The 72,089-nt window shown below is 34.9% G+C and overlaps 3 protein-coding genes across 3 annotated transcripts; 2 read left to right on the plus strand and 1 right to left on the minus strand.

Annotated features, from left to right (window-relative positions):
• Positions 1-4,592: 4,592 nt before the first annotated feature.
• Positions 4,593-22,919, plus strand: LOC149795487 (C-type mannose receptor 2-like). The gene is made up of 10 exons (XM_089963811.1): positions 4,593-4,729; positions 6,063-6,151; positions 6,677-6,767; positions 7,330-7,557; positions 8,085-8,123; positions 11,341-11,397; positions 13,453-13,541; positions 14,773-14,863; positions 16,917-17,148; positions 22,551-22,919. Exons 1-10 carry the CDS (start codon positions 4,678-4,680, stop codon positions 22,570-22,572), a joined length of 990 nt encoding a protein of 329 aa, XP_089819937.1. The 5' UTR covers positions 4,593-4,677; the 3' UTR covers positions 22,573-22,919.
• An 8,032-nt stretch (positions 22,920-30,951) lies between these two features.
• LOC149795488 (asialoglycoprotein receptor 2-like) lies at positions 30,952-41,893 on the plus strand. The gene is made up of 5 exons (XM_089964100.1): positions 30,952-31,086; positions 33,421-33,509; positions 34,453-34,543; positions 40,004-40,238; positions 41,778-41,893. Exons 1-5 carry the CDS (start codon positions 31,023-31,025, stop codon positions 41,797-41,799), a joined length of 501 nt encoding a protein of 166 aa, XP_089820226.1. The 5' UTR covers positions 30,952-31,022; the 3' UTR covers positions 41,800-41,893.
• An 8,135-nt stretch (positions 41,894-50,028) lies between these two features.
• LOC149795489 (uncharacterized) lies at positions 50,029-53,341 on the minus strand. Its single transcript, XM_089963812.1, has 4 exons — positions 53,036-53,341; positions 52,523-52,753; positions 51,440-51,670; positions 50,029-50,202 (listed from the first exon to the last, which is right to left on the minus strand). Exons 1-4 carry the CDS (start codon positions 53,186-53,188, stop codon positions 50,029-50,031), a joined length of 789 nt encoding a protein of 262 aa, XP_089819938.1. The 5' UTR covers positions 53,189-53,341.
• Positions 53,342-72,089: the final 18,748 nt, after the last annotated feature.

The raw sequence follows: 72,089 nt of genomic DNA on the forward strand, positions 1-72,089 counted from the left end.
AGTTTCTGTTTTTATTCACATTGATTAAATCAATAAAAGACACACTTATGCTTTATACATGAAGATAGTTTTAATGAAGAAAGTAGAGCACTACAAACACATCGTTAGATTCTTGAACACTGAATGCTCAGTCATTCACGTACAGGCGCATGGAATTTAGTGTGGAATAGAAACAAAGCGAAATGACTAACCAATAAGAAGTAATTAAAATATTTTAATATATTTACAGTTGTCCTAAGTCATTATTCTGCTCTAATTAACATTACTACCGACCATAACTCTCTCTCTCTCTCTCTCTCTCTCTCTCTGGTCGGTTTTACTTAACATACACGAGCGAAAATCATCAATGCTCGTCTTTTCACGGATTTTCGCGCGTGTCTTGCTAAGATGGTCAACAGAGAGCGCTACGATGGTCAAGATGGGGGGGGGGATGAGGGGGCTTTTGGACACTTTCATATTTAATTCATAATAATAAATTTTTTTGACTATGTAATAGGTTTAAGAAACAATAAGAAATCATTAAATACTTTACGTGTGTCCTGTAATCTCGATATGATTTTGCAACTTTGTATCATTGATTATGTGAACACTGTAGATTCCAAGGGAATGGTACACATACTGTCAGGACAAACCGCATTTCTTGTAGGTTACTTTGTACAAGTTCAGTTTCGAGGTTTTCATCCAGCCCAAATTCTTTATCTCTCACTCCATATTTCTGCCTATTCTGTCCTTTATGCATGAGAGGGGAGAGAGAGAAACGGCAAAAAGAAAGGACTGTGATGAAAGTATGTACCATGTTAAATTAGTTTAGAAAACGGGGATTATTTTTACTTTTTACCGTTATTTTTGTACGTCACTAATGATTAATAAGTGGAAATTCATCACTGATATATAGGAAGAGAACCGACAGCACACAGGTCCAAGAACATATATTCTTATTATTGCGCCATGGGCGGATTACAATTTGACATACCAATAGTATTGGTATATCAAATTATTTAAAAGCCATGCTATTTTAATATATATGGAATATATATATATATATATATATATATATATATATATATATATATATATATATATATATATATATATATCTGTTTGTTAGTCACACTGACATTTCTCTTCTTGTCTGCCTTGTGTGTGTAGCTCTCTACTAAATTCAGAAGCGCTACAGAAAAGATTTTTAAAAACTCTTTTCCTAATAACCCTGTGTAGTATTAAATGTATCACTGTTCTCTGTCTGCAAATGTGTGTTTGAACACAAGAGAAGATTTTATTCTGGAGCTTTCAACGTCTTTTCTAAGTTCTAGGACATCTTACGTCAAAATTAGGCACGATTCGTGTACAAAATTGTTTTTACTTGATGAAGTGACGTTATCTTAAAAGCAATATATATATATATATATATATATATATATATATATATATATATATATATATATATATCTGTGTGTGTGTGTATGTGCGTGTGCGTACTTTTCATGTGATATATGTATGGGGTGCCAAGGAATGGTAGTACCTTTGACAGGGTAACATATCGTGTTTCCGGGAGTAGTTCGCCTGCTTTGGTACCCACCTGACATCAGTCTCTCACATGTGGCTCGTAGCAACTGTATGTAATTGATAGCGACCATTGACCGGCATATCGCTTCGACAGGCGATGAGAATAGCCGATGGATCTCAAACCGTCAGCGAGTTAGGGACTTGCCAACCCTAGCACGCTAAGGCAGTCAGCGAGTTAGGGACTTGCCAACCCTAGCACGCTAAGGCAGTCAGCGAGTTAGGGACTTGCCAACCCTAGCACGCTAAGGCAGACTCGTAGGATAAGATCAGTAGGAAGATCCAAGAGCCCGGAAGGCGGCTCTGCAACGCGTTGTGGAGAATGCTGGGCATGATGATGTACAGTAGACGTCATGGCCATCAGCTAGACCCAGGTTTCTGAAACTGAGAAATGGGACTGCTCCCGTGCAACGACTTTTCCACTTAAAATCTTTGTTAGGAATAATCAGTAGCGATTTCAGATGCAGGTCTATATTGCATGCAGCTGAATCGTTGCAGATGGTAAGCATAATCCATCCTCTATTAATCCATGACATTAAATCGTTGAGAACACTTGCTGTTATCAGTATTAATCCTGTACGAGCAAAACACCAGTCAATTCAGCAGATATTTATTTTGGGTTTGAATTGCTGATGCATGCACAGAAAGCAATGCGCAATACATGTATAGCAAAGCTGATATCAACAGAAAGCTGACAAATGCATGGGATGGTGCCAGTCATAGCTCTTGCCATAAGTTGATGCGTAAAATATCTGAAAAGCATTCAGGCATGCATCAACAATAATCTGCCTAAAATAACAACACATAAAGTCTTCATACAGTTGTTCTCCACCACCAGTTATGTCAGAAAGAAAAATGAAAACGCCGAGAACAACTTTGTTGGCCTGGCATATCAAGGACATCTTGTACTGCACGACTCAGATATTATATCATGTTGGACAGTCTGTTTATATGAGGTAGTCATGTGGATTTTCCAATAACTTAACATAGCTTTAAGCTATTCAAATGAAATTTGCATCAGTGGCGTATAATATTTCACATCCTTTATTGTTAATATTTTAAAAATGGTTTATCAATGCAAAGATTTGTATACTGTTGTCTATTTCGAACGACACATAAATCCTCTGTGTACGTTATACTGGAGAACGTAATACGACAGAATTTTCCTTCAAATGAAAGTTTACCCATGCTTCCGGGACGCAATGGAGGGTTCTGTTGTATTTTCGGGACATCCGGTACGGGTATCACGATACCAATTGTTTTTCCATATACCTTAATGCTAATGTTTGGGAAAATAAATATATTTTCTATCCTACTTTAGCGTGCATGTCACACACTTTTCTAGAGAGCAGTGTTAGATTGTCAATTTGACAAGGACAAAACCAGGTACTCCATTGCATTTAAGAAAGATAGCTCTGTTGTAACTGGACAGGGGTAAGAGTTATCTAGTCACAACAGGCACAGTTTCGGACATGTGTACCACATTTTTTAAAAAAAAATCATAAAAAAATACAAAATATGATTCAGATAGGAATTAACGTAATCTCATATGCTGCCAAGAGGCACAACTATTTTTAAAAATCCTAACAGAAAGTACAACTCTTACATAATGCACCAATCACAGCTAGTTTTGTTTTTTATAGCTCCGCCCACCTGGACTTGCGCAGTTTGTACCGTTATACCTACGAGATCAGGATGAGTTTTGTCTGCTTCGACTTCTTCTTACGGTTCATCCATTTTGGCTTTTGCTATGAATCAGAAGTTAGATGTCAAACCATTATCAATGCATGGTACTATTCAGTGTTCCGGATAGAAGTGTTCTGTACAACATACACGGAACAACAGATGGTGATTCAGCTTCTCACGTTTGAATACATGGCTTTGTTTTGCTTTTCTTTTTCAAAATATAATGTATAAATGATAGCTGTATTGGTCATGTGCAGATAAAGAAATTAATAAAGTATATTATTCGTCCATTAGTTATGTCACAATATAAGAAACAAACATAAATATAATTCTACCCACCTGAAATTATAGAAAAATCCCTGTAGCCATGCTTTTCTAATATAATTAAGTTCACTAATGAAATAAAGACAAAATAAATAAATACACAAATAAATACAAATGAATAGTTACATGGATAGGTGCTCAATGTTTTTTCCTGACACAACTTCAGCACAAACGTCTTCAGTGAACAATGGATACAAACATATTACATATCCTCATCCAATAAAATGCCAATAAAATGCTGTAAAAGAAGACAAGACTTAGCTGCACATCATGATCGTTAAAGGAAGAAGTTGTTCCACCCTATATCTCAAACACTGCGATAAAAAATGTTTTCTACTGGCACCTGCTGTATTATATAAATATTATTATTTAACGGTGTATACAATTTGCTGATTAACAGACTCACAACGAGGTTAGTTGAAAATCTCATGCAAGGAAAATACTATGTACATGCAGATACAATAGTATATCCAGTTATACACTATAGTTAAAGATTCCAGCCTCACACTCAAGCTTCAGCCTTGATGACTTCAAAGAAAAAGAGTTTGACCGTATATACTCGCGTAAAAGCCTTGTTCAGCTGCATGCAACACAGACGTTAATCTGAACTCGCGACTGACTAGTCCTAACAAACTGCATTTGTAACTGGATCCGAGTAAATTCGGTATATGGAACTTACTCAATGTTTCTTTGAGTTGGTCCTTCCAGTAAAATCAATATTCGGACGCACATTTGCACTTTATATTTATTTTTCATCACATTCGGATGCACATTTGCACTTTATATTTATTTTTCATCACATTGGGACGCACATTTGCACTTTATATTTATTTTTCATCACATTCGGACTTTTGATTATCATCAAAGTCTTTACTGCAATCAAGCAAGGAAGCAACAAAACCGTTAATGGTGTTGAGCAGTGTGCGAAGACTATTTTTTAGTTACCTACATCCTGAATAACGTACTGAGCGACGGTTCTGTTCCTGTCTTTGACTTGACATGTATACGCTGGCATAATTTTATCTATTTGTCTATACAGGAGTGATCTGCGTTATCAAGTTTCACACGAACACATAACAGTTCTCAAGGTACTGGCCACAAAAGATGTTGCACGTATTGTCTACCAGTATTCTTCTTGCTTACAATTTCGTATCAGGTTGGTTTCTTCTTCTTGTTCTTGTTCTTCTTCTTTTTCTTCTTCTTCTTCTTCTTCTTCTTCTTCTTCTTCTTTAAACTAACAGTACATTGCGCAACTTTTCGTGCAAAGGAAACGGTAATCATCGTCATCATTAGTACCATCTTCTTTGTAGTCGTCGTCAATGAAACAGTTGCTGTCGTGCAAGAAGTAGTGGTAGCGCAAATGAAATACAAACACATGTGTGTGTGTGTGTGTGTGTGTGTGTGTGTGTGTGTGTGTGTCCGTGATTAGGATTTTTAACGTAGCTTTAACAATTTTGCAGTCATATCGTTACGATGTCTGCAGTGTGGCAGTTTATAATGCCCCACCCAGTATGTATGTATGTATGTATTTACAAAACTATTCAAAGATGTCTAGCATTGGGGCTTCATGCCGCAGACACGTATCATAATGTCCCACCCAGTCACATTATTCTAACACCAGGCCGACCAGTCATAACACTAACCTGAGCGCGAAGCGAGGCATCTGTTAGTACCATTTTTTTTATAAGTCTTTGGTATGACTCGGCCGGGGATCGATCATACGACCTCCCGCATCCGAGGAGGACGCTCTAACCACTAGGCCACCGGAGCGGTCATGTGTGCACAGAAAGCGTGCATTAAAAAATGTAAATTATAGAAAGCATTACATTTAAGCTGCATTCAGTTGCAAACAAACATTTGTATAAGTCTTTGGTATGACTCGGCCGGGGTTCGAATCTGCAACCTCCCGCATCCAAGGTGGACACTCTAACCACTAGGCCATCGGAGAGGTCATGTGTGCACAGAAAGTGTGCATTAAAAAATGTAAATTATAGAATGCATAACACTTAAGCTGCATTCATGTAAACAAAATCCTAAATTGGGATAAAGGCAGGACAAGCTCTATGTCTGTCCTTCAATGTGTTAATGCCAATTATTTTGAAAACTATGTATACCAGAGCCAAGATCAAATATGAAGAGGTGGATCCCGTCGGGAAGACGAGACACCATTCAAATAAAAAGATGATTTTTTCAATATCATGCTTGTGACGCACGTTTATCCGAATATACAACGTGAAATTTTGGTACGCCCTATTGTTGAAAATGGATGAACTGGAGACGATCGTAAAGTAAGCTGGAAAAAGGTGAGGCGAAGAGAGTGTATTTGGAATGTGAACAACTCGTGTAGGTGTACGATTATTAGTTCACGCATATTATTGGAATGAGTATGTATGTATGTATGTATGTATGTATGTATGTATGTATCTATGTATGTATGGACAAAACTATTCAGTTATGTTACTAATGCTATCGAAGTCATTTGCTTTCAGTTGCTGGTCAGTGTGGACAAGGTTGGTTACATCATGATGCCTCCTGCTACTTCTTCAGTCGTGACACACTAACATGGGTGGAGGCGATGGTCTGTATGTCTCTATGTCTCTCTCCTTGAACATACTAGTGCACCCCCATACTCCCTCAGCACTGCTTCTAATCGATGCACACACACACACACACACATATATATATATATATATATATATATATATATATATATATATATATATGCGTGATATTGATGATTTTGAAATAATACTTCTATTAGATCCACAATCATGTCAAGCGTTGTAAAATGTTGTTGTTTATCTGTACCTACTTTTGGCTTCTGACAATCACTCAAAAGTAACTGAAAACGTTTAGGCTAGTAGAAAACCCCACACTAAAACAACTAGTTTTGGATGTGTGTGTGTGTGTGTTTCTTTCATTATGATCAAATATATGGTTTCTTTAGACGAGATACTGAAATTATGTATTTTGTAAAGTTTTCATAAGTGTACCTTTATAATTGTGCTTATGTCGTTACTTTGTTTTCCTTAGCAGTCAGTACAACACTGTCGTTCTTAGAAACATGACATGCGCTTACCATATTCTTTTTGATTTTTCAAAGACTATGTGCAGACTCCATGGTGGATATCTCGCGGAAGCAACAAGCGACAGAGAAGGGCATTTCCTTGAAAACCAAGCAAAGGTTTTCGCTCGTAAGCCGCTTTTCGTTATAGTTTTATATCGACTTACGAGAAGTTCACACGTGCAGTATTTTACCATATTTCAGTGTATGACATATAATGATATCACCGTTTAATAGGGCTTTACAATGGCTTATTTTTAAGACAAAATATTTAAATAAGTCTTTGCAAGAACAACACCTATCAGTATCCATATTATGCATCAATTTACTGTTGCATGATGGGATTGTCAGCTATATTTTTTCCATATTATACATCAATTCACTGTTGCATGATGGGATTGTCAGCTCTACTCTTTCCATATTATACATCAATTCACTGTTGTATGATGGGATTGTCAGAACGACATTTTCTATAATATGCATCAATCACTGTTGCATGATGGGATTCTCAGAGCTACATTTTACATACTATGAATCATTTCACTATTGGCCAGCAATTAAGTCTTCGGGAGTCAAATGCAAACCGATTTTATGACAGACTAAAAATGGAGGAACAACCATCATATATCTGAAGATAGTCTTGCATCCAGTAAGAGAAAGTATTATAACTTGTTTTAAATTTCATGTTGCAGGAGAATTTTGGATTGGCGGATCAGATACCATAGTAGAAGGAGAGTGGGTATGGCAAAATTCAAAGACGGAGCTCAGGCCACCATCCTATTCAAATTGGTATCCCGGAAATCCGAACGGAGGGGCACCTGAAAATTGTATGGCGATTGCCGGAGATGGAACTTGGCGCGACGAATCATGCCATGGGGTATCACTCTATTACATTTGCGAGATGAACCCCAGCAAGAAGTGAAATTTCTGCAATCCCATTCATGCACAATTTGAACCATTCGTCTATACTTTGTAATTATTATGTGAGAGAATAAAGAGCATGGAAATAGGTTTTGTGGTCTGCGGGAAAATGACTTTTCGCTCTATAACGCAAGGCTGAGTCAAATAACTATTATATGTATGAAGGGAAGAGAAGAACTGTAATTTATTTCTTGTTTTGTTTGTATTTATTGATCATGGTAAGAAGTATACTGTCATTTAGAACAATGAAAATAAGAAGTATATGAAACAAAAATTGCAGAATTTTGAAAGTTTAACCGCCATGTTGCAAAAAATGTTTGAAACAAATACAATTGTTGCAAAGAGTCTCATCAAAAGCCACTATGTAGCCTAGATGTAAAGAGATCGAAGCTATCGATGTGTCTGAAACCCAAAATATGCAGTTACTGGCACAAGGATAGATCTAAATTTGCTAGTACAATGAGTTTTCCTGTCCTTATGTTATGAGATATATAGTAAATTGACGCCAAAATTCCTTTTCTGTTAGCAAAACATGACGACATTCCTAACCCCGCCATATGCAGGGGTTAATGTCATCCATAATTGGTCGATATTTTTCGTTCAATATTCAAGTTTCCCTCTCATCAAGTAAAGACACAAAAAGTAAATGAGTTTCTACAATTTTTTGCGCAACGGACGAAATGTAAGTATTATTATAAATAAAAATAGTATTCCGTGATTCACCTTCATATCATCATCATCATCATCATCATCACTATCATCATCATCGTCGTCGTCGTCGTCGTCATCGTTCCACCTCGTTCCCTTGGAACATAGGGCCTACACGGCAGCTTTCTATTTATCAAGGTAGTGGACCATCTGTTCAAGTATTTAATTACCTCAAAAGTCCCTTCTCTCAAGCAAAGTTAACGAATAAGGATAAAACCATCCGATTTGGGCAAATAAAGTAATATAAACCAATAATGTCAACAATACATATCATTTTCAGTTAATACTCTCTCTCTCTCTCTCTCTCTCTCTCTCTCTCACACCTTTAATTTTAATCGCCATTTACAATCTATCTAAATCTGATATTTGTAACAAATGTAACATGGGCTATCTGATATTTGTAACAAATGTAACAAGGGCTATCTGATATTTGTAACAAATGGAACATGGGCTACGATTGCCAAGCCGATTTAAACCCGACGATCTAATTATACCTGTTCCTGAACAAATACTGATCCTGTTTTATTAATCACATTGAATGGCAAGACGTTTCAGTTTAGGAATGGATATTCTTTGAAAGTTAGAACCGAAACCTTTATGATACCAGTTTAAAGCCTGAATAGTCCGAGTTTCCTCTGACCTTTGCCATCCCATTTTTGATATTTGGAAATTCGTGATGAGGTACACCCACCCCAACATAAACGTCCAAATATAAAAAATGGGATGGCAAGGGTCAGAGGAAACTCGAACTATAGCCTGGGAAATATTAAGATAACATTTAGTCCAAAATACAATGGCACTTTACTGTAGAAAATTTGAATTAGGTTTAATGCAATGGCATTTTAAGGTAGAAAATGGGAATAACGTTTGAGTTAGTTATACAGTTAAGTGTCAAAAGATCCATTTCATAAAAATACCTAATAATAACGAATATTGCATTGCTGAAGGCAAACTTTATTTATCTGATAAAATATTGCCGTCTTTGTATAGGATGCAAATAACTGGAAGGGAAGTTATTGTATGAATGAGTCTGAAGAACACATTGGAAAAAACGTTTAATACCGGCTCACGTAGTGTTAGGTTTAATCGTGAAGAGAGGCACTGGGTCTAAAAATCAATAATTCCAATTTACTTTCCAATGGCAAAATAATTGACCCGAGACCAATGCATAGTCTGATGATTCGGAATGGACGCATAACACCCAGCTCATAAAATTTCCCTGTAATGGTCATAAAACTTGCAATTTGATCAAACATCAGTTTAAGATATTGCTCGGCAAAGGTAACGATACGTTAAAAGAGTCTTCAACAATTATATTGTCCTTTCGGAAATTTACTGCTTTATGTCAGGCAATGACGTATCAAAAACTCCTTTTGAATTTCTTGCTTCTGATCAAGCATTCTATCTTTTTCACACACTCAAGATAGCGAAATATCTATTCACCTGCAGAAAGTACTCATATATATATATATATATATATATATATATATATATATATATATATATATATAGAGAGAGAGAGAGAGAGAGAGAGAGAGAGAGAGAGAGAGAGAGAGATTATCGTCTTGTTTGCAGTATGACATTCTACACACACACACACACACACACACACACAGACAGACAGACATATATATATATATATATATATATATATATATATATATATATATATATATATACCACACACGTTAAAAGAATGGCATTTAAAGTGTTGATATAAAGCAAATTGATATACCAATACCATTGGTATATCAAATTGTGATCCGCCCATGGCGCAATAATACGAATATACAAACATTCTTTCAACTGCAGGCCTACATACATATTGCGCTGGATGAAAACATTATAACTGAACTTGTACCAGATAATCTACAGTAATCTAGTTCGTCGTAACGGTATGTTTACACTTTCCTTTGGATATATCAACAGTGTTCATAATATCTATGATACATAGTTGCAATAGCCAGTCGACACTAGGCCTATATGTTAAATTTGTCTGTTACGAGGCACACATACTGTAGCGTATTTAATGCTTTGTTGTTGCTGTTTCTTAAACCTATTATAATGTTCTAAAAATCGATTATTAATTATTTAATATAAAAATGTCGAAATGGTCGCCCCCCCCCCCGGATTATCGTAGCTAGATACGGGCGAAAATTCATGAAAAATACGAGCGTTGGGGATTTTAGGTCGTGTCATACGACGATGTCTCTGGACCTATGAATGTTGTTCCTCAGAGTGGATCACTGTTCACTGTTTGCAAACGTTTGTTTTAACACAAGGGAAGAGTTCAGTCCCGAACGTTCAACGGCTTTCTTAAGTTTGAGTATATCTTTCGAGAACATTAGGCACGATTCATGAAAAAGAATGTTTTTACTTGATGAAGTGAAGTCATGTGAAAAGCAAATAGATACAAAACTGTAGTTGTGCAGCTATCAACAAAATGTGATTGCACACTTAATAAGACACTTAATTTATTAACCAATGTTATGTCAAAGGTGTGGAGGATTCGATCCCAGTGTGTTTATTTAATTATTAACACTCGTTGGCGAGTAGGAAAAATATACATTGTGTATACAATCGCTGGTTACAATACGGTCCCGGTACTTTAAGTTTTTCCCACCTAGGTCATCACGTGATCAATTATAACTTTAATGTGGCACTAGAATTCGAGCAGAGATTGATAAAGTGACACACCTCCACATGCGGCCTGATACCCCAGTGCTAGACATGACTATGTACTGCCACAATGCAGACGTTTTAGCGATATGACAAAAAATATTAAAGAGCGTTAAACATCTCTCTCTCTCTCTCTCTCTCTCTCTCTCTCTCTCACACACACACACACACACGCACACACATCAGGTTTACTGATTAATAAACATTATATTGACCTCAACAAAGATCTAGGATTGTGTTCGGACGAACCATATCTCGTGTGTTCGTGTCATGCCATTTTGGTTCTTATCTAATTATGGCATTATAAGTTATAGGATAGTTGGTTCTTATCTCTTTTCAGTTACTATCAAGTAAAACTTCCACATTTACAATTGTCAGTCACCTATAAACCTAAGAAATTACAATGAGTTTATGCACTTTCCTTTTTGGTTTTTTGTCTACTTATGTTTTAGGTAAGTAATCACAATTTTATTTAAGGTTATTTAGAGAATACTATAATGTCGTAGTGATATAAGTGTCTGTATAATGTATTATTACTAGTACTACTGAAATCGTTGAAAATCCAGTTGTAATATTTTACTTCACTGTTTTTAAAATCATTTATATCCTTTTCAAAGAAATTATATTTTGTAGAAATTCATAAAAGATGAGATGTGACAATTTCCCAAGAATGGGATAATTAATGAATAACACTGAAACTTTTCTGTCCTTCCGTGAGTTCTGTTCCTCTCGTCATCCTCCAGTTTACTTCCTCTCCCCATCCTCCGTCTTCGACACACGTACAGCACTCCCTCGTTATTACACTGTTATGGAGTAGTCTGTGATAACAGCCTGTAATGAGACCATGTTAGAATGAAGTGCAATTAAATTTTCAACAAGATAATAAATGACCATAGGGGACGTCCATTAATTATGTCAACAATTTTTAGGCAATTTTTTACCTCCTCCCCCCCTTGTCAGCAACTGTCAAACTTTCAGTGACCCCCCTAATAAAATTATGTCAAACTTTTTTACCCCCCCCCACAAACTAACAATATTTTATACGGCTGGCTTTTATGCTAAAAATAGAATTATGGAAATTAAAAGGTCTACAAATAAATTTTAATACATTTTTTTTTACTTGTTTAACAGATTTCAAACTGACTATAACACTTTGAATTCATGAAAAAATCGAGACTTTATATTCTAGCTTCTATCATCTTCCCATGGGGAAGCCAAATGTTCCTCAATTGTTATAATGGGCATAGTGGCTGATTCATTAATTTCTTCAGATTAATACCATATGTGGTTAATCTGTATACAGTCTACAATCTACATTGAATAAAAACAAAATATGATGATGCAAGACTATGACTTCCTTGGCAAGAGCTCAACCGGTTTAGGATTAAACTGGTGGGCTGTTCACGGGCGAGCGAGTGTGTGCCATATCAACGCACCGACTAATTTCCTATTTTTTGATTTATTAAATTTATTGTAACAAAATAACATTGTTGACGTCAATTTATCTTGAACTCCCCCCTCCCCCATGTCAACAATTGTCAAACTTCTTCAAACCACCTCCCCCCCATTTTGTTGACATAATTAATGGTCGACCCCACACCCATCTTACAACATATTGCATGGTATTATATATGTACGTAAAGTGTGGAAGTGCGTTTAACTTTTTGCAAGGTATAATGTAAGCTCATATGATGAGGAAGTGCGATATAACAAAGTGCATGGTATAATGTAAGTCCATATACTGTGGAAGTGAGAAGTAATATTTTGCATGGTATCATGTAAGCCCCTATGATGAGGAAGTGCGATATATCACATTGCATGGTATAATGTAAGTCCATATTGTGTGGAAGTGCGATATAACATATTGCATGGTATAATTAAGTCCATATATTGTGGAAGTGCGAAGTAACATATTGCATAGTATAATGTAAGTCCATATACTGTGGAAGTGCGAAGTAACATTTTGCATGGTATCATGTATGCCCCTATTGTGTGGAAGTGCGAAGTAACATTTTGCATGGCGTAATGTTAGCCCCTATATTGTGGAAATGTGAAGTAACATTTTTCATGGTATAATGTAAGCCACTATACTGTGGAAGTGCGAGATAACATATTGCATGGTATAATGTAAGTCCCTATACTGTGTGGTTTAATGTAAGTATTCATACTGTGAAAGTGCCATATAACATATTGCATGGTATAATGTAAGTCCCTATACTGTGGAAATGTGATATAACATGTTGCATGGTATAATGTAAGTGCCTATACTGCGGAAATGTGATATAACATATTGCATGGTATAATGTAAGTCCCTATACTGTGGAAATGTGATATAACATATTGCGCAGCATATAATTTGTATCTAGAGTAGAAATCAGCTTTGTTTCCTACACTCGTTTTAAAACTATGAATATCCCAAGCAAATTAAAAACACCATTAAGAAATACAAAATTAGACCAAATAAAAAAATATGTTCATTTTTTGCCAATGTTTTTTGTCCACTTTAGTCAGTGGTCAGTGTCAGCAGGGATGGTTAAACCATGATGAAAACTGCTATTTCTTCAGCAGAGACACCCTCTCGTGGCCAGAAGCAATGGTAATATGACGATAGACTTCCTAACACATGATGGTAGAATTACTGAAATAGAGTGTTCCTACTTGCATTTCATATAGATACTATGAGATGGTTTACGTATATTTATTTACAAATACCCCCAGAAATGAATTTTATTTCAACTTTCTAAGAACTGTAACTGTTTGTCCTTTTTAAAAATAATTTGTTAATAACGAGGACATTAGATTTAAACCCATTGGTAATATGCGAAGACAACTGTTTTTATATCAAGAGAGGAATATTTAGGAAACTTAATTTCATAAAATCCAATTGATAGAAAAGATGTAAATAAAACTTTGTATCATACGAATTATCTTTCTTTCATTATACCTCGGTTCAAATCATCGAATGATATCTTAGTGGCTTATATTACTAGTATAGACATATTTGTTAATACGAATATAGACATATTGGTTTCAACTTCTATGAGATTCGACCAAGAAGGCGTGACCTCAGAATGCCAACTAGGTTGCCATTTTACCATCAGTAAGGCGCGACATCAAAAGAGTATAGGCAACACTTCCATGAGACATACAATCATGTAAAGTTGAACAAATTCAGCGCTTTCTTTTGTGTTTAATGCTGTACATAATTCTCTCTGTTTTGCGATTTTGTAATTGCTTTCGACAAGGACTCAGTGTAAGTAGAAAATACTCAGAAAATTAAAAACTATTTTTATAATGTTCTATTTTCACAGTTATCATTATCTTTCCTTAACTATACGATACATTTCTGGATGCAGCGTGCTTGAAAAGATTGCTATTTGCCATATGATTTGTGTGTGTGCGTGTGTATACATGCATGTATGTATGTGTGCCCGCAGCATAGGTCAAGGGTTGTCACGTGACTCCACTGGAACTCATACTGCAAATACATACATAAATTCCGACAAGTTTAATCATGCAAATAAAGCTGAAAATATGACACAAGGTTCTGTTCAATACGCTTAGTAAATATTAGCTTTAGTCTCAGACTGCTTAGTATACTAGGCCGTCACTGACTGACCCCCCCCCCGCAAAAATCCTGCGGGCGCCCATGTATGTATGTATGTATGTATGTTCTCAGTACTCAGTGCTCAGTGTACATGTTAAATTTGTTTCAGCATATCAGAGAGCAATGCGACATTTCTCCTTTTTTAGGTTTTCACTTACAATTTAATTTTTGTTTGCTTACCTACATATATCGTTTACTTCTGTCTTGTAACTTGGATCAGGAAATGTGCATCGTTCAAGGAGGCTACCTGGCAGAAATCGAGAGTGAAAGGGAAGGACATTTTATAGAAACCGAAATAAAGCTTCACGGACGTATGTAACATACAGACAGACACACAGACAGGCACACACACACACTATGCTTTTGTTTCCATCCACCTGTCTGTAACTCTGTCTCTTCCAGAATAGCATGTAAAACCTTTGTACTAGGTACTTTAGTTTTAAAGACGGGTATCATTATGTTCGGAAGGAGTCAAAGTCCACTATTAAAATTTCATAAATACTAACAGTTTCCAATAACTTTTATAAAACGTTATAAGTGCAGTTACAACATAAAGATACGATGTAACTGAATATGGATTAGGAGGCCCAGTCTGGACGACGGGCGGGGTGCGTGTAAAGGAAGTTAATCAATATGTCCATAATCGGGGGAGTAACGTTGCTACATTTTCCAAGTGGAACATGAGATAATTGATCATAACTGTGAGGATTCGGCTTCTGAATAGTGATTACATTTAATTAAAAATAAACAAATCTGTATACTATTTTCTGCTGCTAGTGACAAGGCAGAATGTTTTGTGCATGCATTCTTTGCTTAATTTATTAGTCCATCAGTAAAGTGATGAGCGTTCATACTATGAAACTAGACTGCCATAATATATATATGCATTTTGCTGAGAGAGAAAACATACGTTAGTAGTAAATGATTGGATCTGGGGTCATGCGGGAATTTACATTACGCGATAGGTTAACATGATTGTGACAGTTGGGTCGTATGGGAAATCTTATGTTAAAATGTTATATATATATATATATATATATATATATATATATATATATATATATATATATATATATATATATATATATATTTTTTATCTCCAATCTAACACAAACATATATTATCCAACACGCCGTGTGTAGTGGCCAATACTCATAATCAACTTTGTAACACTCAAAACTGTATCATCAACTCATCGTTTGTAGTGACCAATAACACGTATTATATTATCCAACACATCACATATACTCTCCAACAGGCAGAATGTAGTGCCAAGTAACCCGTCATCTATTATCCAACACCCGACACTTTACCATCAGAATGAAGTGTGTAGTGACCTGCTACCTAGGGGTTATATATCCGAGATTTAAATACAAAGCATTACTTATACCATATATCATACCGGAGGAGACAGTAAATTTGTATATATTGTTGTACCAGTGTACAATAATCTAGGCTACCAACTCATAATGACACTAAAATGGGCTGACTAAATAAAGGCAGTACTAAATTTCGAAAACTGTAAATTGTTGGCCAAGACTAAAGGTTGAATGTTGAATAGTATGTGACAGGGTATTGGTCACTATACACGGCGTTTTGGATGGTAGATGACCAGGTATTGGTCACTATACACGGTGTGATGCATATTATATGTGGTGTCTTGGATTGTGGATAAAAATATTAACATTACTATTCCCGTTGAACCCCTTAAACTCATTTAACTCTTTAATATCATCCCCATGTTAAACCTATGGACCATTTTAACACAGGATTTCCCATACAAACCCGTACTGTCTCCCGCATGTTACCCTACGGCGTAGTATTCATTTGCGTGTGACCCCCACCCCCCAATCCACTCATGTAACTACGGACGTTTCGTTATCACCTGTGGCGCTGGCAAGTAAAAGCAATTCTGAAAAAAGGCACGCTCCTTAGGAAGCAGTGGGGCTTTGTCAGAAGTGTGGGGCTGCAATCAAAATGTCCTTTATTCATAATTTGCACCCCATCTGTGCAATATGAACAGGAAATTGGCAGCTATGGCTTACTGGTTGCCCATTTCTACGCCTGTGTGGAATACTTAGATGTGACGTTATGGGAGACAAAACAATTTTAAAATAAATATCCAGAGCTGTTCGCCTTTTGTCCTTTGGTCTTTATATTCGAAATAGATGTATTTCTCTTCTGCATAAACTCCTTGTGATGCAATTGTCAACGCGTACACTTGAGAACATGTTTGACCCCAGAATTATGCTTATGTGGTTTTGCATGTTGCATGAGTTTTTTTAAGATGATGATGACGGTAATAATAATAATAATAATAATACACTAAATTGTAACACCTATTTTGATATCATTTCGATGCAGACAACTTCTGGCTGGGGGCATCTGACACCATTGTGGAGGGGGAATGGGTCTGGGAGACCAGCAAAATAGAGGTGTCGCTTACTCCTTACACTAAATGGGGGACTCGTCAGCCGGACAACTACGGTTCTGCAAACTGTTTAGCCATCCACGTGGTAGATAATTGGGTAGATGAGCAGTGCAATCTACCGAAAAACTTCGTCTGCAAGTTAGGTTATAACCACACTGCAATCGGGTAAGAATTTTGATAGTGATAGTAGAGTAAATGAAAAACAAAATCTGTCATTGTTCATTTCTCTGTACTAAAGTTATAAAGGTAATGCATGAACGTTTTACAGGAATACTAGAAAATGCACACTGACTCATGTTTGCTAACAGTTAATGTTCAGGTTGAATGGTTCATTCTGTTTTTCTGAAGCTTGTGCCAATGGTAAGTATAATTTTAAACAACTCAAATATATTTGACAAATTATTCAATTAACGCTTTTGTGGAGGCGTAAACAATGGTATGCAGATCAACTTACTCGTATACTTTATGTGGTATCAACATCACGGGTCCTACTCTAGACCGTCTATCAGACGTCACAGGTCCTGCTCTAGACCGTCTATCAGACGTCACGGGTCCTACTCTAGACCGTCTATCAGACGTCACGGGTCCTACTCTACACCGTCTATCAGACGTCACGGGTCCTACTCTACACCGTCTATCAGACGTCAGCGGAAAGTACAGTGGCCCAAACTAAAGGAGATACTGGACGAAAAGCTAAGATCGAAGTCCGGGAATAAAGCAGTACGCAATCTATACCCCCTCACCCCATCCACCCACCCACCCCCGAATTTCGGAACTCGTGTAGAAAGATAATTATTCTATAAGATTATTCACACTGTATGTGTAATGGTTATGTGAGTAGAAGGAAGGAGTAAAAGTTCTGTGTATGCACATTATCCTTGCACCGGCTGACAAGTTCCAACTTTGTATTTGTCCAAGTACAAATGTATCAAACTCTTATCGGGGTACTAAAATTCATTCCCATTAAGATGACCACAACTAAATGACAAGCTTACTGAAACTTGAAAAATTGAATTCTCCACTCTATCATTTAATACAAGCAAACAACGAGAAGAAAGAAACTATAATGATCCTACCAAAAACTAAATCTAAAGGAAACAAAACTCTGTCATCTAAAGTTCTTGTAAAACATTCAGACAAAGCATTTATTGTCTCGTTCAGCAAAACATAGGGAGTGATATTTCTATGCATGGGCAATTATCCCATATACAATAAAGCGTAGTTGTAATGCGCCCAGTTTTATCAGTAAACAACATTGATTGCTATAATAATCACTTTACAGGTTACGTATTCCATGTCAATGATTACTGAGATCAGTGGAAGTTTAACTGTAAACAACGTTCTCTTGGTGAACAACCTCTTATTGTTCATTCTTTCACATAAAAAAATCTTGAAAATATTAGTTTTATTGTCGAAACTCGATGGTTTTAAACTAAGTAACAGAAGGAATAAAAACCATCAGGTTTTGTAACATTCATCTAAGAAATTATTTCTCTCGCATATAAGTAAAAATTCAAAAGACACAAACGATTGCACAGACTGATGTTAAGATAGAAATGAATAATTGCTTACCTAGTACTTTATCCAAAGATTTTCATCGGACTTATGACACAACAAAATGCCACGAATGAGGATGATTTCTAACTAAAAATTCAATCAAATTAGTAAACAAGATCAGGTTTTGATCTTAAATTCAACTAATCATCATTAAAAAAATGACACGAGAATAGTCAGATAGGCCAAAACTCGAACCTCATTCTCGGACAATGATCAAGCACACAATATAAAATGAAGTATACGTACTTTCATTTATGTTGTTATTTATTTTCTAGAAGTAACAGTTGTAGTAGGTGTATACGTGCTAACATTATAATCATCATTATTGCCAATTGCGAGTTTCAAACTAAAAATATAAGATAGTATATGCAAGAATGAGATTATGAGCGTGATTGTTACAAATCAGACTATGTGATAATCATCATCATCATCATCATCATCATCATTGGCGACTCGGTCTCGAAAGACCATGCGAATAGCGCCCTTGGGGTGTTGTCTGTCTCCGTTGGCATCGTCTGCTGTGGCTGTGCAGGCCTATACGTGAGTGACAGTCCCTACTGCAGTTGGTGCAGACATACTGGGAAGTCTGCGTTACTGTGGTTGCTGTTGCGTTCTTCTTTCTCTTACGTTTCTCTGCCGCCAACTGGCCTCTCCTCACATCAGCGACTGATATGCCATTGTTTACCATCAGTCTCCAGGTGCCTCGGTTCTCAGCCAGCTCTTCCCAGCCATCGGGTGAAATGTTGCATGCCTTCATGTCCCTCTTGCACACATCTTTGAAACGGAGTGAGGGGCGTCCGACTCTTCTCATGCCAGTGGCCAGTTGTCCATATAAGATGTCCTTTGGCAGCCTTCCATCCTCCATGCGTCGGACGTGACCCAGCCATTGAAGGCGGCGTTTAATTAGCAGGGAGTACATGCTGGGGGTACTTGCACGCTGCAGGATCTCACTGTGTGGAACACGGTCTTGCCAGCTGATTTTTAGGATGCGTTTTAGGCACCGTATATGGAAGGAGTTGAGCCTGCGTTCTTGCCTCATGTAGGTACTCCACGTCTCACTTCCATATAGAAGGGTGCTGAGAACGCAGGCCTGGTAGACTCGGACCTTGGTGTGCTCTGTCAGCGCGTTGTTTTCCCAAACCTTCTTTGTTAACCGAGCCTACCATGTGATAATAGACAGATAATTCATGAAAGCATTTATTTTTAAATTTAAAAAATCTGATATTATGGATTATTTGGCTAAGTTAATATCTACACTTTATTGCACATAGAAAATATCCGATATTTTTCCACTTTACAATGAATGATATATTTTGACGATACAGATGAATTAATTAATATAAAATAATTTAATTTAAATCTAGCCTCCATGCCACAGGTCCGCCCAAAACACAACAACTCTAAATTTAACTAAAAACACTTTACCAAAAGTGAACCAGACCCAGAGATGTTACGTACGACACCACGAGAATGTGAAAACCAAATCAACATTTTGTTCCTCTTCACAGAATCATTACTTCTATTCCAATGTAGTCCTTTAAACAGAAAGGTCAAATATAGTTCGAAAAGTATCACGTAATAACAATTTCAAATAACTGCATCTATACATTTCGTGTTACTTATTGAAAGAGGTGAAATAGGTTTGTCTACGATTGCATTATAGGAAATGAGACACAACGTTGATAAATAACTGTCAAAAAACACGAGTGCCATAAAATTTAAAATGAAATCATCGTCTTGAAAGGCAGATTGTTCTTTACTGATGCTTGATAACTGTCTTGAGATTGTACCTTTCGTTTGGAACACGCAGGCACTTACTTATACTTTTGATCTTCTCAACAGTTGTTTCTAAATCTATTGGTCTTGTAAGCATATCCGATTGATTATCTTAATTGATGCATGAGATCTAACGAGCGTATAGGGATTGTTGAGGAAACTGAAGATCTCAGAAAATGAAAGCCTAATTACATGATTTTTACCTACATGAATAATAGTATATCTGGAGCTGATACAGACCTGTTTCGTTGGAATCGTATTCTGTTCTTTTGATGAGGTGAATCCTGGAAACGCTAGAACCCTAGTGTACCAAATTCCTGTCACATAGTTGGCGATGGAATCGCTCAAAATATTACGTAAATGTCGTTAGTTTTGGAAGGAAAAGAAAAGTTTAATTAAAGATAAAGGAACTCAGTTTTTGAGAAACGAATAATTTCTCTTCAAAGTCAAAAAAAGATATTCCTTATTATCGTCACGTATCCGATCTCCGTGTAGATGAATCATTTCTGAAGGGACACGAGTCTTAAAAGCCCAGGTAGCGCTACCTCTTCTACACTAGTGACAAGAATATAGAGCCCGTTTTTCGAATATGGTAGCGTAAACATCCTCGTCATTTTAGTTAAGTAACCAGATAAAAATGGAAGGGGGATTGATTCTTATGATTTCTTTTTTTTTGTTTTTTACACGCCAAAAGGACAAATAGGAAAAATAGAGACTTATCATGATCGGTATCCATAAAATACTCCTTCTGAGTTGTTTTCGGCCATTTCATTTGAACAGCCAGTGCAAAGGACATCCTGCATGGAGAGTTGTTTGTTTGCATCAAGATCCCTAACTCAGTTAGGCACAATATAAGATTTTCTAGCCATTAAGAAACCTAAAATCAAAACTCCAGAAGACAAAGTCTTTGTCCTCGTCCAATTTCATTGCTTTGAACATCGCCAATAATATCTCCGGTATAATGAGCAGGGCTTTCTTTGGCAATGAAGGCTTGATCTAGCAATGTCTTTCAGAAAAACAAAATTAATTTAAAAGCTTCTGCAATTCGGTTTATAAAATACGTATCAAGCAAAAAATTAGTCAGTCTCGTGTATTTTTTAGTAGGTTAAAAACCCTTCCAGTATAATCAGTTAACATAGTCATATATAGCAGCCACTCAGATTGCGATACGGAGATGATTTCTCGACGACAGACGAATTCAGACTAAAGGAAAGGTGCAGTGACTGTCTTAGCTTGCATTAGTGTAGTTTTTAACCTTTTGGCTATGTGCGACAAGTTAAATTTGTGTACACGCGCACTATTGAATTCATTGTGAGGGTTACTCAATGTCCGGTTTAGGCTAAGTTTGAGTTAGGCCCGTCTAGTGACAGAAAATGGCAGTGTTGTATTTTATATCAAATTATAGCCAGTTGTTTAAGTCGCACTGTCCTTATCATTTAGACAGTCAGACAACTTTGACAGCAATCTCTGCATAGTAGTCTCTGGGGATTGTCTCTCTTGGTCGGTGGTTGCAAGTAGTTTCACCTACATCCTCCAGGTTTCATCTCCTGGTTGACCTATACACCTTTCATCCGCTGCGTGCGGCTATGCTGTGTTGGTTCCTGATGGCTATCATCGCTGAAGTCCACTGATCATTTCTATCCCGGGCCTTTCTTTTTCGTAGTTTGACCATTTTCTGCCCTGTATTGACCGGTATATTGTCCTGTGACTGCTTTAGTCATAGCAGAGTGATCTGATGCTGCACGATCCAGCAGGTGGCAATGCGTAGGTGGCCTGCAATAGCTAACGTAAACGGATGGGCAGCTGTACAAAATCCTTAAGCTATTGTGCTATTAATACGAGAGACAAATAACGCAAAATCGTAGACAGATTATTCTTCCCACTTCTGTAATTTCAGAGTTCAGTCTGATACACTTGTTGTTATTTAGTGATAATACATGGACCAAAATGGTTAAAAATAGCATGTCTATACTGAAATGGTTTTTAAATTTCAGTGTCTCCTAATTATCATACTTCTCGATCTAGGATCAGTGTGGAAATTTCTTCAGGGAGGATACAATTTTCAATAAGAGTCCTTTTTATTACATGACCAAAATATTTAATTATCATGGCATAAGTCTGCACATCGGTTATGCCTTTCAACAAAACTATTATCTAATGGGCCATGCTATCATAACTTAACTTCACCATTCTTAAAGGGTACATTTACATACAATAAATCTTTTTCTTTACAGTGGAGAGGTGGTTGTCGGATAGATGATTTCTGAAGACAAGTTAGATAAAAACCATCTGTGAGGACAGTGCATACTGTTTATTACTTTACATTATTCAATATAATAAACCAATACAGACAGAACTTTAGGTTTATATTTTGTTATAGGTAAATTGATTGACAAATAATTTATTAAAGCAGAAGCCTCCAGTGTAATAAGAAAACAATTAAGCGAGATTTTTGTTGCGTTGTCGAATGGATTTATCTAATATATTTTGTGACTTTTAACTGATAAGAATTGTTACTGTATCCAATGTAACGGTCTGTATGTATGTTTGTGCATTTGTATGTCTTTAATGTGTTAAATTCAATAAATAATCAGTCATCTTAAGTGGAGTCTGCTTCTACCTTGTTTTGATGAGATTCAATATTTTGAAATCAGTTTAACATATAACTGCTGAAGAAATAGGCTTAAGGGTAAAATTTAACCGAATAAAACATTTCATTGTCAACTAGAGATGCCGAATATGTAAATAATTTATATGAGGTGTGCTTTGTGAAATTTTGGAATAAAGGGGAGGTAAGCACCACTTAGACACTAGTTCGTTATGAGAGAGAGAGAGAGAGAGAGAGAGAGAGAGAGATAATTTTTCATTTACATTTTTCCTTGTAAATGAGTGGGAAAATCATAGGACATGCTATTGCTATATTAGAGCCCCTGCTTTTTGGACCCCTTCTTCAATGGAGTAGTTGGGTGTGTTTCACGCCCCACATTTTGTAAGCATATTGTCAGAAAGTTTGAAGACATTACATATCCTTAAACAAAACCTTTATAAAATTCAACAATAAACTTTTCCTTTGAATACGAAGTGAAAAATGTAAAGACAGCTAAAGGTATTGCGAATTAAATCCCAAATAATTATATTGTTACTAACACAAGTCTTAAAGATTAAAATTCTGAAAAAAACTTTGATTTTGATCAAGGTCAAGAAGAAAAAAAAACAATTATCCGTAGCATTTAATGAAATGAAAAAACCAAACTAACGAAGAACGCAAATCAAATATACCTAACAAACCAATAACTACTTCCATTTTCATCTTTGTTCTGGGATGTGCAATATGAGGACTTTGGAAACTTAAACAGATGGTAGTAAATATGGTACAATGGAATAACGTATCATAGAATATCCAAATACGGTACAACAATCCTTACCTGGAAACCGTTTTACTTCGAGAATCTCGTAATATATGTCATGGTGGTCAAAGTACGGTTAGCTTTAACATACCTACCTTATATAGGCTTAATAATTTTATCATAGGCTAAACTTCCTAAAAAGCGTAACTCTACTTAGTTGGTGGATTTTTTTATTCACTTAATATATTTTTTTTTCGACAATAGTTTTATTTGCTCCATTGAAAGGTATGGCATCACCTTTATCCTCGACCGTGTCGAGACTACGACAATATAGCTAAGGATATGTGTGCAAAATGTGACACATTTGAGTCCAGGTTTAATTAGTTCAGTATATCAGTGTGGCTCGACGAAGGAGGAGGAGCATAGAGAAAATCATGGTAATTTCCATAATATAATGAGAGTGGGTGGGACATGATACTACAAGCGGCATGATGTCCCAATGTTAGACATCACTATCAACTGCCATACTGCAGACATTTTAGCGATGTGACTAAAATCCAAATCACACACACACACACACACACACACACACACACGGCAAACCTTAGTGGACTTATTCGGGTAAACAAAACAAAAAAAAAAAGACTGAAGAAAGCTTTAGAACAACATATTTAAATATTTAAAGGTAGTGACACAATTTGACGTCACAATCCAAATACCCCATTGCTTGATCTTATGTATGTTTAAAATGTATCAACTTCCAACAGCCTAATTCACTGTATTGTACATAAATAGGGTCTGGGATATTTCCCGTCAGAGCAAGGTTAGTTTTAAAATATACTACTGGGCAATAGTTGGGTTTGACAAGAAATTGTTTAGCGATAAGGTTGTCCTGATCTGTGCTTATCATTCACGGAGAGCTTAGGTTGGACTTTTCTTGAAGAATTCAGACTGACTTGTGACAACACTGGCTGTGTATTTGCCAGTTTTTGTTTTTAAAGCAGTGGAAGACTATTGTAAATACCGCGTAATGCATGTTTCGCCAGTATCGATTTCAAATCGTATGCAAGCAAGCCGGAAGCGATAATCAGCTATGCTACGTTGTCACCCGTGACTGCATGTCCTAAGATTTCCTCGTATTTTTTTTTGAGCATGCATTAAACAAAAACATTTGATCCACGATCTCATACTCATCAATAAAAGTCCCCGTTTTATGAATCAATACGTGACCTTGAACGAAAGAAAAACTTTACTGGCTTTTAAACAGCGTGAAAAGCAGTGCTAGATTACCCATTAAGCACACCGAGCTCATGCTTAGGGCACCAGCCCGATATTGGCACCAGAAAGATTCAAATTAATTGCTGATGATAAAATTTAATGAATTTTATATGACCATTTCGATCTGCAGGTACGTTACGAGTATTTTGAACTAGAATGATGGCAATTTTCCCACATTGTTAACTTTTAATATTATTGCTTTGACCTTCGCATTTTATACGGGGGCGGGGTTTACCATAATATTTTCACTGCTTAGGGCCATGGAAGGCCTTAATCCGGCATTGATGAAAGGTCATGTTTAGTCCCAGTGGCGAGAAAAATTTACTCGCGCTCGCAGTGACTGGTGAAGCAAGTTAATGCATATTCTTGAGAAAGAGGAAGCATTCGCGCAGGCTGACACTGGTGATACAGTACCGCAGAGGAGTATCGCCCGTGTCATGCGACGATGGAAGTGAGAGCAGGAAATTTTTTATCAGTGACAAATCTAATACCGTAGGTTTATTTTGTGAATGATCTGATGGAGTTTATGAATAATAATCAAGGAAGTCGTTTAGTTTTTGTGGATTTGAAATTCTTAAAAGTGTTCACATTTTTAATGTACCCTGAAAACTCATGCAGACATTGATTTTTAAAACTTAGCTTGACACGTACTTGCAGAGAGGATAAAAACTGGAAAGCCAATAACGCAATCGGGCAACTTTAACTGGGGTGGATAGAACATGATCTATTTGCTTAAGATATAGGCTTTGATTTTAGGTTCTGGAGTGGCAAAAACAACTTTAGTGGTTGTCCCATCAAGATATTGATTGCATTTGTTCTAAAATTTGATATCTGAGACTAAAAGAGATTCGTTCTGTTGAAATCGACTTTGAGTCGAGTTCAACATTGATACGATACACCTCAAAATATATGGGATTTGTTTAGTTTGACAAGTGTTTCGAGCTTATGCTGTTAAAATAAGTAACAGAAAAAAGTGAAAAGAAACACAAAAAGAGCTTTGTAAAATTAAACTAATAATTTATTTCTCTTGATTACAAAGAGAAAATGAGAAAAACACTAACGGTATTGGGAATTAAATCCCAGAATAAAACACGACTGAAACATTATATAGTTTTCTACTGGACCTCAGGTCACAATTATAATTTTCTAAACATAAAATTTTACCTAATGAAAAACAACATTCTAGAATGATTCTTATATTTACAAAATAAAAAAATATTAGTTATTATTAGAAACCAGAACCTGAACTATGTCAAATACACTAAAGAAATTCCAAAATCCAGACCTAGACCCAAATAAATATATTTACTCCTATTAATAATAACTTTGAGTTTAAACCCATAGGCATAGGGAATAATTTAAGTATGTATTAGTTGCTTACAGAAATGAGTCAATTCAGGTCAAGCAGAAATTAACTCAGTGTTGAACAAGTTCAAGTCCAACATACAATGTTATATTACAATAGCATATACTGAAATAAAACATTTCTTCTTCAAAACCCTAATTAAGAAGCAATCCAAATTAAATACACACAAAACTTCCTGTCATACAGGAAAAGAAATATTTGCGCAATAAAGCTTTTCTTTACTATAAGTCAAATATACATGTGATAAAAAATTACATCAGACTGAATCTTATGAATGAGAGAAAGTATGCATGAAATAATATATCTCTAGACACGTGGAAGTGCATCTACTATTAAACTGTTTGTTCCCTTTACGTGCCTGATGTCAATATTATATCCCTGCAACATCAAACTCGACCTTAATAGTCTGATTTTTGTTTTTCATCTCGGCAATGAAAGTAAAGGAGTTGTGATCACTAAGCAAAATAACCGGAGAAAGAGTTGAATTAATATACACAATTTACACTTCAAAGTGTTGCAATGCAAACATCAAAGAGAAACATTCCTTTTTGTTTGTGGAATAATTTATCTGGTAAAAAAATAGTACACTGGATGATCTACACTGTTTTTGTCTTCTTGAATCAGTACTGCACAAACACCAACATTACTTGCATCAACATACATTTTAAATAATTGAAATTTGGAGCTGTAAGAACTGGTGCACTCTCATATATAACCTTTAACTTATTAAAAGCCTCTTGAAATTTTTCAGTCCAATAAAACTTGGTTTTCTTCCTCAATAAACGTGTCAGGGGTTTAGCAATTATAGAAGAAAATGGAACAACATTTCCGATAGTATCCAGCCTGACCACAAAAATTGCATCAGTTGATTTTTACTGATAGGAATAGGGAATTCAGAGATACCTTGACTTTAGCATCTGTAGGTTTAACTTGTCTGTATCCCACGACATGTCCAAGAAATTTTAAACAAACAAGGGAAATCTCACGTTTAGTTCAATTAATTGTCAAATTTGCATCAATCTGTCAGAGAATTTCTAAACTGTTGCTAAATGATCTTTCCAGGTGTCATTGTAGATGAAGACATCATCGATGTAAGCATCGCAATTATCTAGACCAGATGTAATCATTTTCATTAAATGTTGAAAAGTACTAGGCGAACCTTTGATTTCAAAAGGCATTACTTTGAATTGATAAGGCATTTTGGAGTCAAGAATGCCGAGATTTCCTTTGTCCTTTCCGTCAGTCGAATTTGCCAAAATCCTTTCAGAATGTCAAATTTGGTGATATACTTTCTATTTCCAATTTTGTCAGTGCAGTCATCGATTCTTGGTAATGGAAATGAATCTGTTCATTTTAAATTTTCAGTAAATGTTTCAAAATGACGAAAATATTTATCTTTATTTCTCTAAAAGGGGGTACTAACCTACTATTCTTAATAACATCAAAATTTGAATTTGTGTGTAAAGTGGGGCCGCGCTTTTCTTTTGCCAGGTCTAATTCTTTTAATCTAAATTGATATTCCCTTTCTTCCTTTTCTCTTCTCTCTGCAAGGAGTTTAAATGTTCCTGTGTAAGATTTGAAATAAAGATATCCACTTTAGAAAATAAACTTAAGTTTATTTTCTTAAAAAATAACAGAAAAGAGTGAAAAGCAACAAGCTTTGTAAAATTCAGCAAATAATTTATTTAACTAGAATACAAAGTGAAAATGAAAAAAAGTACTTACCGTATTGCGAATTAAATCCCACGATAATTCTAGAATTACAGACAAAAGTTCTAATAATTTAAAGTCCTGAATAAAATTCTTTAGAGTCCAAATTAAATCCCAAACTAAAGCGATGATGTGTCTTTGGTAGCTTCGTGAGTGTTGATGTGTCAATAGTCTTTTGTTGAAACACAATAATATATTTCCAGGTTTGAATACATTTTAAGTGAATGCCTCTATCCAAGAATTTTATCTGAGCTTATAATCACTTGAATTTAATAATTTGAAGTAATACATTCCAGCCCAACTGGGCACAATTTATATATATAAACATTTTTTAAATATAAAACTCTTGCCTAATAAAAAACAACATTCTAGAATGATTCTGATGTTTACAAATTAAAACTATTAGTTATCATTAGAAACCTAAACTGTTTCAAGTCACTAAAGAAATTCAAAACTCTTGACCTAGACCCAAATAAATATATTTACTTATATTAATAATAATATTCCTGACTTTAAACCCATGCACATAGAGAATAATTTAGCTATGTATTAGTTATTTACAGAAAAGAGTTAATTCAGGTCAAACAGAAATGAATTTAGTTTTTAAAAAGATGAAGTCTAACATACAATGTTACATTACAATAGCATGTACTGAAATAAAAAAAAATCCCCCATCCCAGCTAATAGGTAAATCAAATTAAATAATCGTAAAGAAAGGTACCGAAAAATGTCATCATGCATCACCAATCTGCCATTTATTCCCCTTAGTTTCATGACTGTATGGCTGGGAAGACCGATGTGATTCAGTAATTGTTGTCAAATCCAATGCTGGTGTAATTGGTCCATGGATAGTTTGGCGTATTTACTTTCGGTTGAGTTGCTTTAATTACCTTATGATTAATCCTTTGAATATAAATTTGCAATTTGAAGCTAGAATACTGTGATTTATTGAGCACACTTGTGAAAGTCGCCATATCTTCCTGACCAAATCTGGGTCTTAATTGTTTCTGAGATTCTAGCCATATGAGAAACGGAGAAGCTTACTTCGAGGTATATTGACATGTCGGACAGAGATGTAACTGTATCTGTCCTAGCCATATGAGAAACGGAGAAGCTTACTTCGAGGTATATTGACATGCCGGACAGAGATGTAACTGTATCTGTCCTAGCCATATGAGAAACGGAGAAGCTTACTTCGAGGTATATTGACATGCCGGACAGAGATGTAACTGTATCTGTTCTAGCCATATGAGAAACGGAGAAGCTTACTTCGAGGTATATTGACATGCCGGACAGAGATGTAACTGTATCTGTTCTAGCCATATGAGAAACGGAGAAGCTTACTTCGAGGTATATTGACATGCCGGACAGAGATGTAACTGTATCTGTCCTAGCCATATGAGAAACGGAGAAGCTTACTTCGAGGTATATTGACATGCCGGACAGACATGTAACTGTACCTGTCCTTGTGTCCAAGGCGTTTGCAGTGTATTGGGGTATCGCAATGGGGGACTGCTGGTATAGATTTAGGGTTTTGTCTTTGGCTGACGATGGTCAGATCTGGGGAATTTTGGATACTTGGTTGTCGTTCCCTGTGGGCCAAAGATAAGATATAAGTTCAATATTGTTGTTGATTTGCCGGGAACTGTTTGAAGAGAGCTTCATCGACTTTTGATCTTAGCCAATTATTACGTCATAAGGAACTGTTGAAGGGATTATATGTTACCATGGATTAGATTTTGAATAGATCCTGTCAAATTTCTTTCATAAACGATTTCTTGGGATATTCACAAGTATATGGGTTTATTAATCTGAGACAGAACTAATTCTTTGTATTAGGTGTTTGGGTAATTTTTTGTAATATGTTGTATAAAATACCCATCTGCGGCTTAGAATTGCGTACTGATAATCCACAGTCTTCAGGTCCTCGGAAAAAGGCGAAGCATGACGTTAAGCCACCCTCATGCAGCGTACACCATATTGCTATTTTCCCGCTCGATCTTGAGGTGAATTAATATTAGCTGCTTATAGACCACTGTGTCCCAATTAGGATTTTCCCACATATTGCGGATTTGTTCCACAAATTTACATATTTTCTTCCCTTTAATGAATTAATTCTAATTTCACAAATTTTCTACCTTTTCTGTCAGTGACATCGAAATTCAAACCCGAATAAATTGACATCGATCGATCGAACTCAGACAAATAACATTTATATATATATTTTTTTATATAATTTTGTTAAATATATTTTTAAGGAATGTGTAACATTAAAATTGTTACTTTTAACAATTTTCGCGACCCTTGATGAAAAGAAATAAGATTTGTGTCCAAAGATGCCTAATCATTTTTATTTGTGCATCTTTGTGGATATTTACAAAGACATTACGGATATTGTATCATTGTTTTGTGTTCACCCTGCGTATTCTCTGACTGTAAGTGTGGAAGACCTACACAGAAAAGCACTGGATACGTTTGATCCAGTTACAGAGTTACTCCTCATTCTAATATTGAAAGAAGTGTGAAATCCCTTTCAACCTTTCTTAGCGCTTTAAAAAGCTGCAAGAGGACCCCAGACTATCAAAACAGAGACACACAATTAATATGTCAAACACATATTTCCAAAATTATTTCTTTAGAGTCGTCGTCTTTAAATGCAAGATGCACCTCCAGGCCAACTGTCATAAACCGTTTAGTGCAGATATTACTTTAAAATAGTATGGCCAACCACAAGGCGGCATTCATGGTTTTGGGTAAGATTTCCCAGTCTAGAAAAACATGCATTACTGGGGTGAGGAAAGTATTACGATGGAGGGGACTCTACTCTCAAGACACCATTAGCTTAAAACTACTATTTATCCCTGATAGTGTCCAAGGTGGTGTGATGGACCTTATCTCTCACACACGCCATTACAGCTTGTTCTTATCTCTTTATGTCACCGCGAATCTCTTTAGGTACACTATTTAGGGCTAGTTGTAACGTTACAAAGGTCATTTAAACTTGCATGTTAACAATAACGATGGGCTTCTGTATGTTCCTACTTGGCTTTTTGTCCTTGTATGCATTAGGTATGTACAAACTTCATTTTAGTCAAATATACACAGCCCATATTCTCACTTATACGTGTGTAATCTACGGTTTGTTATCAGCAATGAAGTTAGGGTCTGTATTACAAGCGTTGATAATCATCTATACATATTCTTATCAGGAATCCCGTTTCTAGTGTGACATATGTTTGGACTATTAATTAATATACAACCCTTCAATGTGGAAAATACGTAAAAGCTCATAAGAAAATAGTCTGACATATATAGGAAACATTTTGTACGATGTAAATATTGCATGCATGTAAAATCCTTGCTTTAATCTTTATTTGCTCTTTTTTCTTTCTGCTGCTCCTCACCCTCCACATTCGTTTCTCGAACTAATGACAACACATAGTTTCAGGGCAGGAAGTTAACATTATATAAGCCGGTCGATGGTATCTGGTCTCATTGTTACACGGTCTGCTGTCAAGTTAAAATATCACCTCTAATTTGTTGTATAACTTCAATTGTTGTTTGAAGAAATGTTGCTTGAATGGTGCAATATGATTGGTCAACGGTACCGACGATTACAGATAAGCCAGTATTACCCATTAGTAGTCGATATGTTCATTAGGATACTAGAGAACACAATATGATTGGATAACTAACAATTGGCTTTTCACAGCTCATTTTACTGGATGATAAAGAAACAATACCTGTCAAACCAGTCATGCTAAGGCAAAAAGGAGGTCAACTAACTTACATTTTGCTTACAGTCTAACGCCAATCTAGCCCTTTGACATAAAATATCTTTGACATCGCATTATAAAATCTTCTTTAACATAAAACCGAAACAAATTCAAAATGCCAAATTAGAATACACCAATTTCAGCGCTAAAGAATTGAATGAGAGGAGACAAATTGATAAAACCTGAAGAAAACACGATGCGAGCTTTGTTCTAAGTAATTCTACATAAAATCATTTACCGGTTTCAAACTGTATCTTGTGTGCAATTGTAATGCTAAAATTTTCAAGACTAAAGTAATTTAGACTGACTTTTGTTCAGAAATAAAAATTGTACTATCGTGTTTCTTTTGACAGCTAAAGCATAATATATGAATTGTGATAATGGTTATTTAAACTATCACTATATTTGTACCACTTAGTGTCTATCCATTTCGATTATTCTTCATCCATTACGTATAGTGAAGACGTAAGCTTTGCCCAGAAATATTAAATTCAAGCAGCAAGTACCAACGCTCGAAACCTTACCCTCTACCCCCTACCTGAATTCGCGTCTCACCCTTTGAACCCACATTCTATAGAAGTTTAATCTATCAAAATGTTTCTCATTCCTTTCTTTTTTTATCCCTCTTTTGGGTGGTAGATTTGACATTAGTGCACAACTGAAACAAAAGCTAAAAAAGAGTTCAAAGCAGAGTTCAAATCAGAATTTGTACTGACATTATTGGATCTAGTGAAAGGTATGAACAATTTTTTACGAACTATAGTATACATTCTAACTCCATTTTAACACCGTCACCATAGACTCAAGAAATATTTGCTATCAACTGAAACACATTCCCTAGCATCTAACTTCTGCTCAAGATTTTACCAAAAGAGCCGAGTTAGGATTTAAAGGATAAGTGTAGAATCCAGAAATCTTATAAGCCAAATTTATGACTAAATTATAACTTAAATCAAACACAACATATCTATTGTCTGACTTAAACTTTAATAAATAATTGGTGGTTTTGAAGTTAGGAGTCACTAGATCAGTAAGCGCTTTCATTTTGTGGAATAATGATATATTGCAATATCAAATCTCGGATGAAAAAACATCAAAATAAAATAGTTGCATGCCCCATTGAAAAACATTTGTTTCAAATGGAGATCTAGGTCCAGCAAACAATGATACACGAAACATATTACGTTTTAGTGCATGAATAAATGTCACTTCTCATGATCGCCAGCCATTAGTATATTCCTACCACAATTCCCCACGCATGCCCACGCCTGAGAAATAAATTAAATTATGAAACCTCGCCTATGTCGACACATTGACCGTTAATATGTGCATAATTAAAGAAACCTTTAATACAATAAGGAGCTCTTCTAAAGTATTAAGTAACTATACGTCATATGAGATGAAACGGTTTTTTACAGAACAGATCAAATCAGTGCGAACAACCATTTTAATCAATTACATGCAAGTTTTTTTAGAGAGCATCAAAAGAAGTTTGAGTGACAAACTCTTCATGGGCAAACTTTACTCTTTGCACACGTAAAAGAAACAATACGTTGCATCACTGAGACGTTTTTGCTACATTTAGATGCCTGAACACGAATGAATTTGTATTACATTTTAATTGTAGTCATTGGTCAATGCAAGCACGGATGGCTGAACCACGACGAAGGTTGCTATTTTTTCAGTCGAGACGCATTATTGTGGACAGGAGCGATGGTAAGATTAGGACATATATATATATATATATATATATATATATATATATATATATATATATATATATATATATATATAATAGTAATCTAAACCATTGTATATCTTTTAATATTCATGATATATACGTTATCTGCATTGCCCTTTTCGAAGCATACAAAATAGCAATTTTAGAGCCTGATTTTCTCGTCATAAGCTCATGTATTCCACAACAGTAAATTAGCACTTTTACAGAACTGCAATCTTATCTGAGTTGAAAATGCGTAAGTTTATTTAATGTTTGTCCTTCGCCCAAAATTAAATAATTTGCAAGCATAACGAATATAGAAGTTTACCGGACATTAACAGGGATAGTGAGAATGTTAACATAACAAAGTACACTGTATATTATTATTTTACGATTCCGAAACCTAGACTTCCCCTCCCCTCCACTGCATCATTAATAATTACGGAAACGAACGTAAGTCGGGTATGAGTGACATGTCTTTTTGTTGGCATGTATTGTTTAATCTGGCGTCAAGTTTTGCTGTTCGAGCGTATTTCAAATACGAACAATGTTATTGGCACTAATAGGATGATACTATTACATAAGGTGAGAAAATGCGACAGCGATCCTTGATGTTACAAAGATAGCCCCTGTTTAGCAGCATGACTCCACGTTCTGATATGAGAAGTATTTCCTTTTATACAAAACCACCTAAGATGATATTTAATGAAATTTTCAACATAAAAAGTTGAGTGAATTTAGATCACCACTTATGTTTTCTAGACATAATTGATAATGGACAAGATGAAAAAATCAAGTACGGTTGTCTTTGTTTTTAATCAACTAACGGGATGCATTAACAGCGTTGTTCCGTTATGCGACATACAATTATATCACTAATGTATGATTATACAATGTGGATACACTTTGGATATATTGCACACGCTATATCGTTTTCAGGAAATGTGCAGGATTCACGGCGGCTATCTGGTGGAGGTTGATACCGAGATAGAAGAGAAATTTATCGAAAATGTAGTAAATGTGTTCAGGTGTACGTACTTTAGTTTAACTTTCGTCTAATTATTAGTTACTTATCTCATAATATTTTGACTTGCAATAATTAATGCTAATCTAATTATCCACAAGAATCAATTCTGAAGGAAAGGTCAAAGTTCACAAGATGTAAAAATATATTAATTGTTGAAAACTTTCTTTCAGACTGCCGCTAGGGATACAAGTCGCGGCTCTAAGTCAGGATAATTAGTGTGTAACTGACTGCTGCCTTATTTACATCATAAGAAACTTGTAAAATGCAGCAGCTGCAATTTATTAATGTTATTGATTTTCGCTGTGCTGAATTTCAGGGATGAAAATGCTAATCATGCAGGAGTGACCACATGACTATCAAATTTGGCCAGTCAAGTTATTATTTGTAGTAGGAACTAAAGTTTAAAATTTTAGTGTAGACGGACAATTTCATCGTCAGTTGACCAAATGTTTTTAAAATAATATTTTATATGTTTGCATTTCATGTAGGGGTTGCAAGAACCTTAATTTAACAGAAAATCAAAGTAAATAAATGCTGGAGCTGGCAGCTCATTAGTTTATATTCTTTTATCTTGAGAAACACGAAGTTCCTCCTGGAGATGAGACCATTAAAATCCAAAATTAAAAATTACTAGACCACTCAGATGGAGTGAATATTAGCATACCATATAACCAATTTTTGATACAAGATAAATAATGGTACAAAGATACACACCACACCAGTTTAAATCACGAAGAAAATTGATTGATTTTGGGAGGTTTGAAACCACATGAATGAAATAATATCCAGTACACTTTTCAGTGTCTCGATATCCAAGCTTTTAAGAGGACATTTTCACTCTGACGTTTCATTTAGTAGCTATTGAGATTGAACTAAATAAATAAATGGTACAGTAAATATTTAAGATATATATCTCTGAATAACATTACAAATGCACAATAAAAAAAGGTGATAGAGGAAATGTAAAAACGAAATACAAAGTAAAAATGATAACAAAGACTGTGTAAAGACACGAGAGTAAAATGACATTACAATAGAAGAAACAAAGCGATTAGACTAAGAAATTTCAAGACGTCTTTTTGAATGTGCAAACGAAACACATTTCACAATAATTTCTTGAATTTTAATAATTGTCTTCCAGATTAAAAAAATACTCTATCTTGTGGTTCCGTTTGATATAACAAATTGCTTAATTCACCTTAACCATATTAACATAGCAGCTGAATGTAACGAGGTAAAACGTTATTACACGTAAGATCTGCGTGTCACATACAAGCAAATAAGCATTGAGATACGTTCACTTTAAAACCTCGAATAATAATTCTGTGAATAGCAACAGATCACAGTGTGATATAGGATCTTGGCAGAAACAACGATAGTGGGACGTATGGATGACAACATCTACTTGTCGGATTTCCTACTGGCATTTGATTTAATAAATACAATGCATCAGAAGTATGCCAAAACCCATCTTAGCAGACTACCAGTCATACCAGGCATTGCTACAGTTACACTATTCACTGACTCTAACAAATGATTGGCTGAATTTTAAATTCTTTAAAAGAATGTTTAGCCTGGAGTAGAACGAGGTTGAATAGGTTTTCTAGCTGGAGGGGTGGAATATGATTGTACCTTTCATACCGAATTTACTATGGGAAGAGCATTGGTTGATGTAGTCATTACTATCATTGCAACTTTTGTTGCAATTGTTACACATTTATCTTTGAACAATCTTTGTAGTCATTCACTTAAAGGAAATTTGTTTTCTAGTTACATTCCTGTCAATGTATTTCTATAAAATTTGCTCCAAATATTTGAGTCTCAATGTTTCTTTTAACCTTTCTAACTGCTTTTGCTTTACATGTTTCTTGTATGTGTTTGATTCTTGTTGACATTTTAGCTCTTCAGCATGTTTATTATACATTCTAATATCAGACTGCATATATGCTAGATTTGAATTGTTAGGCTGAACATCACTGACATAACCCATTAATTCTCTGTTTTCTTATGTAGTGAATAAGCTTTTCACAGCAAGAGGATGTCCTCCATTTTAACAATCAGCTGTTTCATAGAACATTGCCCTTTAGCTGATACAGTTTTGATACTAGCGAAGGCTATGTGTATCGATGGAAGACTCACTTTAATTGCTAAAGTGCTTTAACATTTTGACTAATAAATAACCTATATCTGCCAATAAATGTTGTTAGAAACAAAAATATCAATAACACAAGTTAACATCCAACACGAAGATCTGTTCTTACAGTAGCCAACAACATGCCACTGTAAATGTGTTTTTGGTTTACAGTAGACCCGTTCAAACACGTTCTAAAGCTAATAATATCAGTTTCTTTTTTTTAATTCCACAACTGACAATTTGATTGGCAGCAAATATACTTGTACTTGACAAATATGTTAGTCATTGACTAATACAGCATCTCTAATTGAGAATGAGCACTAATGAAGTACATAATTACATTTCCATTTCGTGAAGAAAACCCCCAAAAATGCTACAATTACCAGAGGAATAATGTGCTAGAGACCATGTGCAGCAAAGACACAATCATAAACTATGTTTCTACGTTGAAAGTTCAAGTGGCTTCCAAAGATAAAACACAACAGTAGAACCTCACATATCAATAATACTAGTTATCAATCTAGAGTCTATATTGTATGTTTCATTTATGCAAACAACAGCAGATGCTCCAATGTTATATATTACGCTGCTGAAATGTTCTCCAAATAATAAAAAATGTTCAATTGTACAGCACCATATATCAATAGTCTTAATTTCAAGTTTAAGAAATACACAAGTCGTTTGATCCGATAGAATGAACACTATAAAAGAGCTAGAAATAAGTTCTAAATTACATACAGGATAGAACGGCAACGGGCTTCATGTTGTATGGAATTAACATCAGACTGCTAGCAGAACCAGTGCGATTGTTTCCTTGACTTTTCATTAAGTCTAACATTTAATATCGAGATGACACAACATAAAGAGAATGCCATTTCTGTTTTTAAGTTGAACTTTAAATTTGATTTCCGTGTTCTTCTCTCCAAGAGAACATAGTATTACTCAAGACGTAAAAACAAACAAAAAAAAAAAATTTGAGCTACCAGCTTCCGAATGTTTTTACCAGGAAATTTCATTCATTTTTCTTGTACTCTCTACTTGAGATTTAAAACACAAACTATTAATAAAATAAAAATATGGCCGATTCGTTAGGAACAGCTCGTGTACACTGATCAAAATATTATACTTTTGAAATACTAAGAATTTATTTGTCGAAATAAGGAGTTGTATCTTAGAAAGTCTGTATTACCAGTGACACAGAGAGCAAATGACAACATACCGCACATGACCACAGTGATCTTTCCATTTTATTTTCCAAGCACTAAGAATTTTTCTTTGATAATATAGTTTTTAATATAAAAAATCAACTTTATTCTATTAGTATTAGTTTGATTTTAAACTAATGTTCCAATAATTTCTTGAATATATTATGCAACAAACGATCTGGTTTGCCAGCATTATTGGTAAGTGTTACAAAATGCATAATATTGTGTTATTGCGTTAAAACATAAGATGAGAGGCGTGTTTTAACTATCAGTAAGTTGAATAACCTTAATATATGCAAACGACTGTGTGGTCTTAACAAAGAGTGGTATCAAAGAGGCTATTTGATAACATGTAAAAAATGTTGCATGCAATATGTTGGACAAACACTTCATCAAGTTTCTTAAAGAATAAATAATCATTGCTTTCATATAAAAATTATAGAGATCCTCAGTATTTCTCTAATATTTCAACACACTTTAACACCAATAATCACTCTCTACTCGATTTTTCTTTCATGCCAATAGATATTGTGCATGGTGACATGAACAGACTCATAAAATAAACTTATTGGATTCATAAATTAGATACTTCTTATCCTAATGGACTTAATGCCAATTCACTATATAAAACTGTATAAAAATTTTTGTATTGATATATTGTATATTCTTTATAACAATATATTTATATGACTGTTTGTTTCTATCTTATTTTATTATTTTATAACAATATTCGACAGACACACATTCGTGGTTTTATATCATGCTTGTACTATGCAGCACTTCTGAACAGAAAACAGAAATAATAAACAAAATATAGGTGAACTAAAACGGTTTGCAATATCGAACATCGCAATATGGTGGAAAGTAGGTCGCTAAGCTTGTGACATCATGCCGACCCAATCATTTTGATGTTCATTGTTAATCACTCTGACCGTTTTTGATCTATGGACTTTCTTAAAGTGATTGAGTTTGTGACACTTATTGCAAGTATTTCCTTTTGCAGGGCACTTGTCCTAGCTTGAATGTGATTTGTATCAGCTGTGTCCACAGGTTGCATTGAAGCTACGTTTGGAAGACATGATCCATTTCTTCTTCGGTTGTAGCTCTTTTGTCTTGGCCTGTCGTTGATTTGTCGCATGCACTTATGGTCTGGCTGATGCAGACATGGTCTGCATGGTCTGGAGCTGCTCCTGGACATATTCATGGCTTTGACTGATGTTAATAGCTCTTTCCAAGGTCAACTTTTCACCTTCGCTGACATGTTTTTCTCGTATCCCCGAAAACAATCCTATCACGAATTATGTCGTCTTCGTCTTTGAAGAGTCAGTCCTTGGCCTAGAGTTTCAATGAAGTCATATATTGGTCTATTGTCCTGGAGCCTTGAATTTCATTGCTAAACTTGAATCTGTCAAAGACCGGATTTAATTTTGGTTGCACGTGATGTTTGTATTTTGTAAGGAGCATTGATGGGTCCTTTTTATCTTCATCCGTCAGAGTCCTTGTGTTGAAAATATCTCTACCTTTGTCTCCTACCCAAAGTAGAATTAGGTGGCTTTGACCGCATCACTTCTTCTACTCATCGGTCCGTTAAATATTAATTCACAGTGTTGTTGAAATTTAGCCTATGATGTGGTAAGGTTGGAATTGGTCCAGTCCATGGTAGGGGTTGGCACACCGGAAAGATCCATTTCGAAGGTATTAAGTTCGTATGCAGAATTTTCAACGTTTTTAAGGTTTTAAATTCGTGCAAAATCTTCCGTGGATTGTAAAGTTATTATTTCAAAATATTCATTTACGATCCATGTGATATTCCAATTATGATCACACTTCTGACACCATGCTGTGTTATTGCGTTAAAACACTAGATGAGATGCCGTGTTCTATCAGTAAGTTGAATAATTTTAATATATACAAACGACTACTGTGTGGTCTTAACATAGAGTGGTATCAAAGAGGCAGACGCCTGTAGATAGTACCACGTATGAGAGGGTTCTGAGTGGTCATTTAAACACGTATAATGTTACATATAAAGACCCATTTACAATCACATAACACTGTACTAGTTGAAAGTGATATATCATCATATGAGAATTTTATATTTTTTGTTATATAAATATAATGTAGACGATTTCTGGCTGGGTGCCTCAGACACTATTGTGGAGGGTGAATGGGTATGGGAAACAAGCGGAACAGTGATCTCGCTAAGTTCCTACAAGAAATGGGGGCATAACCAACCGGATAACCACGGTTCAGAGAATTGTCTTGCACTCCACCATGGAGGAACCTGGTCTGATGATATGTGTAGTTTATTGAAACATTACATTTGTGAATCGAGGGCCAGATACAATGAAACAGAAGGGTGAGTAGTAATATTCGTTATTATCCTTAGATATTATGTTGGCATCGATTGTTCAATAGCTAATGGATTAGACCGAGTACATATAGTTTTTAGCGCGGTTGCACAAACCCTGCCGAGGCGCACATAATACCTCGAGGTGGCATCTTCAAGTGGTGTACAATGAATGTTCCTAGAAACAGGATGCCATTTTAATTGAAACTAAATTATAGGAATGTATCATTTTGATTTATAAGCAAACCAAGTAATGCGTAATACACAGAGCTAAACGGTGTAATGGATGGCCGGTAAAACGTTGTGTAAAAAAGGAGATGTAAAGGTATTATTATTCATTACACCTTAAAGAAAATGTTCGACTACTGATTGGCCAATGTTAGGAGGATGAGATATGGTATATGCCGTTTAAGCTGCATGAATGAAATCCTGCCGGGTACATAGAAAATGATGTGAAATCTTCAAGAAGTGTATAGTAGAATTTTCAAGCAACAGGAGTTTATGGTAGCTGCCATTTAAAAAGTTGAAAGAACAGATCTCTCTGGGGTAACTAATTCGCTACTTGATGTTCAGACAGGATGCATAAGATAGTGCGCCCATATTGTGTATTTCTTTCGACCTTGCTTTAGGTTGAACTCTGCTAAAATACCCTGCATAACTAATAGTTTCCCCTGCATTCCTCCCATATTCTTATCCTTGGATTCAGCAATGACAAGCTAGTTAGAATATTTAGACCAAATATAGAGTGTCTACTTCGAAAACAGTACATATGCTGCTGTTAGGACCTCTAAGAACCCCGAGTCACTCTTTCGTGGCAACAACCGAAATGGTTGACAACCCGCAATGGCTCTGGTTGGTGGCTAAAGATTTATAACCAATTTTCATTATCTGAAAAGCCATAGTATGCATTTACCTGCTTCCTGGTGCAAGACGTTGTTGAATTTTCTTCAGCATAATTCATGTTCGATATGTTTTATCTTAAGTCTGCAGCAAGTTTGTTTAAATATTTGTTTGGCAAGCAAATGTTGCCTCCGGGAATACAGTATGAAAGCGATATATTGAGCTTAAATAAATTGTGATCGTTTTGACAATCCTTAGAAACCTCCTATTGAATTTATGTGTATGATGTAACATTAGAAACCATTCCCATGCTACAAGGTCGACATGTATCTGACTTTATATCCTTGTTCAATTTAACATCTTAAATATCGAATGAGAATTTTAAATAAATTAGTCTGTAGCTGTAATTATCCTCGATAATATTTGCGATTCATACCTTTATTACAGAAATGTAACACAAAATATAAATTCCATGAGCAATACAATGCATATTGCTTTGAACACATCTTTCAATTAGAACATAATCAGAGTAATATTTAATAAGCTAATTATACATTTAAAAGGAACAATATATATTCTAATTTATTGTTATACCATCTCAAACCTTTCGAACAAATGATATCAAGAGAAAAATTCTTATAATCTAATGACACTTTTTGCAAAGGTCACTATTAAAAATCTTTTTCATGTGAATTCCTTTTTTTTCAGACAAGAAGTTGTGATTGGCTAGTAATTATTGGCATTTTCCATTTTAAGTGTTGGTGCGGTCATTATTGGATATGTATTTGATTCATGTGTCTAAAACAATAAATTATTTTAGCACAGTTGTTTGTTTCTAGTTTGTTTAGATCAGCAATTAATATCTCTCCGCTTAAAATCATATGAAAACTGACCATATCCTCTTGCAAACAGGTATCATCGGCTTAAAATAGCAATTAACCTTTGATCTACCAGCTCTCAATGTGATTGTCATAATAAACTTTGAATATATGTTTGAAAAACATTTCCATATAAAGAAATATTTTGGCAACATTCTTACATATGTTCATCTTTTATAGTGTAAAATATCCAATATTTCATCACGTGACTGTTTTTTCGTCACATGACTTTCTACAGCTATCCTAGTTGAAACAGACTAGCAACACGCAGAGCTTTTAATCATACTTAAGCATCATTTCATAAGAATCATAATATTAGTACGTCACATTTTTTTATTTGATTGACCAAGTTATATGTAGATAGTCTTAAATATTGTTTTGACTTGACAAAACAGATGTTGCAATTGTTTTATTTTACAAATTTATCGACACATTATTTTTTACAAAAGGAAAATCAATTCAAGAGCGTGGATGAATCGTTTAACTTTAGGGATAAGAGTGGACTTCATGTTGTTGACCTGCTCATAATTTGTGTCATTGCGGAAGCTATGTCAAGTTCATGCTTAGGACGCAATATATTGTAAATACTTCCACTATCTCGACCACTTACGCTATATTTGAACGCTTAATTATATTTAAATGTCTTTAAAGTTATTCATTGTAAACCCGTCATGTAACGCTTTGTTCTAAAGAAAAGGAAATTTGTAACAGGTGTTTTGCTTTTTTATTCACAATATGCCATTTTGGCTTCGGTTGTCATTTTCTTTCATGAATGTGAGAAAATTAATAATTTATTATGTATTAGTGTTGGATAGGAAAACGCCACCCTCAGTATAAAAATTATGTCAGATATGATGCTTGACTGAGTTCCAGAATCACACTTGTAACACCTGGATGGAATATTCTTTTCATACACAGATGAATATAATTTATTATATCAATCAACCAACCAAGATATCGCAACTTATGCCGGCAACTTTGTGCTTACGACTAAGTTAATGTAAACTGAACGTCATGGCAGGATTTTCCTTTCTTGGTTTAGTTTATGGATATTAGTTTTGAAGCCACCATCTTTGCGGTAAAGGACATTTCCAGATGTGGAACAATAACGTTAAGGCATAATATATGATAAAGGTGTTTTGAATAAAATTATTTGAGAACAATTTTTCATCATTTTTATTTGAAATAAAAGACACATAAATAAATTTTTTATGTTTTCTTCCCCCTTCATTTTAGAGATAAAATTTGACTGGAATGCATAAATCAAATTTAACTTTTCTAACTGATAACCTATTCTTTTAATTTCTCTACTCTTAAATTGAAAATGAGTGCAAGATAATTCTACTATGCAGTGTGCGAGATGAACATTAAGTTTTAGTTTATTACTTGGCTAAGAAATACATCATCTGACATTTGTTTTCTTTATCTACAAGTTTATGTTAGGCTCATTGAACAGGATCTCAAGTTATGAATGTATGAATGTGTTAAGTTGGTTTCAATGATACTTTAAACTCATAACTGGCTATATAATGTCAAGGAAATGACAGCAAAGTTCCTTCCACAGTTTGACAGAACACGACTGACCCTTGCGGGTCTGGAACCCACCAGCCTTGAATTCGGAATCTGGCTTAGTTGAATACCAAGTAGGAAAATGACTGTTACATTACAATTTGATGCTTTTATTGTTTGAAACTTTGGGAAATCATATGCTTGATTGATATTGTTAAAATTATAGTACCATACATATAATACTAAAATGAGAACAAAATACTTACTACTTGTTGTGATGTTCATCAGATTAAAAAATACTCTCAGAATGATTTTATCTTACAACGGCAACTGAAGTATGAGTGCGACCGTTGTATGAAGTTGAACATATATATGTAAAGTTGCTGTTGTTTTGGATTCACAGCTGCCAAATGTGGAATTAATAAAATAATATTACCAGATCCACGTACCTATTGAGTAGGGTGCATGTGTGTGTGTATGTGTGTGTGTGTGTGTGTGTGTGTGAGAGAGAGAGAGAGAGAGAGAGAGAGAGAGAGAGAGAATGATGTTCTCAAATTTTACGACTGATGATACCAACTGGCAAATGATTATTGCAATAGAAAGCATCTCTAAGCACAGATGATCTTTTGTCAGAAAAGACTATACAGTACGAACGCACTATCGCTGCCTAAGTAGGCAGTGTTTTGCCTCACCACATCAATAGTGGACGCTAAGATCAATATGAAATGATTTTATTTCAAGACAACAGGTTTTCAGTGGCTGTCAGTGTCCTAAAGGAACAACCGCGCCATCCACTCTTTTTGTTTATTTTCCGGTTTAGGTTGATTTTTAAGTTTCCTTTCATTTTTGCAATGCATTTGTAGCCGTACAATGTGCTGCTATTTTGCACAGATTTAATAGAGAGTTCATTGTCAATGCTGCAGGAACGTTTATGTCTACTGGAAATTGAGAACAATTCTCAAATATATCATTTTATTGAATTTACAGGAATAAATTATTGTTTGTAATGTATTTAGATCCAAATTATCCCATGACCTCAGGCAACATACATACGAGTGCTACGTATAGCACTTCAGACAAAGTGTAAATCAGTACATTGTTTAAGAGCTAGACAAATTACACAGAGTATGCATCACATGCGCATGTGTTTTGTGTGTAAAACATTATAAAATGCAAACTGTCCGAATAATATCTGGATAGTTTTTTTCAAGTGTCATAGGATGAACTGAAATATAACCTTAGGGTGTAAGGTAGTCCATGTAGTTGGTTGTACATATCATAGATGTAAACAATTCAAACAATTACATGAGAAAGTGAACGAATTTGTATTCATTTCAGTCATGCACTATAGACATACTGTATGCAAGATACAAATGGTTGATTTAATATATTAATGTTTATTCAAGATTTGGTGCACTTACTCAACGAATCTGGTGATTATTAGTAATTATAAAATATGCATATATTATTTAGGAATTTAACTTCAAAATTCACACGAATGCAAGAAGAATCATAGCAAAGAAAAGACCATTTATGCATAGCATGTACTCATTTTTCAATCTTTCATGACTTCATGAATCCTGTAAAATATGAAGTCCAATTCTAAAAATTACTAATAGTTATATCAATAATAAATCTCAAGAAATAAATGACAGAACGTAATTTTAACTATTGCTACAAATATTGTAAAAGATAACAAGAAGGAAAATGAATGCATGAATAGTTTCTTTATGATGTTATGATGCAAGACATAACAGTATCAATTACCATACACCATATGAAATTAAATCCATTTAAGGTGATACACAACAATGCAATCATCAACATGGTAATATATATATATATATATATATATATATATATATATATATATATATATATATATATATATATATATATATATATTCGTATATCCCCGTAAGGGACGGAGAAACAGTCCAAATAAATTAGTTTTGAATGATGAAAATTTCCTCAGGTCATTTCACCCATTTTTGTTTCGCTCACCCTCCTCCAACAGCAAGTGAAAGTTGTAAGAGTCTACATTTTATTACCCCATTACAGATCATTAAGAAACGAAATTCTGTTATTTTACTACAGTAAAGACTTACCCAGCAAAACCGAAATATATAAGAAAATCAATAGAAAAGTGGAGCATTAATGGACTTTTTCTGCAAAATTACATTTGAATACCACAGAGACACAGTGTTAGTTCATGCTGGAAAATGACATATAACAAGTGTGAAATCTGACATAATAACAAATGCAGCTAAAAGTAATTGCTGTCGAAAGCTGATGTTCCAGAAGGCCTACTGTAAATAGGCAAGCATTCATGACACCATTCGCTGATAATGATGTAGATATTGTGAAATAACTTATGCATACATGTAACATGGAAAATTTACCCCCTTACTAATAATACAACTGGTTAGTGCTACCTGAACTAATAAGTCTTAGCTTTCTGCATCTAAATGCATGTTATAAAGGGTTGGTTAAAATACTTAATTATTATGTGACAATATGCAAAATGCTATCAAAACACGCATAAGACATATCAGTGATATATCTTAAAAAACGTTATGTCTAAATATTCTGTTGGAATTGTGCTACAGTAAATGAAATATAGAAAGAATGACATTTTTGCCTTGGCATTATCTCCCTCCTCGTAACACTCATTTGCAAGACAGCGACACTGTTTAAATAGCACAAAATTGTACAAGAGCATGAGAATAATTAATAATAAGCTTTTGCAATCATAGGTTTATTCTTTCTTATGCCAATATGATGATGAGTTGTATATTATTATACCACACTCAGGTTTTGCATATTCAACAAACAAAATCTACATCTAGAATGCAAATAGGCTATTTTATTCATTTATATACTCATGTATCTGTGTAGAAGACATTGGACAACATTATGGACTCCACTGAAATGTTTCCCCTAAAATATTATGTATGGACATCACCCACTGTTACGTAAGCTGTATCGCGTGTTTCAGGAATAATTGTTTAAGGAATGCAAATGGTGATTTAAACTATACAACTTCTTTCTCTGCATGACTACTAACAGTCTGGACCGTAATATACAACAGTGAATTCACGTTGTTTTTTTTCTCACTTATTCCTTGTTCCTAATTCAATAAGGATTAAGTAACCAGTGACTTATTCTCCATTCCCACCAAAGAAACTTACATGAATAAACATCTGACATTATACTGAACCATATATACAAACAAACCTTAGCATCATTAAATGAAACAAAGAAGGAATGAAAAATATACCATGCAGCAGATATTTAAACAAGCTAATTCAAAGTAAATGTTAATTAGTAAACAGTGTTAAATACCTAAAAAGGTGGCCCTAAGAAATACTAGTGCGATATAACATGGATTCTTTAGGGTACTCGATGTAATTTTTGTACATAATGCAATACCTAACTACATGTTGTATGAGACTGTAGATTTGAAATCTTGTCAAGATGAATTTACACAAGCTTTAGGAACTGATACTCAAATATCACAAGTCCAAAGGAATTTTTTTTTCTCACATATTTTTTATCTTTTTGTTAGCATTAGTGTCAATTTTTATCACAAGTCTGTTTCCTGAAAAATGAAAACAGATTTTGTCGACTCATTGTTATATAAGTCACATGTACTTAGAAAAGTTATTATTATTATTATTATTGCATATCGATGATTTCACAGTATTTGTCCACACCAAACTGTTAAACTTTGATTGCTTTCATGATTGATATTTGCATCATCACCAATTTAATTTAAACACCGTTCCAACAAAAAAGACATTGTTTATTTGCCAGTCAATTTAATTTAAACACCGCTCTAACAAAAAAGACATCATTTATTTGCCAGTGAATCATAGGTGCTTGCATACATGGTTCTTTAAGTACGTCAGGGTAGTCTTGATTGTTAATTAGTCACACTGGAGTAATGGTTGTTTTCCTAAGTCTAGCCTTTAGCTATTCTCCAGACTGGCATCGGCTGAGCAGAATATGAAAAACGGGAGTGTCGTGTGGAAAATGAGGCGTGTTATGCGAATGCGTTACAGGTAAAAATGGTGAGTCCTTTGAGAATTTCACGTGTGTTTGACCCAGAAGTTTGGGTCCCTGAGAGCCCCGAGAATCAAACCATTAATTGCTGAATCCAAGTCTGGGATTTTGAATATGCCTTATTTTGAAATTTCCTTTCAGATGGCACAGACTTTGCAGTCAATGAGCATGTTTGTAAATTTGAACTCCAATTTTAAGTACATAGATATGTAGAAAAATATTTAATCTGCAAAAGTTCATGATATAAACTACAAAAACTACAATTAATTATCAATACACACTGGCATTTATAGGCAGATTTGATATAAATGAAGAAATGGAGTTAAGACTGTCCTGCCATATGCCTTGAATAGTTCGGCTATTTTAGAAACTGGATGAACAAAGAATTACAGGTTATAATATCCAATCTCAAAAGGATTTGTTTCGTAAGACTGCCATAGTAAATGTATGAATTGCATACGAAACAGTGATATAGACAGAAGAGGATCAAACCATGAGCAGTGAAATTCTGGATACTGACAAGTGAAACATTATGGTCGTCGAAAACTAACATTTCGCAGAAAGCTTGTGCAACAACTGTCATACATAAAAAGAACAAGGAATTAAATTTAAAAAACTGGAGCTAACAATTTCAACAAGTAAATCAAACTGAGTTTTACATTTCTGCTCATTTTTAACCACTTATGGCAACTTTACATTTGTCAATGTAAACATTTCATTTGTACCTATTATCTTTGTGTTCACTGGTGATTGCTAATTATTCATTGTGGATAACGTCCCATTCATCTAAGGTCATTTTCATTTGTTAATATTAATTTTATATTTATCGGTGCTAATATTTCACCGGTCCTGGAGTGGCCGAGTGGTTTAAAGCTCTCTCCGTTACGGATCACTGCCATCTCACCTGTCTGCGTGGGTTCGAGTCTCGGATTCGGCCAATGTGGGTATGTGAGAAAGCTTGCCAGTAGCTTCTCGTGGGTCGGTGGTTCTTTCCGGGGTTTTCCCGGGTTCTTCCTCCACCATTAATACTGGCCGCCATGTATAGCCTATCTTGTGCTAAAAATGGCGTTAAACCCTACAACAACAACAAAAAAACTCATCGGTCATGGATTGCTATCTATTTGGTGCAGTTAAGTTTTTATTCTTTTCTTGGCTATTTTAAGTCCTGGATTAAATTAATTTGTTTGGTATTCGTCGTTTGAAACTTTTTATGTTTAATTTTGAACTTAATATTTCCGTGTGAGTAGGACTTCATTTTTGTCTGCAGGGGCCATTAAATATGTATTTGTCATTTATCGATTTACTAAAGAATGGTATATTTCTGTATGTGGTGCATGTTAAATTTCGTTCATTTGTGTTTAGCTTACATTCATGGTCTGTATTTGCTATTTGTCTTGGACATCTTTAAATGCTTGGTTCGGACATCTTAAACGGCTTTGAAATTATTCATAACAAAAGAGGCATTACAAGCTATGGATGAAATTTAAAGTATATTAAAGGAGCACTTTTTAAATCTTGCATCATGCATGAGAAAAATAATAATTATTAAAAAAATTAACAGTCCCAACTGATCCATTCTTACAGACAAATGAAAATATTATGCATAGTTAATGACTACATCAAAACTGTAGTTAAAAAGTTGCTAAATACGTAAACCACAAATGTTGACCTAGCATGAAGAAATAAAATGTTGCTAACAAAGTATGAGCATTAAAATAGAATGCAAGCAACAATAAGCTAGGAATGCTGAGTGTAAAGTTAACACCGGCAAATAAAAATTATAAGAGAAGAATGCAATAAATAGAAAGTTATGCACAATGAATTATTAAATATCACCATCTAACAAATGTGAACAAGAAAATAATAACATTTTGTAGAAAAATGTAATTTTGAATGAAAAGGTTTTTTAGATCCAGAAAGTCCAAAACTACCCAGCATCTACAAGCTATAGTTACAGATAGACAGTATGAAAGCAATTATTGCTTGACCATGTAAGTAACTTGAAAAAGTTGTAAACTGATAAGATGGCTACCATTTGGGAACTTTCATCGGAAAATAAAGTCTACAAGAGAGCATACTGTCCCTATCATCCATACTGTTGACACCTTAGTCGTGTTTATTATCAGAATGTCAAATCTGTACTTCTCTGTTCCAATGATTTCTATAAAATTTAAAATTGCATTATATTATATCAAAATACACACAACAGTTTAACTTCTAATACAGTTGGATTGTTACATGTTGCAAGCATAGAAGTCTTTTTGAGAAATTTCACCCACTCTTTTTTGTAAGTTATAAAATGCCATACAGGGGGAAATAACTAATTCTGTCAAGTACAAAACATACTTAAGTTACTGAATGGCATACATGCCAAGTATAAAACTTTCTGATAATGTTGTACAACGGCATATCTGGGTAAAATGATTCTGACAGGTGCAAATAATTTTTAATTTATAGAATGGCATATGTGGCAAATAACTCTGAATATGCCAATTACAAAAGAATTCTTAAGGAAGACATTCTTCTAACTGTGCAACTGCTTTCTCAATAGTTTGCTTAGAATCCGATGTAAATACAATACAGAACTTCAAAAGACAACCTGGTTCTGTTAAAAGCTTCTTGTAGCTTGCTGTGCAGTCATTCATACGGTTGATTCTTTCCTGCTCTATAGCATGGTATGCCTGAAATAATAAAATATTTTCTTTTAACAAAACGCAAATATTTGTTAAGCTTTAAGACCCCTTGCCAATTTTAAAGAAACAATTCTTTAACATTAAGTCTGCAAGCCAGCCGTCGACTTTGTATTTGTTTCCAAATAAGAAAACAGGAATATTTTAAAACATCAGAACAATTAATAGGCCTGGTTCTTTCTACATGCATATTCAATATATAGTTTTCATTTTATCATTCAGATAGGGACTGGTGGGGCCCTTAAAGCCATGGCAAACAATAAATAGATAAAACATTCGTTTATCACAGTTGCATATGTATAAACGTAAGTCACAAAGTAGTCATTGCTTGGAGAGAAATAAATATTATTTATGATTTATTAGTAGAAAAGTAGAAAACACTTAGCTAGCTCATACCCATTGTGGTTACGTCTGTTGTTGTTGAGCTAAACAATGGTTAGTCAACAATAATGTTCACCTTCATTCTTGAAATAGAGAACATGATTTGCTTCATTCCAGAATGTATCTATATGGGTCAATTGTTTTAACGTGAAATTGTTTTAAAGGCACATCTTTCGACAAATATTAAGCTAGTTTTGTCTTGTAGGTGTTAGATAAAAAATGATACTTCACAGTTGTGAGGACTTTGAAGTATGTAAGAGATATCAGTGGTGAGGACGTTGAATTACAAGGGTAAGTTGTCAGTGGTGGGCACGTTGAATTATAAGGGTAGAGTTGTCAGTGGTGAGGACGCTCATTTAGAAGGGTAAGTTGTCAATTGTGAGGGCATTGAATTACAAGGGTAAGAACTGTCAGTGGTGAGACCGTTGAGTTACAAGGGTAAGAGTTGTAATTGGCGAGGACACTAAGTTACGAGGATAATAGTTGTCATTGGTGAGGACGTTGAATTACAAGGGTAAGATGTGTCAGTGATAAGGACTTTGAATTTCAGGATGAGAGTTGTCAGTACTAAGGACGATGAACTACAAAGGTAAGAATTGTCAGTAGTGATAACGCTGAATTACAAATGTAAGAGTTGTCAGTGGTGAGGATATGGACAATTTGCAATTTCAGTAACTTAATCACATCTTTTGAGAAAATTTACCACTTGTAGGCAAAGTATACTTTAATAAAAATAAAGCATATCCCTTCACATTTGCTTGCATTCCTTTCAGTGATGTATATTTTTGGTGAGACTTATATTGTATATTTGTCACTGATATGAAAAGGCATCATTCAAAAAAGATACAGTCATGACTTTCTCATTCCCAGGAAACAGGATAATCATTATTTTCTTGACTGTAATGGCCTGCAACACACTTTTCAAGGAAAAAATTACTATGACATCATACATGGTATTTATGACCACATCTGGAGGATAATCAAGGGTTCCCGTTCCAAAGACTGGAAAAGCTATTGACTCATATTTGTCTTTGATGGCCATTTCAAGACATTCCATCATTAACGTCCCGACCACATCCTGTAATAAAATGCATAAAGCTTTAGATCTTACCATCAAGACTGAAATAACTACATATATAAAACTCTGAATGCATGTTTAAAGCTGTTAACCTATTACTAATTCAAACATTCTTTATAACTCATTCCTCCTTCAATACTTTAAGATCAACCAAACTAGGTTAACTATTATTTATTGAAAATTAAAACAAAAATACAAACCTCTGTTTCTGCATATCAAGATTGTTTTTCATTCTTAGAGATTTAATTGTATTTAAACTTTAATGGTGGAACTGACATAGTAATCCATCTAGGCTCCAGCAGATATATTTTATGAAAATTGAAGTGTATTGATTCTGTTGGTAAGGATGCTTCGACAATAACCAAAATCATTGTCAAAAAATAGACACAAACCAGGTCAATGCATTATGTGTGTCATACAATCTATTATATGGCGATGAATTCATACAATATGATAGCAAAGATCGGTAGAATGAATGTTAGTTTACTTCTTTCTTCATAACACTGTTTTCTGTATGGCAAAGAGCTGCATATAGGCGTGGAGTTTAGACTTCAGACAACAAGAAACAAGGCTAAAATAATCCAGAGAAATGTTCCTGAGGCCAAGGATTTAGAAACGAGCTTACATTCTGGGATCATAAACTAATAGGAACAGTCTCACAGTTACTATGTAATCTGCAAAATTGCTTTGAATAGCAATCAGAATGCACCAAAATCTTGGATGTCTCAACTTTGCTCCAAAGCTCAGAAGCTGAATTCACGAGAGAGAGAGAGAGAGAGAGAGAGAGAGAGAGAGAGAGAGAGAGAGAGAGAGAGAGAGAGAGAGAGAGGCTGGAAACATTATGTATTTAACTGTAACTGCTTTCTTCCCAGTAATATGTATTGGCAATACAACGTGGTAAACGGATTTGCAGTGTAGATTGCCTGGTCCACCCTTCAGTACTTTGCGCTCAGATACACCCTTGGGAAATTGCCTTTGGATGTCTTGCTGGAGTGCTGCGCCTGCTGTTCTATTAAGGCTTTTGGCCACCTCTCCCTTGTCCAATATAAGGTCAGGAGCGGCACTGTTCACTATCACGTCAACCTATAAAATTATTTAAAAATTTACCAATCAATGCAAAACAATGAATTTTCAGCGGGGAATAAACTCACAATGAAATTATCTTCGGGCAAGAAAATCATAAACATGTAATAGCAGAGGCAAGTATGTATATTGTAAATTTAAAGATGATAAAGCTGTTTTAAAATTATTCTAATTAACTTGCCATACCCTGACACAAAATGTTCGTCGTGTCTGTTAAGCACGACACTGGATATTACTTTTTTATTTACTTAATTACTTTCTCAGTGAACACAATGAACCAACCTTTTGTTCTTCAGTTTTTCCTTTGAAGAGTCGAAGATGAATGCTTTGTTGATCTCTGTGCACAAAACAAGCACTTTCTTTGCTTACTTTATTCAAGAGTTGGTTCCCTTCTTCATGCTGCAAGAAATCAATTACATTTTGTCGCGCTACCATAACATCTCGTTAACAATCTTGTCTATTACCCTGCAAACTTCCTCAAAGGCTTTTCTTGTACCATATACCTGAATTTCAAGCTCGGACTGACGTGTTATTTTTAAACACTCATCCCTGAAATTTTCTTCCATATCTGCTCGATGATTTTGCACAAAGAAATCAATTTTGTGGCGATTAGACTGAAATGTGAAGGAGTAAGGGGTGTATCTCATCAAACAGCCATTCACCATAATCACAACATTTTTGTGTATGTCACTTGTGGAGGTGACTTTAATTGTCCCCTCGTGAGACTTGATAACCAATTTCTTCTTGAAAGAACAATGGAGTTTCTCTAACTGTAATTTCCATGCTTTCAAAGAAAGAACTTTGTCAGGAACTTTGTCGAAAGTTCGATATTTAACGCATTCCTTTATACATTCAATCCACCTGCTAACTGTTCCTTCATTTGGTCCAATTATCCGGATTACATTTTCGTCTATTAGCCAATCCAAACACTGTTGACCAGAAAGACTTTCAATTTGCTTCTTTACAAATTTCTTCACAGTATTTGATTGAAATAGCTTTGCTTCCTCTTCATTTAAATTAATGATATCTATTGCAGCTGGTAACAATGCTTTTGTAATTTTGAAAAATACCTCATGGACATCTTCTTCTAGACCACTTATTTGCACTGTTTTATCGTTTGTCTGGATATCAACCAAGACACTCTTCCACCATTTGTGTCGAATTTTTAGCACTTCCATTTGTTGGTCCTCAAATGTCTCTGACTTTGTTATTATGCATTGATGATTGATATCACCCACAAGCTTCTCTAAGAAATCACGTTTACCCTCATCATCAGTTTTGTCTAAGAAATCATTAGGGTCTCTTTCGTAAGCGAAACCTATTTCTGTCACATGCTCAGGGTCAGAAAATGTGTATGCAACCACATTTCTTTCTTTTAGATGATGATTCAATTTTCTTTTGACGATGTCAATGTTGTCTTGTTTTTCTGGGAAAGATACTTTGCAAGAGTGTACTGCCTCCGTATTTCTTAATAATTCTACCACATGAGATCTCCAAGTCTCCACCTCGGTGTCGGTCAAGCATCTACCTGAATATTGAATTGAGATTATTCTGCCATAGTCTAAAATGGAAGGTTGAGAATGACATTTCTCTTTCAATTCATCTAAGAATTTTAAACGTGCAGTGCCTCTCTTCTCTTTGGGAGTTCCGGCAATTTCTCTTCCTAAATAACCACAGATGTAGGGATCAAGACCTAGTTCGTCAAGTCTAAACTCTTGGGTATTTTTCTTTGTGCCCTCTTTGTTAAAGCAAAATTTTAAAATTTCTGGTTCATTTCTGAAAATTTCAAAGTGATCAAGAAACCTAGCACTACTTCTACTATATATGGTGCTAGAGCTCCTAGATTTAGAGCTGTCTGTACTAATACTAGAGCAATCGGATTCTTTTTCAAATGACTTCTTATCCATGTTAAAATTTTTACTTCAACTCTGCAACTAATATTGTGTCCATCGGAATAGGTCTGAAATGAATAAATTGATACGTTAATAAGATAATACGAGCAAGATATTTGTGAGATAACATCACCAATATATATTGCTACCTGATTATGATAAAATGGAAATTATTTTTCTATTTTCAGTTAGTCACATACTTTATGAACTTATGTATTCTATTCTTTACGCACCTATGCAATATGGAAATAAAGTATCATTTGCACCACAGTCCACAAGTTTGATATTTAATGCTAAGCTACAAAAATGAACACTACAGCCTGATCACATGTTCTCTGGGTGATCTACACTCTTCTATGACCACAAAAAATAGCAATCATTATAGCAGAAACACAATTCAATAAGTCCAGAAAATATATTCCGTTTTGAAATCCTTGAACCATTGAGGACAGTGTTGAATTAAAGCTGATAGAGTATAAACAGCAGACTTGTAACACTAAAAGTTAAAAAGATCTACAATCAGTTCTAAACTCCTTCCAATACGTTTTCCCCATTTGTTTTTTTCTGCCATAACTTTTTATTTGTAACGCTATAAAAATGTTAATGACAAATTGTGTCCGAAAAGGTTATATTCAACATTAAAGAAGGCTGTATATTACATAGAATATAGTTTAAAAGCACAAATCAGATATAAACTGTGGCCTTGTTACAAATGCGCAGAGGAAAAACGAGTCGCTATAAGACGCCCAACACGTACTCAGTTTTAAATCAAGTTATTCGGATTAAAATTCTTCAACTTAAAACTTGTTGCATGTCTATATTATTAGAAATATTTGTTGGTTTTAGGTACCTAAACGTCGTATTCGCTTTTAATATCTTTATTCAGAACCCCAGTTTTGTCAGCATTATATATATTTGCATTCTTTTGTCTAATAGTAATTTACTCCGTGATCCAACTGATGAGTAACCAGAAACGAGTACAAAAGACTATGAACTGTTTAAGAATGTAAACCTCAGCCTGTTTTTGCATGATACTGTTCTTGCGAGGAATCTTATCACTGCTGATATTGTTCAACAGAAAGAGATACTTTATATTAATTTATTTCACACAATATAGGTTCGGTATATTATTATGTATATTTGATTTAATTTAGTTGTTTGGTTGTTAGTTTTATTGTTTTATATATTTCATTATATGCTATAATAATGTATTTTGTTTACTGGAATTTGACATTTTCCAGAAATTGTTTTGAACTGACTGGTTTTTTGTTTTTGTAAACACCTAATAATAGAACCTTGTATCTTTATGCTGACCTAGTTCCTGACCTTGATTCCAAAAAAGTAACATTTGTAGTAAACAACTTCTTTTAAAATTCAGTCTTAATGTGTGATTTAAAGAGTGGAACCGAGGCTGTACTGGGTGTACGTGACTTTTTACATGTAATAGCATCTATTTCGAAATTCTGGTTTTACTGGAATAACGCAGTATTCAGGTTTAATACCGATGTTTTTAGAAATAATCTCAGTTGGGGTTTTAAACACTTAGATATGAAAGTGTTTGTTTTTTCTGTTGTGACCAGTTGGAGTTACATTTTAATTTAATGGGCTTGATTCTTAAAACCGTAAGTTTTTTTCCCATTTTTACCTTGTTTTTCTAGTGAAATAAATTATTTATTAAATTTTAAAAAAAACTTGTTGTTTTCACCCTTTTCATGTTACTGTTTATGAGAGCCTAAACACGTAACAATATGTCACCGTTGACGGACTGAGTTTTGTCAACATTTTAAAAATATTTAACGGATTAGAAAACTTTCATTCTTTCTATAGAGATAGGGTCATTTGAGTAGATACACTGTATTGAACGTTTATTCGACCTTTTTAATTCAGACAGTAGACAAAAAAGTTGTTAAAAAAGGTGGAAAAACATACTTAAACATAGTTTATGTCAAAGGCGATACAATTTTTTTGCATTTTCATATGCATGACTAACATGAACACAGCACGCAAAAACTAAAACTGCCTAAAGCAATTCGTAGCCACCTGTGGAGATGCACGTGAATTGATTTGCGTTGAAAAAATTAAGGGGATTCGGTATTTTCTAAAATGCGGGCTAGATTTTTAATATTCATTTGAATATCTTTTAAACAAGAACACTCTAAACAATATTGCCGTGTTTACTTCTCTTTATTTTCTATAATAGGAGGAATTTAAAATTGTAAACATATATTTCCATTTGTGTGATCCAGTGGATGGAAAATTCAACAACATGTAACAAGGTCTAATGCATCTAAATTTACGTCACAGTAAAAAAGAGCCAGCTGCTGCTCTCTGTGAAAGTCTAACTTTATGTTGCAAATGTTTGTCGGTTTTATCATTAGATTTACAAAACAAATTTAATTTGATTCCTCAGTTATATTAATTTACAAATTCAATGTTTCTTCACCTCAATGTGCTTCTTAAAAATATGTTTCAAGATGGTACAAAGCATTCGGTTTCATTAAGAAACCAAGTTAGAATGACTTTTATTTTATAATTCAACACGGGGCACAGTTTTCGGTGGTAGATACCGAGAAATATCCATAAACTGCTAGTCGCTATTTATTGTACTCTCCCATTATGATCAGCGACAAAAAGCAGCCATTTCCATCCCAAATACCAAATGTTTGTGTAAATATTTAAAAGGTGTATGTTCTCTTTCATAAAAACAAGTTGACTACAAGTATAGGTACTAATGAAGGTAGGATGTATCCGACAAACATTATATTGATCTCTTAGTTTAACTGGATTTATGGAAATACAGCATAAAAAGTTAGACTCATTCATCCATCCACATGTGCATCTTACATGCATGTATCAGCTAAACTAACTTTGATAAACTAGCTACATGTATGTTGTGTCTTCTGACTCGCACATCTGTATACATCTTTCTAATTAAAACTGTAGAGTTCATCAAGAGTTTTCCTATACATCATTATAAAAAGATAGAGGGACAAAGATTAATGTAAAATTACTCTAACATTTAGAACTATTAGTAAATATGAAGAAGGAATACGCCAGAATAGTTAATTCACCTTTACTATGCATTATAAATTTATGCCACGATAAGCAAAACTAGAGTTCATTTACAAATACATGTAAATGGTTACGTGATAAACGCACCACTGAAATCGCGTTTAGCAACTGATCAGCTACACATATAATTCACCTCTCTCATATCGCATTTTAGCCAATATAAAACCTAGTACAGTACAGTCTATACACAAGCATAGATTTTATTGAAAAGAGTCTTACTGTTACATCAGGGATCTCGGATTGGCTGGGGAACGAGATGGAGAGAAAGAAACTCTTCTTTATCGTTGATGTCGACCTACACATTGACGTTGTAGTAATTCGTCATGGTAGGGCATGGATGGCATTCTAAAGCGGGCAAAACCTGGTAAATCTCTTCGACTGCAGAATTAAAACTAAACTCAGACATCTTCATGGTAGGATCCGAGGAACGTTGTTGTTCATTAAGTATCTTCACACTCACTTTGTGAATATTTTTGGTCACCGTCTGCTTTAATTTCAGGATAAAGCATACCCTAAGGTCACGATGACGCAATGTCAACGTCACAAAATAAATCACCGATAATACCTTGCGGCGAGGCAGTTAAAATAGTAAAAGTCGGCTCTGTGCAATGACTTTGTCGCATCTTGTCAGACCGCTGGTTAGCCGGGAGAATGGTCCGCACGGATGAATGGAAGCCAGACTGGTCAGATTGGGTATCAGTCGTGCCGGAAGCAAGGCTGGACGGACGGATTGTCCGCTACCGCCCCGCACCGATCTGCATACTTATCCGTCAGTTTGGCTATAAGGACGGATTCTTCACTACGTTTACCGTCCTTAGAAATATATAAAATCAAACGTCCGGCAAAACGGTCGCATCTATCACTAAGATCTCGTAATTTGAGTCCGGGTTTCGACGGCTGGACGGCCAATAGGCCAGTATGGCTCTGATATCCTGGATCCGAAAAATACCTCATGCGCCCGGTCTTACATGCCTGAATTCCAAGCTCAGACTTGCGGGAAGGGGTATTGCCTCCAATGGAATGTCTAAAATGGGGTAACTATCCCCATTGTATCAAAATTATCTGCAAAAGATTGAAAGAGAAGTAAAATCCGGCCTAAAGTCAGGAACTCAGTTGCCGTCTCCTGTGTCAGTTATATTCTGCTGAAAGGCTGGCGTATCTAACTATGACTGCAACATATCGTGTCCACAAGATTAAAGGCGACGTCGTTCTGATGTTAAGCGAGGGGTACCACTGTAGCGTCCCCCACAAGGTCCACAGCTAATTATGGATTCAGATGTATAGTTAGTATACCAGGTATAAACAGAGTGCCTGAACTAAAGACGTCATGTGCAAACACTTGAAAGTCAACACGCATCAGCGACAGCGTTTGGTACAATAAGGTCTAAAATGGGTAAGTCCGAGAAAGTGATAAATTGGACAAAATATCTGAAAACTAAAAACAAACAAGGTTTACCACTTGCTGTTGGATCGATATTAGTCAAAATAAATATTTTGAATGAGAGGCTTGAATTTCATGAACAAAGACTTGGATTACCGGGAGGCTTATCTTTACGATGCTGTGTACGGAAACGACACTTAAAAGCTGGCGATACCTGTTGGTGACAAGGGGAGGTAATGGACGGAAGTTGCTACTCATTGTCTATATCGTACACTCAGAAAAGATGAAATTGCATCATTTAGTAGGGCAGGATTAGGGAGGTAGGAGGCTTATATTTGTAACAATAATGTTATAGGGAAATGTATTCAAAGAAGAAAAAGGATTACTTTTAACTAAAAAATATCCCATTTTTAATTCCTCAAATTTTGTTAATTGCAAAAATAAATCCATACAACTATCAAAGTGATGTATGAAGCATATATCTAATTTCTATTTCATTGCCAGTAAATATGTTAAGGAAACATCAAACTTGTGATTTAAAGAACAAGAACAAGGCATATCAAGTTTTATCACGGATGAGCATCACATTTGCTGACTTGGTATACTCAGAGGTCGTCTGTCGAAAACATGTCAATTAATATTTCCTCTGATTATAGTCTTTACAAACTTAGCAAGAACAATCTCAGATTAAACTATTTAACTGATGGACCTTCTTTGCATATCCTGATGGTCAAATCATGACTTTGTAATTGTCCTCAAGTGATACTGGCTAGAATAGCCACTCTCACATTCCACACTTGTAAGAGCTTCTGGCAGAATATACGTGGCTAATACACAATAATCTGGAAACATGTCACTGTCATTGATACAGATATTTCTGTGATTTTCCACAGAAGTTCTTATGTACTGCCTAAAGCTGAAATAATACTTCTTTCATTCTGTCAGTGTGAACAAGTCCATCATGACCTCCCTTTGGCTCAAACCATTTACAGATAATCTCCATGTCCTGCCGTCCATGAGCAGCTTTGAGCCGTTGTAATTTAACAGGTCACAAAAATATCGATCAAAATGATTCCATCTCGTTATACAATCTCGAGTAATTCCAAAGCACAACATAATCATTCAGCGTGATGTCCAGCAAACTGTTATTGAATGATACAATAATTAAATCACCCAAACTTTTAAACGTTTCGCCAATTGAAGCAAATTGTTCACCAACAGAACACAATTAAAGTTTGTCCACTTTACCTTTGACAACTGGCTTAACGGGTCACAAAATTTGCCAGTTTTATCTAACTAATTCCGAATTTTACCGAATTTTGCCATTTAAAACACAATTCAAGCTTGTCCACTTACCTTTGACAACTGACTTTGCAAGCCGCCATATTTTCCACATTTTTGACTAATTGATTATAGTTTGATGGGCAGTCAAACAAATGCTGACATTTAAACAAATGTTATTCCAATCAGGTCATAATTGTTTACCTCATCTTCTTTGACAAACGACAAAGACAATTTCAAAAGAATCTAATCTTGATTCAGTCATATACACCTCTGCATGCCATTAGCGACATCTTAGTTCCACCCAATTGATACTGAGTTTACATAGGTGGGATACTGTTAACCGATAAGGTGTAACCAGTAGTCTAGCTAATGTCGATACTGACGAGTATAATTAATCTATTTTGGATAGCGTGCGCTCAGTAGGAATTTATACTGAAGGCGTATCAAGGGTAAGTATGACAAACGTTCCGGCCCATATCAACATGCATCATAATAACGCACAGGTTAGAATTTCCGTACATCAGAAATGGGTCAGATTTAAATTACAAGCCTCAAAACTGGAGGGTACGAGTCTGTTGAGAACCCTGTTACATGTACGTGTATATTTATTATATAAACAACTGGAGAAAACGAGCAAAGCTGAGTATCTTTGGCCAAAATAAATATATAAGCAATCAAGAGAAATAAAAGGCATGACAAATAGAGGGTGGCTCGATCTCCAGTTGCAGATGATACAGTTTCTCTTCCAGTAGTATTGCAGAGACGATGTTGTCGCTGCTGAGTGAAACCCAAGTGAATCCAAACTAATGATTTGAGAGAACAGCACTCCCTTGTTTATATGCATCCTAGCTGTCTACGAAACGTTTGTGTAGAGTTTATGTTGTGCAGAAAAACGTAGTTAAACCCCACAAACCCAACATTAAGTGTTATATACCGCATGTTTCATCATTTATCTTCTTTCTTGAATTTACTTGTATCAAAATACGATTTGAGCTCGTTACGGCTTGTGACAAATCATCACATTCTGGTCTGGGAGCATGCACTGAGTAATTTTATTTTTTAGTACATGATAGGCTATATATTGTGGCTAGTATAGTTTTGGTGGAGGAAGAACCTGGGAGGACCCCGCAAAAGAATCACCGACCCACAGGAAGCTAGTGGCAAGCTTTCTGACATATCACGTTGGTCGAACCACGATTCGAACTCATTCCGACTGAGATGAGAAGTCTCCACCTTCCGACTGGGCCTGTTTATTACCTGCAAGAACTTCCCATATAATGATACAAGTATCTCCTATTGGTATCTTTCGCAACCTCTTACAGTTAATTTTATCTCAGCCAGGGTCTGCATTGTAATTTGGTTCACTTTGTCCTTATCAATCCTTATCTCCAAATTCAGTTATTCTCTTTGCTGAGAAATAGCCTATTCCCTTTATAGCAAGGATATATGTTATTTGCGTTCAAAATAACGAGCCAAGCACATCGTCAACAAATCGTCTGCTTCACAATTTAAACAATACAAGCAGAATTGGCGACATGACTTAAAGCCTTTTGATATTTTTTAAAATCTGTATTGTGGGGTACCCAAGGAGGATGTATATTGTAAAACTAGTGAATTAATGTTAGTCTGTCTTCTTGGGTCTGTCAGTGTGAGTTATTGGATCAGTTAGGGTGAGTTCTTGGATATGGAATCGGGCCACAATTAATACTTCCAGTTCAGTACCCACGAATGTAGTTCTAGTCTATTTTTATAACATTTTTCCCTCTCTCATTTTGGTGGTGATAGAAGAGTTTATTTATGCTTTTTTGGTAGGGATTTAAAGGTAATTGTTTATTCTTGAGAATATGAGTTCAGGGTGTTGTTGTCTATGTGTATTTCGGTGACAGTGCACAGTCAGTAATAAGGCATTGGTGATGATCCTGAAGTCAAATCTGTGTTCTGTTTACATGCTGCTATGTTGACAGCCCAGCATCTAAAAAAAGAGCAGGTCAACCTTTGACGAAAACTTCACCGTGAAGTCATCTTTGAAGGTATTTTAGATTAACATATGATTTGTATTGATTGTCACACAGTGGAAAGGTCATTACTGAGAAACAAATGTAGAGAACATATAGTAGAATTAATTGTGTTATATGTCCATATGTTAGTGTGGGGTCTTGGGTCTGTCATTGTGGGTTCTTGGATCTGTCTGTGTAGGTTACTGGATCTGTCAGTATGGGTTATTGGATCAGTAGTAAAAAGACAAATTAATGAACTCTCGCATCTCTTCAAAATCATAAAAGATGTTTTGCAGCAGGGGGCTTACAATTTAAGTTTACGGGGATTGGGGTTAGCTACAAATATTCCATGTGATATAACATAAAAATTTCACAAATCACAGTTATTAAATGGATCTACTACAACTCAGGCACACAAAGATCGTTTTTAAATTTCTTAATTTAATGTTGACAATTTTCATAAAATGTCTTGCCTTTACATAACAGTTCCCATTGTTTTGGGTTTTTACTTTGAAACCGGACCTCTCCGGTAGCATAAGTGGTTAGATCATCTAATATGCGGGAGGTCGCGGATTCGAACCCCGGCTGAGTTATACCAAAGACTTATAAAAATGTACTAGCAGCTGTCTCGCTTGGCGCTCAGCTTTAAAAGGTTAGTGTTAGGATTGGTCGGCTTCGTGTCAGGATAATGATACTGGGTGGGGCATGATGCCACATGTCTGCGGCATGTACGAGCATCCCTTATAATCTACCACAATGCATACATCTTAGCCACATGACTAAAATTGTTAAAGCTAAGTTAAAAATTCCCCTCCCTTTGATATCACATGATCCATGGTCACTATTTCTCAATTGCCACGCTAATAAAGAAATCTCGTTATAGGCCATGTGGCCGGATGTTGCCGTTAGCATTTGGTTAGTCCTTCTTGTGTCCGAATATTATCCCATCAGGAAAAATGCATCATAAGTATAGTATAACTAAGGCAATGAGACTTAATTTGTCAAAATGAATCAATATGGGCTGCCATGTGCATGAGATATACATGAAAAGTTAGTGTTAGTTCCCATGTCAGTCAGCCGGGGAACAGCTACACAAAGCACTTTATTACTGAAGTAAGACATCGACCCAAACAACGTGAATATCTGGGTAGAATTGAAACATTGTAAGATAATAAAGGCGGGTTCTGTCATATTCGCGTAGACATTTATCAACAAGGATGTAAATCAATCCAACAATAAGTTTATTAAAATAATACCTGATTCATATATTTTGTCTGGGCACCTGTTTATATTTTTCCAGAAATTCCTGGAAGTATGTTTCCGGCTAATTTAGACCAACACTCATCGCACTTTCGTTTTACAGACATATAGATAATGATCCTGATCAATTTTGCAATCGGCAAGAAAAGCAGTGACAAACGTGAAAATGATCGAACAATGACTAGAAGCTTACATCCATGCACCATGCATAACCTAAATGATACGATTACAGCGCTGTAAAATAGAAACTAAGTTGAAAGAAAGAAAGAAACTAAACCCAGACGCAGAATACTCTACCCGTATGGTTGTCCATTAAAAGTAATTAACATCAATTTATTTCAAGATTTTATTTAAAATGGTTGTTATTAGTACAGAAATAAAAATGACACACACACACGCACATAAATTGCAAATATTAACACTTCTTTACTAAACTCTACGGTAATGTGAATTTTATTTTTCTAAAGCAACGTTCCCATGTTCCAATTTATCCTTATCGCCGATTTGTTACGCGAGCCTAATCTTTAAACATATATATTAATGAAATAAAACACGATGAATCTTACCTTAAAATCGCCGACACCTCGATCCCAGACCCAATTCAGCGGATAACTTTAAAATGAGGCAGTCATATATTTTTGTGGCTCTTAGATTTCCGCTTGAATGTGATGTTTCACATGATCAGTGAATTACGGTGTCGGGATAACTTTTTGTCGATTTTTATGAGATCCGGCAATAACAAACACCTTGATGGATACGATGGTATGCATATTATAGTTTATGTTAAGTTATCAGGCTGCAAGTACAGTCTACGTATCCGAAGAGCGCAAACGTTGTGTTCAAAGACAGCACCAATGTTTTTAAATGGTCTTATGCATTAAGGTTGTGTTATATAATACTTCAATTAGCAAAGAAGTAGTATAATAATGAATATTTTGATTTTTTTTTTTACCCTTCTACAATTAATGCCTTTGTCCACACCTCACATGCGCACAGGGGCAATGAGGCACTCCCCCATACCAATTTCACCTCTTCTTTTAGCCTACATCCGTACAATTTAATAGCTGAGCAGTACATGTCCCAAAACCGCTCCAGTGGCCTACTGGTTAGTGCGTCCGCCTCGGATGCGGGTGGTCGTGGGTTCGATCCCCGGCTGAGTCATTCTAAAGGCTTATAACAATAGTACTAACAGCTGCCTCGCTTTGCGCTCAGCATTAAGAGGTTAGTGTTAGGACTTGTCGGCCTGGGGTCAGGATAATATGACTGGGTGGGACATCATGCTACATGTCTGCAGCATGATGCTCCAGTGCTAGACATCATTATAAAATGCCACGCTGCAGACATGGTAGCGATATGACTGAAAAATTATTAAAGCTCCGTTAAAATCCAACACGCATGTTATTAAGATTTATGAGTGGGGTTAGATGAGTGCACGTATGATGTGAGGACAAAGTCAGGAAGGGTAAAAGGATTTAAACTATATAAGTAACACAAATCGCTTTTACTATACTACAAATGTCAATACCAGCACCAATGGGGACTGTGACAAGGAAGATAACAAAGCAATATAAATTTTTCACATCCAAAATAGTTTACGAAGTATAAAAGTATATGCATCTTTTTTGGTAATGTCCGAAATGTTTGGACTGTCAAAGCCTGATTTACGAGAAATGATGTTAGAAATTTCCATTCTGTAATTACGATACTGTAACTACTTTAGCAACACAAAATATAAATTTTATTAAATATGACTTCCATTTGGTTATGTTTCTTTTCTTTTTTCATTTTAGCGGTCAGTTCTCTCCAACAGAATTGCAAGATGAAGATGGCGCCATTTCTCACATGTGAATGCCATAGCGGCGTGTTAGCTTATGAAAGCGTTATAGGAACACATATTATTATAAGGGTACAATTTTTACACATATTGTAGCATTATTTCAACGGTTTAGGTGAACATAGGAAATGACGCCGACGATGGGTGATTCTCAACAACATTTAAAGAGTAGAGTAACATTCTCAGCTATATTGCTACTATCTTTCTGGTTACGTAAGCCAGACAGAACGTCTCAGGATATCAGGGTACGACATTTAATATATGATAATCTTATCCCTATGTTTGTTTTGAAAGCTGTCTTTTGTTACGATATATGACAGAGGTATACCGGTGTCAACGGTGAATTACTCAGCCAGTTTAACGTGGTTTATGCGGTCATTTTTGAAATTTTAAAGTTCGTACCCCATCTGTGGAAATGTATTGATCACCTGTATTTGAAAATGTGAACGAATACCCTAAGTAACTGGATGATAAGTGTTATTTGCTTGTGTTCGTGACATTATCACGCAGAACCGTTCATATATTTAAAAATAAAAATACCAAGAGTTCGCTGGACCATAGTATACGTTTTGTTTAAAAAAAAATCATATTCAAAATTGAGAAGGCATAAACTACCTGTTTGATATGAGTAAATACAGTAATGTTGCTTCGGCTAGATTCACAGTACAAAAATTGGAGATCTCGTGCATTGTACAAGGTCGATCTTCAACGATTCAACAAAAATAATTCTATAATTGTTGGACAACAAAGTTAGATTTAAAGGAAATAAAAATGGGACTGACTACATAAAGTGGCTGCTTTGGAATCATCCATAGAAATATAAAAAAATCTGACCTAAGTTTACCTTTGAAAGGTCTGAAGTAACCTTGCTAATTGCTGAAGGTAAAATTACCGCTTGTTGATGTCATGTAAAATTATTATTAATACCAATTGACAACTATTCATACGTAAATAATCTCTAGATACTTACATGCGATTTTATGTTATGTTCCAAAAGTTCATCTCTCCATCAGAAACGATAGACAATTAGCAGAACTTAACAAATCTTAACTAAGACCTCAACAGTCCAGTTGCTTGCTCAAATAGCACTCACTCGTGGCAAAATAATAAACGGGACAAAAGAGAAAAAAATGTACTGAATTTAGAGCATGACCAATTGAACAATGTGCCTACTCATTACACTTTAGAGGAAGAGATATTATCCTTACAAAATAGGTTATGTTAGTCACGCGAATGACCAGTTTCACACAGTCATCATTAATTTGCAAGCACATGAAAACTATAACAAGAAATACAACTTCATTTTGACTGTGATCAATATCTTTCAAATACTCTGTGATGAAGAAATGAAGAAAGGGAAATGATTTGAAACAAATTTTTAGGGAAAGAAAACCTGATAAGATATAGTTTGGTGAGGAAAAATATTTATACCACAGAAAAGTTAATATTTGTTGGAAACGGAAGGCAATGAATACGCTTCACTTTGCTGAGATCATTAGGTCTCAATAGTATAAAGGTTTAAGCAAACCTTAACGACACGAATGTGAATGTATTTCACTGAAATGAAACAAGAAAATGGGTAGACATTTTAACAAAGCTAACTGAATAACAAACTTACACTAACTATAGGTCAGTATTAACAAGGTCTAAAGAAAACAGGTTATACGTATGGATAAATATATTCGGTTACCTGTTAGCATATATACTGGGAAAGCTTACATGCCAGATAGGTCAAATATTCAGAATTTCGAAAAACAATAAAAGGTTTGTAATAGGTTACCTTCCCGACTTTAGTGAGGAGATATTTAACATCAGGCAAGTCATTCAGTCTTTTATAAACTAGAAGACGGAAAAAAGACGATAGAGAACACATGTTTTATGAACAACAGTTATATCTATATTACGAAGAGGGTTATGTATACAAATTTACAACATTTTGAAACCGAATGAATAAACTGAAGAAAATAAAATTCAAAGGATATAATGAATCGTTTAAAGGTGATGACTCAAATGGCAACATTATGTTAACTACACCATTAACATCGTGTGCTTTTTATGTTCCTTGTTAATTTTTTCTGGACGAAACAATATCATGTACAATTAATTATTCCACATCCATTAAACCTTCTTCTACAATGAAATGAAATGCCACCAAAGTAACGAAAATCAGCTAATACGGGAATAATTTTAACTCCACGTGAATGAAATTAAATGCAATATACCTTTAACGATATTTAAATATATAGATTTTGAAGATGCCATTTCTTTTCAGAACGTTCATTTGACATCTATATAATTAAAATTAAAATACTGAAAAAGTGTACAGCAAGGTCTAAATGCTACAGGTGCAAAACAATGAAATTAATTAATTTTAGTACAGCAAAGATACGTTGCAAATTACAAAATATGACAAGATTTCAACAGTACGTAATAGATTCAAACGTGAAAATGGTGTACGCTGCTGAAGGTGATGACATTTGTTATCTCTTTTGTTGCCGATAAAACATTGTTATAAAATCGGAATTGTCGTTGGATGAAACAACATTTGATGGAAATCAAAAGACTTGCTTAAGTTCGATTGTAAATTAATATTGACAAAAAATAGAATGGTATCCTAAATGATAATAACAACTCTTAGACCGGACGAAAACAAAATTGTCGAGGACACCAAAGAAGACAAAGTGAGTAAAACTTATGTTGAAAAGTAGGAATGTGATGAAAATGATGTTCTTCGGACAGGTTCTACCGTTCTTATGATAATGTCTACTATCTGATAGTCAGATGTTAACATAAACCACGAAATGCGAGGGAAAAAATCGAAACTCTAATGAGATTGAACACAATAATGATCGCAAAGTCTGACCATGAAATATACGATCATTTATATTGATATTATGGTTTGAATCACTGCTTTAGTTTACCTTTTGAACAGGTTACAGGCGTTTTTCTGGTTGTTGCGTTGTTTAAAACTTTGATAAGCAATACAAAATATAAACACTCTAATGCCATCAAAATATGACTTATAATATAATTGGAACAAAATTCTTAAATAGCAAACTCATCAGACTAGTGGCAATGCTACAAAGATTATACATAATGGGGCGTTGGTTTTTAATGCAATATTATTCCTTTCCATATTATATTTTCAAATTTTATTTAAATTTACTCATCTAAAGTCTTTGTTTATGTCTTCCAGAACAAGCTAATAACTTTGCACAAAACTCAAACACGTTTAATTGGATCAAAGCTTCATAATATCAGATATATTGATCTAAACGGAACAAAATAACATGACTTACAGTAATGTCAACTTTTATTTTGTCATAATCTTTATACGAAGGATCTTTAAATGAATAATCAAAATCATCACCATTATCGGCTAGTTATATTGCTGGACAGGACATAAACCTAACTTTTTTGACGACCTGTCTGACAGCAGGAAGTATTGTTTCCGTTATGTCAACATTTGGAAACATAAATGCGATTTATCGAGAACAACAAAGCAATAACTACACTTCAACGGAAGCTTTACAATACCAAAGATGTCAACACAGATATTGCGAATGGAACACGCAAGATGATAACTGGTTACACTTAAATGAAACTGTTTTTGTGGAATAAATGAATAAGAAACAACTCAAGAAGGCACGTGAAATCTTTCTACTGGAATAGCTAGCATTTTCAAATCATTGTCATATATCACAATTTATACGGCAACATCAGTTATTAGATGCTTTGTTCTAAACGACAAATTAGTTCACGCAATGAAGGATAATTACATGACCTCCAGTGGTATTAGATACGACACCGCATTAATGTGTCTCGCTTAAATCAGAAAATGTCTCTGTATTGAATACTATTTCGACAATTCAAAAAGACATTCTAAATCAGTGAATTAGAAAATGCTGAAAATAATACTTGAGAAAAAAATAAAATATGTCGAGGTTGCCTTGTTCATGATGAATTTGTGCCACTAATCACAATTGTTAAACTGTTGTCATTACAGGATTAACAGCATACTGTACCATGACTTCGTACAGGGAAATTAGATTAGACACTACATAGATAAAGGAGACTAAAGAATGTTATTGACTTAGTATGATAATATGGCTAACTCATTTTGAGAGTGAAAATTCAAACTGAAATGTTAAATGGAAGACACCCATTTTGTTAACGAAATTTGATTATGAATATTGGAAAACCATACTTTGAATATGGAAATTTGAATATGAACATTAAAATTGAATTCTGAAAATGAAAATTTGAAAACTTGAAATGAAATTGAGAACTGAAAAAAATAAATTTTAAAATTAAAATGAAGATTCCGAAATTGGAAATAAAAATTAAAAGATGCAAGAACTATTTTGAATACAGTGTGCTTTGTGTCCCCGTAAATATTGTTAAATTTCATGCCTCTATAACTCTTCTGTAGTCATTATGTCTATAGGTTTATATTTCATGCTGGCAAACGACTTTTCAATATGGACTGGTATTAATTTAGCTTGGTCTGGTGGATTTAACGCCATTTACAACACATGATAGATTATACATGGAGTCTTATATATTTGGTGGAGGAGGAAGCTTTCCCAAAGACCCATGCCGACTGAGACTGAGCCGAGACTGGAACCTCCCAAGATAGAGGTGAGTTGTCAGTGATCTGTGACGGCGAGCCTTTCCAAATTAGGTATGATCGAATTCTTGCTCTGCTAAGAACACATTTGTTTTCAAAATGCCACATAAGAACACATTTATTTTCAAAATGTCACCGTAGAGCAAAGTTGAGCTCATTTTAAAAACTAAGCATTTACCAGTTGTATGGTCTACCGAACGTTAACATTTTCTTCCTGTCGCAATGTTGGTACCTTAATCTACACTACGCGTATGTACGTGGATTTGTTGTTTCCATTGCATTTTATTCTACTCCTACTGGTATTGTATTTAAAGTATACGTATAAACACGAAAAAGATAATTGAAACAAACTTGTTTATTTTTTTTCTTCTATTTTCTGTCCTTTCAACATTTTAGTTTGCCTTGTGCACATTGCTCATTTTTTTTGGAGTGGCGTCAGTGGGCTTCGGAAAATAAAACTGAGTGTCGTCGATAATACATAAGATTAGTAATATAAGCCGATTGAGACCTAATTATGACACTTGAGACCTAAACGGGATATGCTATGTTAAAGGGATTTCTAGGTTTAACTTGGATGGTTCACACGAGGCCCAAAAAAGAAATCCTATGTTAAATGGGTCCATAGGTTTAGCACTGATTGGCCACATGAGACCCAAAGAGAAATCCTATCTTAATTGGGTCTATAGGTTTAATACAGATTTGCCACTTGAGACCCAAAAGAGAAATCCTATGTTTAATGGGTCCAAAGTTTTAATACAGATTGTCCACTTGAGACTACCAAAATAAAACCTTTTGGGACCCAAAGATGAAATGGAAATCCTATGTTAAAGGGGTCTGTAGGTTTTATATGGGAATGGATTTATAGGGTAGTAGAAGGATTTAGGGGGCAAACAGAATGGGTAATGGTTTTAAGGTTGAGTTGAAAACACATTGACATACACAAACATAAACATACAAAAACACACAAACATACAAACACACATGCTTACAAAGGCGCACACACATTTTGTTACTGTATTGAATGACGGTAGAACGCACGGTGCTTTATTCTGGAGACGAGTGTTTTCCAAGAGAAAGTTCAGAGGATGGTAAATTATAGAAAAGCAGGGTACCCTTTTTTGCTCCTTTTTTGTTGAGGTATTAGAGGACCAGGAAAAATTAACCTGAAAATGTCTAAGCAATAAACTTTTTTAAACGTTTCAAAACGCGAACCAATCCTGTTACCGCCCAACATTTAGTTTGGCAGGAAAATGGTACATTACACAACTGAGGATTGCAAATTGACTCTCTAGGTAGTCTGTCTGCCCTGCAAACGCTAGTGCATAAGCCTTATTTTGTCAAACTAGCTTAGAACAAAACAACTTGTATTATTCATTGGCTACTCGTATTTTCTTACCGTGTTCTCTTCTAATTGACTAATTGACTTCATTGGCTTTTCAAATAATGACAATATTAGATGTGTTTTATGCGCCTAACCACTCGGCGTTTTACGAAACCCCCCCCCAAAAATAAACAACAACAACAAAACTAACTCACGAACAATCTTACAATTGTCGACCCATGGAAATTGTATCCGTCTTCTTGTAAACTACATCATGGAATGTTTGAATGTATTGTTTCGTGAGAACTTAGTTTTTAGCACCATGGCTTATGCTTAAAATACAGCTTGCTTTGCGCCATAGAGTAAGGCTAGAGCCAAAATACATTTAATAAAGATTTAATTTAGTCGACATTTCTTCAAGTTCTAACAATATTAATGTTCGAAAGAATGGACTTAAACTATACAGTACTTCAAATGTACTATAAAATGTACACTGTCTGACTCATATGAAATGCATATACGTAAGTTCATTTTGTCCGAAACTATGACAACAGACTTTAAAATTGGATCAAAATATTATAATTATTAGTTAATTTAAAAAAGGGACTATTAAACAGAAGTAGAAGTTAATTTCAAGCTAGACAGTGTAAGGTAAAATATCCGTT

This window comes from Sinohyriopsis cumingii, chromosome 7, assembly GCF_028554795.1.
Source record: "Sinohyriopsis cumingii isolate HCF-2022 chromosome 7, ASM2855479v2, whole genome shotgun sequence".
NCBI classification, from domain to species: domain Eukaryota; kingdom Metazoa; phylum Mollusca; class Bivalvia; order Unionida; family Unionidae; genus Sinohyriopsis; species Sinohyriopsis cumingii.

Coding starts and splice junctions, on each gene's coding strand:
- LOC149795487 (XM_089963811.1), top strand. CDS start 4,678: ATGTTGCACGTATTGTCTACCAGTATTCTTCTTGCTTACAATTTCGTA. Junction 4,730..6,062: donor TGCTTACAATTTCGTATCAG/GTTGGTTTCTTC, acceptor ATTTGCTTTCAG/TTGCTGGTCAGTGTGGACAA. Junction 8,124..11,340: donor TAACCCCGCCATATGCAGGG/GTTAATGTCATC, acceptor TATAAACCTAAG/AAATTACAATGAGTTTATGC.
- LOC149795488 (XM_089964100.1), top strand. CDS start 31,023: ATGTTAACAATAACGATGGGCTTCTGTATGTTCCTACTTGGCTTTTTG. Junction 31,087..33,420: donor TTTGTCCTTGTATGCATTAG/GTATGTACAAAC, acceptor TTTTAATTGTAG/TCATTGGTCAATGCAAGCAC. Junction 34,544..40,003: donor TGTAGTAAATGTGTTCAGGT/GTACGTACTTTA, acceptor AATATAATGTAG/ACGATTTCTGGCTGGGTGCC.
- LOC149795489 (XM_089963812.1), bottom strand. CDS start 53,188: ATGGTAGCGCGACAAAATGTAATTGATTTCTTGCAGCATGAAGAAGGG. Junction 52,754..53,035: donor GAAAAACTGAAGAACAAAAG/GTTGGTTCATTG, acceptor ATAATTTTATAG/GTTGACGTGATAGTGAACAG. Junction 51,671..52,522: donor CTGGGAAGAAAGCAGTTACA/GTTAAATACATA, acceptor ATTTTATTACAG/GATGTGGTCGGGACGTTAAT.